This window comes from Gigantopelta aegis, chromosome 7 (assembly GCF_016097555.1).
Source record: "Gigantopelta aegis isolate Gae_Host chromosome 7, Gae_host_genome, whole genome shotgun sequence".
Classification (NCBI taxonomy): Eukaryota; Metazoa; Mollusca; class Gastropoda; order Neomphalida; family Peltospiridae; genus Gigantopelta; species Gigantopelta aegis.
The window spans coordinates 645,690-717,778 of record NC_054705.1 but is presented as its reverse complement, the minus strand read 5'-3'; the positions used below and the strand labels follow the sequence as shown (position 1 = coordinate 717,778).

The 72,089-nt window shown below is 42.1% G+C and overlaps 2 protein-coding genes across 2 annotated transcripts in view; one reads left to right on the top strand and one right to left on the bottom strand.

Moving 5' to 3' along the window:
- LOC121377167 (failed axon connections homolog) overlaps window positions 1-10,630 on the bottom strand; it is a 15,942-nt gene extending 5,312 nt beyond the window's left edge. Inside the window, exons 1-5 of the mRNA XM_041505075.1 lie at window positions 10,310-10,630; window positions 9,538-9,673; window positions 6,205-6,401; window positions 5,583-5,782; window positions 4,215-4,331 (exon numbers count right to left, since the gene is read on the bottom strand). Coding sequence (XP_041361009.1) covers window positions 4,215-4,331; window positions 5,583-5,782; window positions 6,205-6,401; window positions 9,538-9,673; window positions 10,310-10,419 — 760 coding nt within the window. The 5' untranslated portion in view covers window positions 10,420-10,630. The remainder of the gene's footprint in view (window positions 1-4,214; window positions 4,332-5,582; window positions 5,783-6,204; window positions 6,402-9,537; window positions 9,674-10,309) is intronic.
- A 15,889-nt stretch (window positions 10,631-26,519) lies between these two features.
- Window positions 26,520-68,967, top strand: LOC121377303 (bone morphogenetic protein 1-like). The gene is made up of 14 exons (XM_041505239.1): window positions 26,520-26,861; window positions 28,365-28,446; window positions 31,901-32,025; window positions 32,339-32,497; window positions 34,973-35,060; window positions 35,460-35,584; window positions 36,099-36,248; window positions 45,092-45,185; window positions 48,820-48,944; window positions 50,384-50,533; window positions 51,028-51,115; window positions 55,465-55,586; window positions 58,008-58,166; window positions 67,061-68,967. Exons 1-14 carry the CDS (start codon window positions 26,780-26,782, stop codon window positions 67,828-67,830), a joined length of 2,319 nt encoding a protein of 772 aa, XP_041361173.1. The 5' UTR covers window positions 26,520-26,779; the 3' UTR covers window positions 67,831-68,967.
- Window positions 68,968-72,089: the final 3,122 nt, after the last annotated feature.

Genomic DNA, 72,089 nt, shown 5'->3' with positions numbered 1-72,089 from the left:
AACTAACAACTAACCCACTGTCCTGGACAGACAGCCCAGATAGCTGGTGTGTGTGGGTAGGTGTAAGGCCGCTACACCCTCTTCTCTCTCACTAATCAATGACCAACTAACAACTAACTCACTGTCCTGGACATACAGCCCAGATAGCCGAGGTGTGTGTGGGTAGGTGTAAGGCCGCTACACCCTCTTCTCCCTCACTAATCACTAACCAACTAACAACTAACCCACTGTCCTGGACAGACAGTCCAGATAGCTGGTGTGTGTGGGTAGGTGTAAGGCCGCTACACCCTCTTCTCTCTCACTAATCAATGACCAACTAACAACTAACCCACTGTCCTGGACAGACAGCCCAGATAGCCGAGGTGTGTGGGTAGGTGTAAGGCCGCTACACCCTCTTCTCTCTCACTAATCACTAACCAACTAACAACTAACCCACTGTCCTGGACAGACAGCCCATATAGCTGAGGTGTGTGGGTAGGTGTAAGGCCGCTACACCCTCTTCTCTCTCACTAATCAATGACCAACTAACAACTAACCCACTGTCCTGGACAGGCAGCCCAGATAGCCGAGGTGTGTGTGGGTAGGTGTAAGGCCGCTACACCCTCTTCTCTCTCACTAATCACTAACCAACTAACAACTAACCCACTGTCCTGGACAGACAGCCCAGATAGCTGGTGTGTGTGGGTAGGTGTAAGGCCGCTACACCCTCTTCTCTCTCACTAATCAATGACCAACTAACAACTAACCCACTGTCCTGGACAGACAGCCCAGATAGCCGAGGTGTGTGGGTAGGTGTAAGGCCGCTACACCCTCTTCTCTCTCACTAATCACTAACCAACTAACAACTAACCCACTGTCCTGGACAGACAGCCCAGATAGCTGAGGTGTGTGGGTAGGTGTAAGGCCGCTACACCCTCTTCTCTCTCACTAATCAATCACCAATTAACAACTAACCCACTGTCCTGGACAGACAGCCCAGATAGCTGGTGTGTGTGGGTAGGTGTAAGGCCACTACACCCTCTTCTCTTTCACTAATCAATGACCAACTAACAACTAACTCACTGTCCTGGACAGACAGCCCAGATAGCTGAGGTGTGTGGGTAGGTGTAAAGCCGCTACACCCTCTTCTCTCTCACTAATCAATCACCAATTAACAACTAACCCACTGTCCTGGACAGACAGCCCAGATAGCTGGAGTGTGTGGGTAGGTGTAAGGCCACTACACCCTCTTCTCTCTCACTAATCAATGACCAACTAACAACTAACTCACTGTCCTGAACAGACAGTCCAGATAGCTGAGGTGTGTGTCCAGGACAGCGTGTCTGAAACTTAAATGGATATAAGCACGAAAATAAGTTGAAATGAAATGAAATGACAGAAAAAAATATCGAATATATTTGGCTCTTTTGGTACCGAATGACGGATATCTATCGTGGATAGCATGTGTTTTGGTACCGAATGACGGATATCTATCGTGGATAGCATGTGTTTTGGTACCGAATGACGGATATCTATCGTGGATAGCATGTGTTTTGGTACCGAATGACGGATATCTATCGTGGATAGCATGTGTTTTGATATCGAATGACGGATATCTATCGTGGATAGCATGTGTTTTGGAAATAACATCTGAAGGTATCCAAGTGTAAAGAAAATAGTTGTAACAGACGAAAGCAGTGGTATTTCTATGCATTCAATTATAGTGAGATGCGGGCCGAGATTACTTAAGTCCGAAGTTACCCCTCTCCCTCATTCCACAAACAGACATTGGGTTGCTCCACATTTCAACAACTGGACACACTAATACATATTGTGGTATGTGCTATCCTGTATGCGGGATGGTGCATATAAAATATCTCTTTCTGGAGAAATATGACAGTACACATGTAATTACCTTTACCCATGCTGTGAGGTTTTAAGTCAGGTTTGTGATAGATGGTTTGACATGGAATATCGTAGTATATCTGTAATTACATTTAATCATGTTGTGAGGTTTTAAGCCATGTTTGTGATAGATGGTTTGACATGGAATATCGTAGTATATCTGTAATTACATTTAATCATGTTGTGAGGTTTTAAGCCAGGTTTGTGATAGATGGTTTGACATGGAATATCGTAGTATATCTGTAATTACATTTAATCATGTTGTGAGGTTTTAAGCCATGTTTGTGATAGATGGGTTGACATGAAATCTCGTAGTACACCTGCAATTACCTTTGATCATGTTGTGAGGTTTTAAGCCAGGTTTGTGATAGATGGGTTGACATGAAATATCGTAGTATATCTGTAATTACCTTTGATCATGTAGTGAGGTTTTAAGCCAGGCATGTGGTAGATGGGTTGACATGAAATATCGTAGTATATCTGTAATTACCTTTGATCATGTAGTGAGGTTTTAAGTCAGGTTTGTGATAGATGGGTTGACATGGAATATCGTAGTATATCTGTAATTACCTTTGATCATGGTGTGAGGTTTTAAGCCAGGCATGTGGTAGATGGGTTGACATGGAATATCGTAGTATATCTGTAATTACCTTTGATCATGTTGTGAGGTTTCAAGCCAGGCATGTGGTAGATGGGTTGACATGAAATATCGTAGTATATCTGTAATTACCTTTGATCATGTAGTGAGGTTTTAAGTCAGGTTTGTGATAGATGGGTTGACATGGAATATCGTAGTATATCTGTAATTACCTTTGATCATGGTGTGAGGTTTTAAGCCAGGCATGTGGTAGATGGGTTGACATGGAATATCGTAGTATATCTGTAATTACCTTTGATCATGTTGTGAGGTTTCAAGCCAGGCATGTGGTAGATCGGTTGACATGGAATATCGTAGTATATCTGTAATTACCTTTGATCATGTTGTGAGGTTTCAAGCCAGGCATGTGGTAGATGGGTTGACATGAAATATCGTAGCATATCTGTAATTACCTTTGATCATGGTGTGAGGTTTTAAGCCAGGCATGTGGTAGATGGGTTGACATGGAATATCGTAGTATATCTGTAATTACCTTTGATCATGGTGTGAGGTTTTAAGCCAGGCATGTGATAGATGGGTTGACATGGAATATCGTAGTATATCTGTAATTACCTTTGATCATGGTGTGAGGTTTTAAGTCAGGTTTGTGATAGATGGGTTGACACGGAATATCGTAGTATATCTGTAATTACCTTTGATCATGGTGTGAGGTTTTAAGTCAGGTTTGTGATAGATGGGTTGACATGGAATATCGTAGTATATCTGTAATTACCTTTGATCATGTTGTGAGGTTTTAAGCCAGGCATGTGATAGATGGGTTGACATGGAATATCGTAGTATATCTGTAATTACCTTTGATCATGGTGTGAGGTTTTAAGTCAGGTTTGTGATAGATGGGTTGACATGGAATATCGTAGTATATCTGTAATTACCTTTGATCATGGTGTGAGGTTTTAAGTCAGGTTTGTGATAGATGGGTTGACATGAAATATCGTAGTATATCTGTAATTACCTTTGATCATGTTGTGAGGTTTTAAGCCAGGCATGTGGTAGATGGGTTGACATGGAATATCGTAGTATATCTGTAATTACCTTTGATCATGGTGTGAGGTTTTAAGTCAGGTTTGTGATAGATGGGTTGACATGAAATATCGTAGTATATCTGTAATTACCTTTGATCATGGTGTGAGGTTTTAAGCCAGGCATGTGGTAGATGGGTTGACATGAAATATCGTAGTATATCTGTAATTACCTTTGATCATGGTGTGAGGTTTTAAGCCAGGCATGTGATAGATGGGTTGACACGGAATATCGTAGTATATCTGTAATTACCTTTGATCATGGTGTGAGGTTTTAAGTCAGGTTTGTGATAGATGGGTTGACATGGAATATCGTAGTATATCTGTAATTACCTTTGATCATGTTGTGAGGTTTTAAGCCAGGCATGTGATAGATGGGTTGACATGGAATATCGTAGTATATCTGTAATTACCTTTGATCATGGTGTGAGGTTTTAAGTCAGGTTTGTGATAGATGGGTTGACATGGAATATCGTAGTATATCTGTAATTACCTTTGATCATGGTGTGAGGTTTTAAGTCAGGTTTGTGATAGATGGGTTGACATGAAATATCGTAGTATATCTGTAATTACCTTTGATCATGTTGTGAGGTTTTAAGCCAGGCATGTGATAGATGGGTTGACATGAAATATCGTAGTGTATCTGTAATTACCTTTGATCATGGTGTGAGGTTTTAAGCCAGGCATGTGGTAGATGGGTTGACACAGAATCCCAAACAGAGAACAGTCTACTTCTGTAGCTGTATCGCCGAAGAAGAATTTCTTTTTACCTAGAATGTAGAATAATATTATGTAAAACATTGTAAAAATATATATATTAATAAATAATAATAATAATAATATAATAATAATAATAATAATAATAATAAATAACTACAAGGTAACAAAATAAAAAGAAGACGATATTGTCAGACCTTTAAGACAGTGAATGCAGCTGTGGTATACACACTACACCATAAACGACAGAACACCTGCCAGTTAACACAACCTGTGACAGACGAAACACGGCAAAAACGGGATAAAAACAGAAACACATAAACATAAAATAATGTTATCATCTTTTATTTTATTTGATTTATTTTGGAGAGTATATGCTGTATGAAAGCGTTACTCTCTATTATTATTATTGTTGTTGTTGTTTTAATTGTGTTTTAATTCTGAAGAATATGTGACGTATAATTCGCCATGTGATATGCGGTGTGTATTTCCACCCTTGTACAATGTAAAACGACACGTTGAGAGGTAGTCAGATGGAGTACCTCACCTCGTCTGGTAATGAGTTAATAAATGAATTAATTAATGTTGAACGACATCCTAGCATAACAGCTAGTAAAACCAGAGCATCTCTCTACTATCTTGTGAGAAGAAATAGAAGAAGAGGAAGAAGGAGAAATAGAAGAAGAGGAAGAAGAAGAAATAGAAGAAGAAGAACAACAACAACAGACACAAGATAAGAAATAGAAGACGAAATAGGAGAAAAAGAAAGGGAAGGACAACAAGAACAAGAAGAGAAACTAAAAATGAAGAAACAGAAGAAGAATAGGACAAGAAGACGAAATAAAAGAAAAAATAAAGAAGAAGAAATAGAAGAAGAAGAAGCAGAAGAAAGAGAAGACGAAATAAAAGAAGAAGAAAGAGAAGAAGAAGAAGAAAGAGAAGACGAAATAAAGAAAGAGAACAAGAAGAAAGAGAAGACGAAATAAAGGAAGAAGAAACTGGTGATGAAGAAGAAAGAGAACAAGAAGAAAGAGAAGACGAAATAAAAGAAGAAGAAATAGAAGAAGAAGAAGAAGAAGAAGAAAGAGAAGAAAGAGAAGACGAAATAAAGGAAGAAGAAACTGGTGATGAAGAAGAAAGAGAACAAGAAGAAAGAGAAGACGAAATAAAAGAAGAACAAGAAGATGATGATGCAAGAAGCAGAATAATGGACAAAATAATTAGAAAAACAAATGAAGCAGCCCCCCCCCCCCCCCCCCCCCAATGCTAAGTACAAATAATAGCGATGTTCAAAGTGTGTGTACCCAGATATTCCGATATAGCCCTGAGATCCGTCTCGATCAAGTGGTCCACCTCGTGGGGCACGTGCCGGCCCGTGCCCTGTGCCCAGGTCGTCTTCTTCATGTTACGTTGTATCTTCCACTTGACAAACCAGGGCATGCCGAACACTGTGGTCACGATCGACCGATCCACTGGGTAGATCCACCGATACATCACCAGTGACCTGCAATGTGACCACGATAAACGTTGTCATGGCGATATTCCCCAATTACGTCATAGATTATAGTATCACCAGGGACCTGCAACATGACCACAATAAACGTTGTCATGACGGTATTCCCCACAATAAATGTTGTCATGGCGATATTCCCCAATTACGTCATAGACTATAGTGAGTATCACCAGGGACCTGCAATCTGACCACAATAAACGTTGTCATGACGATATTCCCCACAATATAGTTTGTCAAATGATAAAACACTAACCAATATAGTTTGTCAAATGATAAAAAACTAATCAATATAGTTTGTCAAATAATAAAACACTGACCAGTATAGTTTCTCAAATGATAAAGCATTAACCAATATAGTTTGTCAAATGATAAAATACTAACCAATATAGTTTTTCAAATGATAAAACACTGACCAGTAAAGTGCATCCTCGTTGAGTTTCTCAAACGCCCTGGCCACCGCCCTCTCTTCCTTGGAGAGATTTTTGTTGAGGTCAAGGCCGAATTTATCGTTGAGGTATTCGATACAGAAACCCGAATCTGCGACAGTGTCTTCGTTATACTCTATCCACGGAGTCTTCCGCTTCGTCGACATCCGGAACGAGTGAACACTCTGGCGAATAAACACAGACATCCTCAATACGGAAAGAGAGGACACTAGAGAATAAACACACACATCCACAATGAGGGTGTGGTAAGAAACTAAACACAGAAATACGAAAAGAGAGGACACTAAAGAATAAACACAGACATCCACAATAAGTGTGTGGTAAGAAACTAAACACACAGATACGGAAAGAGAGGACACTAGAGAATAAACACAGACATCCTCAATGAGGGTGTGGTAAGACACTAAACACACATATAAGGAAAGAGAGGACACTAGAGAATAAACACAGACATCCTCAATGAGGGTGTGGTAAGAAACTAAACACACAGAAATACGGAAAGATATGACACTAAAGAATAAACACAGACATCCTCAATGAGGGTGTGGTAAGAAACTAAACACAGAGATACAATAAATGTGTGGGAAAGAAAGGACACTAAAGAATAAACACAGACATCCTCAATGAGGGTGTGGTAAGAAACTAAACACACAGAAATACGGAAAGATATGACACTAAAGAATAAACACAGACATCCTCAATGAGGGTGTGGTAAGAAACTAAACACAGAGATACGGAAAGAGAGGACACTAGATAATAAACACAGACATCCTCAATGAGGGTGTGGTAAGAAACTAAACACACAGATACGGAAAGAGAGGACACTAAAGAATAAACACAGACATCCTCAATGAGGGTGTTGTAAGAAACTAAACACACAGATACGGAAAGAGAGGACACTAACGAATAAACACAGACATACTCAATGAGGGTGTTGTAAGAAACTAAACACAGAGATACGGAAAGAAAGGACACTGAAGAATAAACACAGACATCCACAATAAGTGTGTGGTAAGAAACTAAACACACAGATACGGAAAGAAAGGACACTAGAGAATAAACACACACACATCCACAATGAAGGTGTGGTAAGAAACTAAACACAGAAATACGAAAAGAGAGGACACTAGATAATAAACACAGACATCCGCAATAAGTGTGTGGTAAGAAACTAAACACACAGATACGGAAAGAGAGGACACTAAAGAATAAACACAGACATCCTCAATGAGGGTGTTGTAAGAAACTAAACACAGATATAAGGAACGAGAATACTAGAGAATAAACACAGACATCCACAATGAGGGTGTGGTAAGAAACTAAACACACAGAAATACGGAAAGAGATGACACTAAATAATAAACACAGACATCCTCAATGAGGGTGTGGTAAGAAACTGAACACACAGATACGGAAAGAGAGGACACTGAAGAATAAACACAGACATCATCAATGAGTGTGTGGTAAGAAACTAAACACACAGATACGGAAAGAGAGGACACTGAAGAATAAACACAGATATCCTCAATGAGGGTGTGATAAGAATCTAAACACACAGATACGGAAAGAGAGGACACTGAAGAATAAACACAGACATCCTCAATGAGGGTGTGATAAGAAACTAAACACACAGATACGGAAAGAGAGGACACTGAAGAATAAACACAGACATCCTCAATGAGGGTGTGATAAGAAACTAAACACACAGATACGGAAAGAGAGGACACTGAAGAATAAACACAGACATCATCAATGAGGGTGTGGTAAGAAACTAAACATACAGATAGGGAAAGAGAGGACACCGAAGAATAAACACAGACATCACCAATGAGGGTGTGGTAAGAAACTAAACATACAGATAGGGAAAGAAAGGACACTAAAGAATAAACACAGACATCCTCAATGAGGGTGTGGTAAGAATCTAAACACAGATATAAGGAAAGAGAGAATACTAGAGAATAAACACAGACATCCTCGATGAGGGTGTGGTAAGAAACTAAACACAGATATAAGGAAAGAGAGACTATTAGAGAATAAACACAGACATCCACAATGAGGGTGTGGTAAGAAACTAAACATACAGATAGGGAAAGAAAGGACACTAAAGAATAAACACAGACATCCTCAATGAGGGTGTGGTAAGAATCTAAACACAGATATAAGGAAAGAGAGAATACTAGAGAATAAACACAGACATCCTCGATGAGGGTGTGGTAAGAAACTAAACACAGATATAAGGAAAGAGAGACTATTAGAAAATAAACACAGACATCCACAATGAGGGTGTGGTAAGAAACTAAACACAGAGATACGAAACAAGAGGACACTAAAGAATAAACACAGACATCCTCAATGAGGGCGTGGTAAGAAACTAAACACAGAGATAAGGAAAGAGAGGACACTAGAGGATAAACACAGACATCCACAATGAGGGTGTGGTAAGAAACTAAACACAGAGATACAGAAAGAGATGACACTAGATAATAAACACAGACATCCTCAATGAGGGCGTGGTAAGAAACTAAACACAGAGATACGGAAAGAGATGACACTAGAGAATAAACACAGACATCCACAACGAGGGTGTGGTAAGAAACTAAACACAGATATACGGAAAAAGAGGACACTAGGGAATAAACACAGACATCCACAATGAGAGTGTGACAAGAAACCAAACACTTAAATACGGAAAGAGAGGACACTAGATAATAAACACAGACATCCTCAATGAGGGTGTGGTAGGAAACTAAACACAGGGATATCGAAAGACAGGACACTCTAGATAATGGAAACCGATAACGGAAAGACATGACATTATACAAAATCAGCCCATTATTAATCGTGGATGAACGGCATCTTGAAATATGGCATAATGAAGACGTGAACACGGACAAAGAATTAGCCAATTTGTCTTCATTATAGGTCACTCTATAGGAACAAGACACATATTAACAGTATGTGGTATATGATATGATTAGTGTGTAATATCTGCCATGGTTTGATATGTCTACATGATGTGATATATTTGTAATATCTCCATGTATATAAAGATGTGTAATACCTCAGTGATACGATATATTTGTAATATCTGCATAATGTGATATATTTGTAATATCTCCATAATGTGATATATTTGTATTATCTACATCATGTAATATGTTTGTAATATCTACATGATATGATACATGTATAATATCTACCATGGTTTGATACATCTGCGATGTACATGATCATGTAATATTAATTTGATGTGATATGTTTACCACTATGTACGTCATACGCTATGTTTGGACTACATACCTGATAGGGAATCTTTGCCATCCTCAGGTAGGTCTCCAGTTTAAGGGGGAAGGGAGACAAGCTGGGTGCGTACCCGCCGCGTCCTATCTGGTGTAGTATGACGACGTCACGTGGGTTCGGCACGGCCGTCCTCCTACTGTCAGTGAAATAATGATACACGAGGTAGATATCAGTCGGTATTTCACTACACCGTTACACCACTTAGATATAGCAAGAAATGAATGCATCTCAACGTCATTTAAACTGAGTCTTTTAGGGAATGCACAAATGTGCATCCATATATCATTAACTATTTGTGAGAATGTATATTATAATACTAAGGTTCAAGTACGTGTCCTATGGGTATGAAATTCACACATTTAATTTTTTTCTCTCAGTTTAGTGGTACATGCTGTTGAGAGCCTAAAACAGGGATTGATGTAAAAAAAAAAATAAAAAAAATTAGCCTACACCGATTTCGGTTGCCTAGTGACTGTTAGACTGGTCTCAGTTGCGTCACGAGTGTTACGCTTATCTCATTCGCGTAATAACTGCCACATCTGCGTAGTGTATGTTATATTGATCTCAAGGGACATTACTGTTTTTGTTTCAAGGTGGCTTTTATATTTAGCTAGAGAATACCCTCTATTACTGTGGTAATTAAACTGGGTGTTGATCAATACCCGTGCACATCGCTCGAACGCACGCACGAGTAATAGACTGTTACACTAGCTAGAAAAATGTTTACAAATCGACCAGTGCGAAGGAGGGAAACACGAAACAAAGAACCTACTGTTGGAAGAAGATTCGCTTCACGGTGATCACCGCGACCGCCGCTGTCACCACCCCGCCTGCCAGCCACGCAAGTCTCTGACAGGAATCCATCTTGTGCAGCCCCTCCATTGTGTTGCTCACCACACGGATCGAGTGCGCTCGACAAATGGCCGCCTTTGAAAGGCTGATACTCCGAATACGATCCACGCGATGATCTCAAGCCATGCCTGACAGAACCTGTTTAAAACGTGAAAGAAACCCGACCGCTGACACACACACACAGCTGTGGTTCAACCCGCTGAGGTCAGGGCGAGCGGGAGGGGAGGTGAAAGGTTAATCACCGCAACAGATACCACACGGCTGTAGGTTCCAACGGACGAAATCAATTCCTATTGCCGATAATGTTAACGTTTACTAATAACACTGATATTTAGCGTATCAGCACACCCAGGAAGTACAGCAATAAAAGTGTGGCACCTAACATTTAATCTACCTGCAAGAAAATGGGTTATATTCGGCTTTAATCCAACGTGACATTTGCAAATTCAATAGTATCAAAACCAACCCTCGCCCGCTACAGACCCTGGTCGGACTGCTTGTGCTCCCTTGCACATGCCAATGTGGGCGACCCCTTCTCTTACCCACACCAAATCCTTTGCTGTCCTGGACGGAGGGGAGCCGGCGAAAGTCGACACCTGCACCCACGACAGGCGTGTGCTCAGGGCAGGATTTAGACGGGGGCGGGGGGGGGGGAGCATTTCAGGATCGGGGGCCCTCAACATAAAATTAAATTACATGACAAATAAAACTAAAAAAAAACTAATTTTATAATTATAAATTTCTTTATTTATAAAGGGAGTCCTTAGTCTGGGGAGCCTCTCTGGCAGGTACCTTTCAAGGGGGAGCCCCTCTGGCAGGGGGACCCGGGGAAATTGCCCCCTTTGCCTCCTTATTAATCCGGCCATGCGTGTGCTACAACAGCTTGTTCGGAATGTGCGCGTTTAAAACCAATGACCTAACCTACCTAAGAAAATGGACTGGTTCACATACCATATAACCTATTTAACTACTGGTTTTTTTTTTTTTTTTTTTTTTTAATTAACAACCGTCTTTTTCGTTGAAAATCGCATTTCCAATTGTGGGTGTAACATGTACTATTATCCTGTTCAATTATTTAGACCCAAAGTCTTTTGCAAATGTTACGTTTATTTCCTATTCGATATTTGTTTTCTTTGCATTTACATGAAAACAAACCCAAACCCCGACAGGTTTTATATACAAATCATCATATAAAATGCACGAAGTTGACTTAATTCCACTTTTTAAAAATCTCTGTGTCGTTTGAATGCACGTTATTTCTCCTATAAATAACTAAGGTCATTTGCATATCAAAACATTGTGATCTGAGGCTACGTGAAGGCCATTATAGCTTGTTTCACTAAATCAAGGTTATTATTGTTTTGCAGTGTGTAACAGCATTGTCTAATCTTTCCGTTAAACATAGATGTAAACAAACAGAACATGTAACCCTTTCTTGTAGGTGCATTATATTTAATAAATTTAGCTAATGTCAACACAACTGAGGTGTAGCACAATAATAAACACAAAGCACCTCACACACCGCAGGAATGTGCTTTCCAAATTTATAAACATTTTTAATGCAGGGCCGGACCCAGAAGACCAGAGGGGGGGGGATAAAATGTCAAAGGCCACCAACATCAAATAATAATAAAAATGTTATTTAATTTGCCTCTAAATTGGGAACTCATACGTATATATATAAATATATTGTATTTAGGGTGGTGCTAGGGGCTGGGGTTTGGGGGTGGAGTGTTACATTTGTAATGCGAAAAACCAAAGGGCTATTGTTCGGACTCGTATGGGTTCAACCACTTTTTCATCCGGCAGACAGCCCTGAATGTTCAAAATACGATAGCATTGCTTGGTCAATAACATCATTATTTCGATCTATGACTGCACGTGCTATTGTAGCAATGTGTAAACCACGTAAAATACAAGTTAGGTAGGGTATATAAATTCATTGAAAATGTAGTAGTCGACATTCTTGTTATTGTTATTTGAGGAAAAATATGGGTAAATCGAAAAACACTTCAGTTGATGTAAAATTGTGTATTAAGAACGTTTTCGATTAATTTGAAGATGAATATCAGCGCGGTAGACCTAGGTATGCTTCTTATGGAATTGTCGATCGAGTTGCCGCTGCACTTAAAGTTTCGGTTTCAACAGTAAAAAGAACTGTGAAAAATCTAAGCTCTACGAATCCAAGCACAGAAATCATTGTTAAAAAACGCGACCGAAAACTCATCGATTTATTTGATAAAGATGTTATTAGACGACGAGTATACATATTTTATAGAGAGGGCGAATTACCTACATTACATAAGATTAACGTGGCTTTAAGGGAGGAATGTGGAATCAACATATCCATATCAACTTTACGAAGAACACTCCATGACCTCGATTTTAAATACCAACATATGTCTACAACCGGAAAAGTGATTTTTGAGGACGCCAATATATCACACAGGAGACTGTCCTATCTCCATGAAATATCCAGTTTACGAGAACAGGGGTATTTAATAGTGTATCAAGATGAGACCTGGGTGAATGTCAACCACACAACATCCAACCACTGGACAGATATCCACCCGGGCACAAGTACCGCCAATGACCTACCGAAATCAGACGCTGCTGATCGAGTTCCTAAACTCTGTTCAGTGACTGGGAAGGGAAAAAGACTTATTGTTTGTCATGCTGGCTGTGATAAATATGGATTGATAGATGGCTGTGAATTGATCTCTGAGGCTAAAAAAACAGACGGAGACTATCATGGTGAGATGAATCATAACAATTTCATCAAATGGTTTGAAGAACAACTTATGCTTCTCTACCAGAACCTTCTGTTATCGTCATGGATAACGCAAGTACCACAACAAATTAACTGAGATTACACAATGTCCAGCACTAAACGCTAAAAAGGAAGAAATTCAGTCGTGGCTACGAAACAAAAATATACCTTTTGAGAGTAACATGACAAAGCCAGTTCTTTATGAACTTGTGAAAAGTAACATGGGCACTTGTGTCTAAGACTGCCGCCAAGACATTCTGAACTCAATCCGATAGAACTGATCTGGAGTCAAGTCAAAGGGCACATAGCTCGTCATAATGATGGTAAAATGACCACGGTGCGGAGAGAACTTGCACATGCATTGAACTCTGTCACACCTATACACTTCTCTGACGCAGTTAATCATGTAATAAAGATCGAAGAAGATTTTAGAAAACAAAATAGTTTTATAAGAAATAAAATACCCCCTGTGATAGACCCCCTTAACGAAGATAGTGATGAAGAAATGAGTTCGTCGACTGATTAAGTTATTTCTCCATACCCATCAGGAGTATTACTTTAATGTATGCATGAACTCTTTAACACCAAAAACAATTTATTTCCATATCATTCACTATCACAAACCTAACAACCTATAAACTAATCGACTAGAAATGCATATAGACTACACATACAGGAATGTTTATTTAACGACACACTCAACGCATTTGATATACGTTTATGTGGCGTCAGACAAAACGGTTAAGGAGCATTATGACAGTGAAAAAGAAACTCGCTACCGCCACATGGGCCACTGTTTCCGATAAGCAATTTTGATAAGCAATAAGGGACGTTTTATATGCACATCCCATAGACAGGATAGCACATACCACAGCCTTTATACATCAGTTGTGGTGCACAGGCTGGAACTAGACACAACCCAATGGGTCCACCATATGGGATCGATCAGTCGACCTACCATGAGCGAACGCTTTACCTCTGAGCTACGTCCCGCTCCATATACAAAAGAAGCCTTAAGTGGGGTTGGGGTTGTGCAGAGGGTCACACCTCCACCAATCGCATGCATACCACATTCTTCTCTCTCTCTCTCCCTATAACCATATAACCATAGATTAAAATATGTTGAGTGCGTCGTTACATAAATGACGTCTCTCTCTCTCTCTCTCTCTCTCTCTCTCTCTCTCTCTCTCTCTCTCTCTCTCTCTCTCTCTCTCTCTCTCTCTCTCTCTCTCTCTCTCTGTTTCTCCCTTCAGCGCGCGCGCTTGTGTATTCCACAATATAATTATAATATTTGATACATATTTTTTTTTCAAACTGAGGTTTTGTCACTTGAACTCCCCACCTGAATCCGCGCCTGCTTCATATTTACAGATATTTTCTTAAATATAGGTCATACTATGATTTGCGCGGATAGGACGATAGAACCGAACATTAGTTTGAAACGCACTATAGAATGATGCTTTTGATATGCAAATGACCTTAGTTATTTATAGGAGAAATAACGTATATTCAAACGACACAGAGATTTTTAAAAAGTGGAATTAAGTCAACTTCGTGCATTTTATATGATGATTTGTATATAACACCTGTCGGGGTTTGGGTTTGTTTTCATGTAAATGCAAAGAAAACAAATATCGAATAGGAAATAAACGTAACATTTGCAAAAAACTTTGGGTCTAAATAATTGAACAGGATAATAGTTTGAACGTCTGGTGTGTACTGCACAACGACTGTATTGCAAATAAAAATGCATTCGTTTATTGTAATTGAATGATAGTGTTGACTAAATTATCAGTCTTTCTCGTATTGCGCAGCTGTTTGTGCTCCGTGAATATTTGTAAACTTCCTTCTTTGGTACCATGCAACCTCTAGGTTGCACTATACCAAATAAAATCCCATAGGCGACCATGTTAACGTTTGTACTTAAAACACAATATGCAATATATCAACCAAACTATGACCCATAAATATCAGTACTACAACCTCTACCTCAAAGTATTAACTGAAGAAAATGATACCTTTCATGGCTCATGGCGACAAATTCAAGGAAAGGAAATGTTTTATTTAACGACGCACTCAACACATTTTATTTTACTGTTATATGACGTCGGACATATGGCTAAGGACCACACAGATATTGAGAGAGTTAACCCGCTGTCGCCACTTCATGGGCTACTCTTTTTCCAATCTAATTAAAATTAGCTCCACTATTACATGTGGATCTAACACCAGCCAGTTGGAGCTCATGTCCACCAATTAAAACCTTACTTGCAGAATCCTGCCAGTGATTTAAAAATAATTTGAAAACATTCCGAATTATCCTGAGGGTATACGACGTTTCGTGTGAATTACGAATGTCTTAAAACATGTTTTATTTTATAAAATAAATAATTTGTAATGTAAAACTGAAGACTGATTTAGGTGTTTTTTTATTTTTTTTTATAAATAAATAAATAATGTTTAATGTAAAATTGAAGACTGATAACCCACCCCGTACGTATTGGTATGGTTCGCTGTACTGCGGCCACTAAAATAGACTCGCCCGATATTTTTAGAATTTGTATGCTCCCAAATAACGTTATAAAAGGCGAAGTGTGATTGGTCAATATTTAAATTATTATTTACAGACGAAATGTTACCTGGACATTGGGGACTACGCAGTGTTGTTAGTTTTAAATCACTGGCTGGATTCTGCAAGTAAGGTTTTGATTAGTGGACATGAGCTCCAACTGGCTGGTGTTAGATCCACATGTAATAGTGGAGCTAATTTTAATTAGATTGCTGTTTTTCAATTAGCAGCAAGGGATCTTTTATATGCACCATCCCACAGACAGGATAACGCATACCACGGCCTTTGATATACCAGTCGTGGTGCACTGGTTGGAGCGAGAAATAGCCCAATGGGCCCACCGACGAGGATCGATCCCAGACCGACCGCGCATCAAGCGAACGCTTTACCACTGGGCTACGTGCCGCCCTCCGAATAATTGAAATAAATATTATTTCGTTTGGAAAGGGTAAAGTTAGTTGTGTTTTTATTTGTTTAACGACATCAATGTTAGAGCATATTAATTTAATAATTATCTGCTATTGGATGTCACACATTTGGTAATTTTGACATATAATCTTAGAAAGGAATCGGGTGCATGTGCAGGGGACGGGTATTGGAGGTCGAAACCCTTACCTGCTCAAGCTTAAAACAATTTGAAATATATTTTCTGGGGTAGAATGGCCCCATATAAACTTCGCTCAACACCAACCCCGCTGAAATCCCTGCACACGCACCCTGGAAACCCGCTACATTTGTGGGGTTTGTTTTAGCAATGGATCGTTTATATGTACCATCCCACAGACAGGATATCACATACCATGGCCTTTTATATACCCATCGATGAGGGTCGATCCTAGACTGACCGCGCATTTAAAAAAAACAAAAACACTTTTATAGGTCTAAGTAATGAATAAAAATAACATATAGTCTTTAAAAATGTTACGTAAATCGAACACAACACCCTCTTCCTCTACCCCTAGAGCGTTACGTAATTATTAACAACCCTTACATGTAACGTGTATGCCAACCACTGGCCGCTGTCAAAATTTCACGGCAAATCCCCTACTGACCCCTGGAAATATGTTTTGGAAATATGAGACGACCCCCTCAATCAAGACCGTTAGTCCCAGTTCTACTGGCGTCCCGCTAAATTAAGAAAAACAAAGCTGGGCATTGCGTTTGTAGTTGACCTTGATAATGTAGATAAGCTAGCATTGCGAAACTATAGCGATGTGGTGGACCTTTTATGTACCAAACACAACTGGATCATCCATTCTAAATGCTTCAATAATAAAAAACATTCCAGGAACTGCAGCATTAACCTGGACAACAACCCGACAATTGAAAACCAAGCTATTTCCCCATCCTACACGTCTATTTATTCACCACGATCTTACAGATAAACGTGCCGTATAACAAATAAAAATGCATTTATTTATTGTAATTGTATAATAATACTGACACAAATAATCAATGGTACTCGTATTACTACAAATCACAGCCGCAGCTGTTTTTACTCCGTAAGTATTTGTACACCAGCTCATGCAGTTAGTGTACACTATGCCTGGCGCTGTATATCGATCCATGTGTCAAATAGTGCAATCTACAGAACATTACATTTCCTAGACTTTAGTCACGGTCAATGTATTCAAATATTAAAGATTAAAACTATATACACAAACGGGTGTATGACATTGCTACTCCGAGGCGATGAGCTGTTATTAATGTTAGATCGATCATTTGAGTATTGTAAATTATTTGTTTGTTTTTTCCTTCGAGACTTTAATTAGTATTTGTTCAATAAAATGTGGATTTGTTTATAATATACTACCGACAAAAAATAAGGGAACGGGTGAAATGATAGTGAATGTTTGATTTCCATGGGCGTACATAGGATTTTGAAAAGGGGGGTTCCAATAAATAGGATTTTGAAAAGGGGGGTTCCAAAATAGATTGCAGAGATATTGGGCATATATTTCTATGTTGACTAAATATAATAATGTCAGATATCAATGTCAGATATATTAAATTATAAAAAAGCGATTTCGGGGGGGGGGGGGGGGGGGGTTCGGTCGAACCCTTCGAACCCCCCCTATGTACGCCCATGATTTCGATTAACGTCTGGAAAACCAATTTAGGGCGTATATATCAATATCTGGTGTGTCCACCATTTTGGGCGATGCATGCTCGACACCTTGATGGTATACTGTGATTAATGTACGTATGGTTACCCGGGTTATTGCCCGCCATTCATTCTGAAGGGCTACTGCAAGCTGGGCCACGTTGGCTGGTGCTGGGTCCCTGGCGTACACTCTCCGCCCGAGAACGTCCCACAGGTGCTCTATAGGGGACATATTGGGGGACTTAGCGGGCCAGTCGATTGTAGGTATGCGTTGTTGTCGTAGGTAATCGGTGACTATCCGAGCGCGATGTGGTCTGGCATTGTCGTCTTGAAATTCAAAATTTCTGTCAATATTTCTCGCCACTGGAACAACGACAGGACGCAAAATTTGGTCCAGATATCTCTGGCCAGTCAAATTGCCATTAACAATAATCAAATCTGTTCGCCTGTCATGTCATTGCCGTGTGTAACACGATACTGACCCATTGTACTATTATAGACATTGCCATGTTTACACGATACTGGCCCATTGTACTGTTATAACTGGCCTCGGTGGCGTCGTGGCAGGCCATCGGTCTACAGGCTGGTAGGTACTGGGTTCGGATCCCAATCGAGGCATGGGATTTTTAATCCAGATACCGACTCCAAACCCTGAGTGAGTGCTCCGCAAGGCTCAATGGGTAGGTGTAAACCACTTGCACCGACCAGTGATCCATAACTGGTTCAACAAAGGCCATGGTTTGTGCTATCCTGCCTGTGGGAAGCGCAAATAAAAGATCCCTTGCTGCCTGTCGTAAAAGAGTAGCCTATGTGGCGACAGCGGGTTTCCTCTCAAAATCTGTGTGGTCCTTGACCATATGTCTGACGCCATATAACCGTAAATAAAAATGTGTTGAGTGCGTCGTTAAATAAAACATTTCTTTCTTTCTTTTTGTACTGTTATAGACATTGACGAGTTTACACGATACTGGCCCATTGTACTGTTACAGACATTGCTGAGTTTACACGATACTGGCCCATTGTACTGTTATAGACATTGCCGTGTGTAACACGATACTGACCCATTGTACTGTTATAGACATTGCCGTGTGTAAAACGATACTGACCCATTGTACTGTTACAGAGATTGCCGTGTGTAACACGATACTGACCCATTGTACTGTTACAGACATTGCCGTCTTTCTTTTTGTACTGTTATAGACATTGACGAGTTTACACGATACTGGCCCATTGTACTGTTACAGACATTGCCGAGTTTACACGATACTGGCCCATTGTACTGTTATAGACATTGCCGTGTGTTATACGATACTAACGTATTGTACTGTTGTAGACATTGCCGTGTTTAACCGTGGGGTTGGAAGGGATATTGTATTTAATGACACACGGCTATATGACAATATAGATGACGATCAAGGTATGTTTTAACCGTGGGGTTGAAGGAAGGGATATTGTATTTAATGACACACGGCTATATGACAATATAGATGATGATCAAGGTATGTTTTAACCGTGGGGTTGAAGGAAGGGATATTGTATTTAATGACACACGGCTATATGACAATATAGATGATGATCAAGGTATGTTTTAACCGTGGGGTTGAAGGAAGGAAGGGATATTGTATTTAATGACACACGGCTATATGACAATATAGATGATGATCAAGGTATGTTTTAACCGTGGGGTTGAAGGAAGGAAGGGATATTATATTTAATGACACACGGCTATATGATGATATAGATGATGATCAAGGTATGTTTTAACCGTGGGGTTGAAGGAAGGGATATTGTATTTAATGACACACGGCTATATGACAATATAGATGATGATCAAGGTATGTTTTAACCGTGGGGTTGAAGGAAGGGATGTTGTATTTAATGACACACGGCTATATGACAATATAGATGATGATCAAGGTATGTTTTAACGACACCACTAGAACACATTGATTTATTAATCATCGGCTATTGTATGTCAAATATTTTGTAATTCTGACTTCAGAGGAAACCCGCGACATTGTTTCCATCAGCAGCAAGGGTTATTTTATATGCACCATCCACCAGACAGGATACCATATACCACGGTGTTTGGCATACAAGTCGTGGTGTACTGGCTAGAACGAGAAATAGCCCAATGGGCCACCGACGGAAATGGAAGATGATAACCATAGCTACGGTAGAAGGGACAGGATACCTTTGTTTCAGCAATGCTATCTATACAATCTATACAACGCAATGACAACCCATCATTTCTTTGGACTTTGATAACATTCTTATGAACGAATCTGTAAACATTAATGAATTACGTACACTAATAGTCCCTCATACCACGCGGGGGTGACGACTACTACGATTGCAACATTTTGTATCACACATATGTTCAATAAAATATTTGTTTTTATTGCACGGCCATAATTGTCTTTATTACTATAGTAAAATTAAATGGGTATGTAATAAAAGATACAGCACATGCAATAAAAGAGGTTCGTATCCCAGTATATCGTGCGCTTACGATTAATATAGATACAGTGAAGCTGAAATTTGTTCATTGCGTTAACTCCACCAGAATGTTCGTTTAGTATGATCATATTCTGAGGATGCCATGTTAACTTGCTACAGGTGTGAGCGCTTTACGTCAAGATAGTCGCACATTCGGTGTTTTAATTCCCTCTCCATCTCTATGATCATATTCTGAGTATATCATGTTGTAGGAGTGAGCGTTTTACCTCAAGAGAGTGGCATATTCAATGTCTTCATTCCCTCTCCATCTCTATGATCATATTCTGAATATATCACGTTATAGAAGTGAGCGTTTTACCTCAAGAGAGTGGCATATTCAATGTCTTCATTCCCTCTCCATCTCTATGATCATATTCTGAGTATATCATGTTATAGGTGTGAGCGCTTTACGTCAAAATAGTCGCACATTCGGTGTTTTCATTCCCTCTCCATCTCTATGATCATATTCTGAGTATATCACGTTATAGGTGTGAGCGCTTTACGTCAAGATAGTCGCACATTCGGTGTGTTCATTCCCTCACCATCTCTATGATCATATTCTGAGTATATCATGTTATAGGTGTGAGCGCTTTACGACAAGATAGTCGCACAGTCGGTGTTTTCATTCCCTCACCATCTCTATGATCATATTCTGAGTATATCATGTTATAGGTGTGAGCGCTTTACGTCAAGATAGTCGCACATTCGGTGTTTTCATTCCCTCTCCATCTCTATGATCATATTCTGAGTATATCATGTTATAGGTGTGAGCGCTTTACGTCAAGATAGTCGCACATTCGGTGTTTTCATTCCCTCTCCATCTCTGTGATCATATTCTGAGTATATCATGTTATAGGTGTGAGCGTATATCATGTTATAGGTGTGCTTTACGTCAAGATAGTCGCACATTCGGTGTTTTCATTCCCTCTCCATCTCTATGATCATATTCTGAGTATATCACGTTATAGGTGTGAGCGCTTTACGTCAAGATAGTCGCACATTCGGTGTTTTCATTCCCTCTCCATCTCTATGATCATATTCTGAGTATATCACGTTATAGGTGTGAGCGCTTTACGTCAAGATAGTCGCACATTCGGTGTTTTCATTCCCTCTCCATCTCTATGATCATATTCTGAGTATATCACGTTATAGGAGTGAGCGTTTTACCTCAAGAGAGTGGCATATTCAGTGTCTTCATTCCCTCTCCATCTCTATGATCATATTCTGAGTATATCATGTTATAGGAGTGAGCGTTTTACTTCAAAAGAGAGTGGCATATTGAGTGTCTTCATTCAATCTCCATCTCTATGATCATATTCTGAGTATATCATGTTATAGGAGTGAGCGTTTTACTTAAAAAAAGAGTGGCATATTCAATGTCTTAATTCCCTCTCCATCTCTTTGATCATATTCTGAGTATATCATGTTATAGGAGTGAGCGTTTTACCTCAAGAGAGTGGTATATCCAGCGTCTTAATTCCCTCTCCATCTCTTTGATCATATTCTGAGTATGCCATGTTAACCTGCTATAGGAGTCAAAAACATTAAGTACCCTATTAGATTCCAAACAAGCAAATGTAGACAAAACAAAACTATACATGGCTTACTTTATATATTTTATAGGCAGACCAAGAGTATAAACGGCGTATGTTATATAGTCTGTAGACAGAACAACAGTATGGAAAAATGGCTTAAGTTATATGTTTTATAGACAGACCAAGAGTATAAACGGCGTATGTTATATAGTCTGTAGACAGAACAACAGTATGGACAATGGCTTAATTTATATGTTTTATAGACAGACCAAGAGTATAAACGGCGTATGTTATATAGTCTGTAGACAGAACAACAGTATGGACAATGGCTTAATTTATATATTTTGAAGACTGTAAACAGATGTTGATGCCATGGTTTTGTGGGATGCATGCTGTGCACTGATACCACTGTATGACAATAAATACATTGTAGCCTGTAAGTAAATGCTAGACATTGTGCTGTTGTAGACTACAATTTCGGAATGTTATACACTCATTTCATGACAATTTAAACTGACATTGTTTTTTTTTCACCCTGAGTGATTGATCCATAACTGGTTCAGCAAAGGCCATGGTTTGTACTATCCTACCTGTGGGAAGCGCAAATAAAAGATCCCTTGCTGCCTGTCGTAAAAGAGTAGCCTATGTGGCGACAGCGGGTTTTCTCTAAAAACAGTGTCAGAATGACCATATGTTTGACGTCCAATAGCCGATGATAAGATAAAAAAATCAATGTGTTCTAGAGGCGTCGTTAAATAAAACAAACTTTACTTTACATTAAAACAAACTTTACTTTACCTTCCTACGCCTTGACGTCCAATAGCCGATGATAAGATAAAGATCAATGTGCTCTAGAGGCGTCGTTAAATAAAACAAACTTTACTTTACCTTCCTACGCCATGACGTCCAATAGCCGATGATAAGATAAAGATCAATGTGCTCTAGAGGCGTCGTTAAATAAAACAAACTTTACTTTACCTTCCTACGCCTTGACGTCCAATAGCCGATGATAAGATAAAGATCAATGTGCTCTAGAGGCGTCGTTAAATAAAACAAACTTTACTTTACCTTCCTACGCCTTGACGTACAATAGCCGATGATAAGATAAAGATCAATGTGTTCTAGAGGCGTCGTTAAATAAAACAAACTTTACTTTTTCTTTTCTTTTTTCTTTAAAATTATTATTCAACAACATCTAATTTAATATTGTTCGTCCTAACGCAGACATGAAAAAGACTAATATCGTTTTAATTATTGAGTCGATAAATTTGCCCTGGGTGGGAGCCGGTACCGGGATGCGAACCCAACTCCCGCCAGCCTCACGTCTGATGGGTTAAGCATTACACCACCGAGGCCGGTGTGAGCAAAAGTCAAAGTACGTTTTGTTTAATTCACCACTAGAGCACATTGTTTTATTAATCAGCAGCTATTGGATGACAAACATTTGGTAATTCCGACATATAGTCTTAGAGAGGAAACCCGCTGTCGCCACTTTCCCATTAGTAGCAAGGATTATTTGTATATGCGCCATACCACAGACATGCTAGCACGGCTGACTGCCGTTGATTCGCCAGTCACGAGGTACTGGTTGGGACACCGTTGATTCGCCAGTCACGAGGTACTGGTTGAGACACCGTTGATTCGCCAGTCACGAGGTACTGGTTGGGACACCGTTGATTCGCCAGTCACGGGGTACTGGTTGGGACACCGTTGATTCGCCAGACACGAGGTACTGGTTGGGACACCGTTGATTCGCCAGTCACGAGGTATTGGTTGGGACACCGTTGATTCGCCAGTCACGAGGTACTGGTTGGGACACCGGTGATTCGCCAGTCACGAGGTACTGGTTAGAAAAAAAAAGGTTTTCTTTTGTTTAACGACACCACTGGAGCACATTGATTAATTAATCATCGGCTATTGGATGTCAAACATTTGGTAATTCTCACACGTAATCATCAGAGGAATCCCGCTACATTTTTCCTAATGCAGCAAGGGATATTTTATATGCACCATCCCGCATACAGGATAGCACATGCCACGGTCTTCGATATATTAGTCGTGGTGCACTGGCTGGGACGAGAATTAGCTCAATGGGGCCACCGACGGGGATCGATCCCAAACCGACCGTCCAGCAAGCGAACGCTTTACCACTGAGCTACGTCCTGTCCCAGGTGGAGGAAAACAATGCATCATAAATCTGCCTACTCTCCAGATCTCATCAAGTGGTATCATAAAGCCGTCAGAGGGTTGAGAGGCTACTCATGAATTACTCCCTTGTTGATAACTGAAAACAATAGCCCATGGCGTGGCGTAGTTGCTTTTGTATGCCACTATCTGTGATAGTGTGTTGACTGCGTCTGTAAATAAAAACCGGCCTCGGTGGCACAGTGGTTAAGTCATCGGACTACAGCCTGGTAGGTACAAGGTTCGCAGCCCGGTGCCAGCTCCAACCCAGAACGAGTTCTCAAGGGCTCAATGGGTAGGTGTAAGGCCACTAAACCCTCTTTTCTCTAACAACTAACCCACTGTCCTGGACAGACAGCCCAGATAGTTGAGCTGTGTGCCCAGAACAGCGTACTTGAACCTTAATTTGATATAAGCACGAAAATAAGTTGAAAATGAAATGTAAATAAAACATTCCTTCTTGTCCTCTTCCTGTCCTGTCATGGACAGAACTATCTGGCGAAGACAGAGGTTATTCCCACGACAGGCGTGCTTGAACAGTTCTCTGATGGAAGCATGTCAAACATTACCCACACCTACACACTCCTTCCTGTTACTGGCCAACCGATCAAAACTCTACTTACTCAATATACGTACCTATATCCACCGAGGGTTCAGACACGTCCATCCCGATCGCTACCTCCGACAAATGTCGGTTGTTCCAATGATGTTAATAAAAGATCAAAACTGTACATGAAACGTGCAAGGATTTTAAAAAACCCTCAAAACTTAATATTTATTATTTATTTATTTATTATGAGGTCATCACGAGTTCGCAAAACTATGCAACGACGCCATGTTGTTTGAAGAAGTTCCATTTGCACAATAAATATAACTTAGTTTTATAATAATAATAATAATAATAATAATAATAATAATAATAATTATTATTATTATTATTATTATTATTATTATTATTATAGTCTGTGGACGTGAATAAAATACAATTCGTTTCTATATACACATGCACAATGCTGGATATCGAAAACAAAAAACTTCCACAACACAAGAAAGTAAATAATAATAAAAAAATAATAATAATAAAAAAAATAAAAATAAAAAATAATAAAAAGACTGACGGAGACAGCCGTCTGCACATTAACTTTTGACCGGGGTCTGAAACAACTGGAGTAGCACTTTAATGATCGAAATCCAGTGCATGGAGTACTTAACCCAAGACGGCCCCCCTATTAGTTACATGGTATCTGTATTGTGGGTAGTGTTAGAGAATTAGTGGGGCCATTATTTCGCCACTCGTCCATAAAGGGCAGCTGCCAAAAATCCAAATAGGGGATATAAGCTGAGAGTTCGTTCTGTATAGGAACTAGGGTGGCAAGCACGTATAGATAGGCAGTGGAAACGCTGTTCGCTGGGCGAACTTTATTAGTCCAGTGGACATAGGTAACTATATTTTACTGCTCTGTAGTAACTGAAAGGTATTTTGTTGTGACATTCAAGTATTATAATTATGTGTATTCTTGTTTTGCTTAGTGTGGGAAGGACATTTGGTAATCTAAGTCAGACCGACTAAAGTAAATGTAGGCGTCGCTTACCCAAAATATATATAATGAGAGGTTATAATATCTATAACTGGTAATCCTAGTATCATGACCTGGTAAATTATAGGTCCTCTGAATATTGGATGTAGAGAAAACTGAAGATAATAATTAATTATCTCTATAAGTGGTAATCTAAATATTGGATGTAGGAAAGACGGAGGATAATAATTAATTATTCTAAGGTTGGGTGAGGTTTTAACTGTGAATGATAGTGTTATCCCTAATTGTCAAGTGATTAACTTTACTTTGGTGCTCAGCCTAGAGGTGGTGTGACACCGGTTTTAACAGGCCATGCAAGTGCGGTAACACTTGCCTGGTATTATATAATACATATTTCAAACTAAACTTGTGTTGTTGGCTTTCTAGTGAATTTAACGTTGGTTAATAGTAAATATAAATATATATACGATCCTGTTCCCTGAATACCCCTAGAGCGATGCAAGCCACTCGGGTAGAAAACTACCCGATACAAGGAGATCTATATGTATAGGTTGGGATATTTGAAGAAATACTGTTACACCCATTACGGGTTTCTGATTCTGTTGCCGGGGGAACTGAGTGTTGGGGGCAGTTGCCGGTAACGGCGCGAGAACCCCCGTGACACTGATGTAATAAATAGAATAACAAACTCAGTAGGCCTACCAGTTATTATCAAATTTATGTCCTTCGTGGGATAATATAATATATTAATATGCTCTAGTGGTATCCTTAAAACAAAACAAACTTTAACATACGATATTAGCATCATCCAATCATATACGACGATTATTCTTGTGTTATTACACGTTATTAGTAAAAATGAGTGTTAATGCACCTTTAATTAGACAATACCATTGTTATGACACATGTGTAAATATAGCCGCACACGTCACGTACAGGTACTCGTGGGGTAGTCACGCCGCGCCGATGATTACGTTTTACAGCACCTGGGCGTTTATTACTATGTCATCGAGATGTGTACACAGCGATAAGAAACCAGGTCAAGAAAGACGGGAAAGCGAGACCAATCGGAAACCCAGTATTCGCCATTTGTGGCGACACACCTGCCTGTAGCCGTGGTGTTGTGGAGCCGTGTGGGAGTTTACCTGTAAAATGGCGGTACTGACGGCCGTGTGACGACTTCACAGCGAGATGTGTCGTGTGTTGTGTGTTGTGATGCGGCGAGTAGCCCACGTGTGCTGTGTGTGCGTGTTGATGCTGTGCTCAACGCAAGGTAGGTGAGGCTATCAGACAGGTAACCTTGTCTTAAAGGTACAATCTCTTGTTTTTGTTATTTGACAATTGGGATCATCCGCGTTAAAGGAACATGCCCTAGTTTTTAAACACTAAGGCATATTTTTGACTATTAGAGCCGTTTTTGATAACTAAAATCATATTTTACTTAGATTTTATGATTTAGATTATCAATTTCCATACATTCGAAGTGGTTTTGGTCATCCTGGTGTTTTTATCATCACAAAATACCTTCTCCTATTTTTTAAAAACTCACGTGCGTCTGAGAAGTAACAGTTATGGAGTCGAGTTGTTGTCAATTGTTAGAGAGTATTTCACCATTTCAAAGTCACAGACACGTCTCACTGAATTGTAAATTTATCCATGTGTGTTACAGGTTTGTAGATTAACGAAACTTAGTTTTAATGTTCACGGGTTGAAACTAGGGTCTGTCCCTTTAATTAGTTTACCACCGGCCTCGATAATGTAGTAGTTAATCCATCAGACATAATACTGATAGGTACTCGGTTCGCATCCCGATACCGACTAGAGCGAGTTTTAACGACTGAATGGGTAGGTGTAAGGTGTTTACACCGAACACTGTCATTATCCACTATCCCAATGTACTGAACAGACACAGCGTACTTTAGTCTGAAATGGACATAATCACAACACTGGCTACAAATGGAACTATATTATCCGACACACACCAGACCCTCGGTATTAGCTCAGCCATTTACCTTTCGACCGACCGTTCAAAATTGCGCCAAATTTCCCCAATCAAAATTGCGCACCCTTTTCTCTTTGGCAATAACTGCTCCATTTAAAATTCCATAGCACCACCCCCACCCTCACCCGCCTGCTACCGATTCGATCGGGCTGCTGGTGTTCCCTTGTACCTGCCAGTGCAGACGGTCCCTCCTCTCCCCTCCCCCACCTTTCCTGTCAAGGACGGAGGTGTGGTGCCCACGACAGGCGTGCGCTACAACAGCTTGTTCTGAATGTGCACGTAAAACCCTATGACCTGACCTGACCTGACCCTCGGTGTGAAACCCGAGAGGCGGGCTGTTGTTTGACAGGTGTGTGTTATAAATGTATTTATCACCCGATAACTGACGGGTTTGTTATAGGAATGTCAGCTACTAATGGCAGTGGCTTTGTACCGGTGAATTGTGTTATATTATGCCATGGTTGTGAGGTCAGATTGTGAGTTTATTAAAACGAGTGTTTCAATTTTTGTACCGGTAAATTATGTTATATCATGTCATGGTTGTGAGGTCAGATTGTGAGTTTATTAAAACTTGACAAAGTGTTTTCATTTTACACTAAGAGAGAAAGAAGAAAACTGACAAACAACCCCATAAAGAAACAAACAAAAAACCCCAACAAAACAAAACAACAGAAACAAAAACCCGACTTTCGTTGTCACATCTTTAGGTCCTATATACTTGGTTAGTGCTCACACCAACCTCGTTGTGTCTTAAAAGCGTTATTTATTTTCCAGCATTTTCCTGCAACAAGGACCTGAAAGTGAAGTCATTCAAAACCAACCTGACATCCCCGGGATATCCCAAAGGTTACGAGCGGTGGGTACCTCACGTTTCTAACACAGTTGGCAGGGGCAGATCCAGGAAATCATTAGGGGTGCGTGTGGGAGGGGGTGGGTGTGGGAGGGGGGCTGGTCTAAGGGGAAAACGGTATATGCACAGACTCATGAAAAGGGAACCCAATGATTTTTTGTATAAAACCAGAAAAAGGCTCTTGAATATATTTAGGGGGGATGTCATATATCTCCTCCCTCTCGAATCGGCCTCTCGTTGGTGTTGCATGCAGTTTATTAATGTTATAATACTTGTTAAGTTGTTACAGAGTAAGGGGAGGGGGGGGGGGGAGTAGCAGATCTAAGATTGATCCCCGTAAGTGGGCCCATTGGGTGGTATGTGCTATCCTGTCTGTGGGCTGGTGCATATACAAGATAGCTTGCTACTAATGAAAAGCAATGTACAGCGTTTCCTCTCTAAATTACCAAATGTTTGACATCCAATAGCTGATGATTAGCATATCAATGTGATCTAGTAGTGTCGTTAAACAAAACACACTTTAACACTTATCACGGTGTAACTGTCACCATCAAGAACGTACATTGTATTTCCCTGGTTCCATTGTATTTTTGACACAATTATCAAACGTTTGACACACAAGAGTCAAAGATGAGTGAATCAAAGCGTTCTAGTGGTTTCGAAGTTGGGCATGTCGCAAGGTTCGTGAATTGTATCTGCTGTTTTTTCTGACCCAGCCAGTACCCAACAACTTGTGATTGCAGAACGCACTGTCCTTTCTAGGGTAAACCAGCCAGTATCCAACAACTAGTGGTCCCAGAACGTACTGTCCTTTCTAGGGTAAACCAGCCAGTAACCAACAACTGGTGGTCCCAAAACGTACTGTCCTTTCTAGGGTAAACCAGCCAGTAACCAACAACTGGTGGTCCCAGAACGTACTGTCCTTTCTAGGGTAAACCAGCCAGTAACCAACAACTAGTGGTCCCAGAACGTACTGTCCTTTCTAGGGTAAACCAGCCAGTACCCAACAACAAGTGGTCCCAGAACGTACTGTCCTTTCTAGGGTAAATCAGCCAGTAACCAACAACTAGTGGTCCCAGAACGTACTGTCCTTTCTAGGGTAAACCAGCCAATAACCAACAACTAGTGGTCCCAGAACGTACTGTCCTTTCTAGGGTAAACCAGCCAGTAACCAACAACTAGTGGTCCCAGAACGTACTGTCCTTTCTAGGGTAAACCAGCCAGTACCCAACAACTAGTGGTTCGTACTGTCCTTTCTAGGGTAAACCAGCCAGTACCCAACAACTAGTGGTTCGTACTGTCCTCTTTAGGGTAAACCATCATAGCTCATGCAACATATTTTGATATACTAGTCGTGGTGCACTGACTACAACGAGAAATAGCCCAATGGGCTTTCTAGGGGGCGGTGCATTTAAGACGTTCCTGGCTCATTTCCGGTAGAAACAGTCTTATGTAGCAGCAGCGGGTTTCCACTCTTCCATCTTTTGGAAGAGGTGTAGATGTGTTGTAATATATAATTAGTTCCACTTGTCGCGGGCTTTAGTGAAAAACAAATGCACATTATTTCATGAGGAACTTAACTTTAGTAATACCTCGTAACGAGTTTGCTGTTACCTCATGTTTTTAATGTTTTAATTTTAGTTAATTTTATTTGGCTTATAAATTACGTATTCTATTTTCGATACTAAATATGTTCTTGTATAATCCAGCGATTTGAATCATTCTGCACAGTGTTCTGGGTGTAGCTATGCATTTGCATTTTATTCTTGTCCTCAGATAATTTTCAAAAACCAAAGTCTATTTATTCTGCTATTTAAAGTTAGAATGAATTATGATACATAGTATTTAATAACAAAATTCAGCACTGAAATCAGAAAGGCGTTAATACAGACTTTGGTTTGTAGGCTTCTTTCAAAATCCTGTTGTCCACAATACTCTTTTCCTCAATTTGATTGTTGTTAAACTACATTTGTATACAACGTTTATATGTATACATTACTATTGTATTATATTTAAGTAATTGGCGCCATTATATTGTATGTATATAGGAGAGGGTCTAGTAAGTTGGTAAACTTGTGCCCAATCCTTTTGTTGTTTATGCAATAAAATTTGTTTTCAATCAATCAATCAATCAATCGTCTAGTAATATTGCAAACTACATCAGTACATCTATGGATACAATTCTCACTGATAGGGAATAAAGCTTAATTCTGTGGAATTCTTCTTTTAACTGAAAACCTATAACATCTCAGTTGATGTTTTGTATTAAATGTAGACCTATGGCACGTCAGTTGATGTTTTGTATTAACTGTAGACCTATAACATCTCAGTTGATGTTTTGTATTAACTGTAGAGCTATAACATCTCAGTTGATGTTTTGTATTAACTGTAGACCTATAACATCTCAGTTGATGTTTTGTATTAACTGTAGACCTATGACATCTCAGTTGATGTTTTGTATTAACTGTAGACCTATGACATCTCAGTTGATGTTTTGTATTAACTGTAGACCTATGGCACGTCAGTTGATGTTTTGTATTAACTGTAGACCTATAACATCTCAGTTGATGTTTTGTATTAACTGTAGACCTATAACATCTCAGTTGATGTTTTGTATTAACTGTAGACCTATGGCACGTCAGTTGATGTTTTGTATTAACTGTAGACCTATAACATCTCAGTTGCTGTTTTGTATTAACTGTAGAGCTATAACATCTCAGTTGATGTTTTGTATTAACTGTAGACCTATAACATCTCAGTTGATGTTTTGTATTAACTGTAGACCTATGACATCTCAGTTGATGTTTTGTATTAACTGTAGACCTATGACATCTCAGTTGATGTTTTGTATTAACTGTAGACCTATGGCACGTCAGTTGATGTTTTGTATTAACTGTAGACCTATAACATCTCAGTTGATGTTTTGTATTAACTGTAGACCTATAACATCTCAGTTGATGTTTTGTATTAACTGTAGACCTATGGCACGTCAGTTGATGTTTTGTATTAACTGTAGACCTATAACATCTCAGTTGATGTTTTGTATTAACTGTAGACCTATAACATCTCAGTTGATGTTTTGTATTAACTGTAGAGCTATGATGTTTTGTATTAACTGTAGACTTATTATGTTTTATATTAACTGCGGGCATATGCTGTTTTCAATCGGCATTGGTGGTGTCGTGGTTAATTCATCGGACATAAGGCTGGTAGATGCTAGGTTTGCAGCCCGCTACCGGCTCCCACACAAACCCATTTTTAACAACTCAGTGGGTAGGTATATGACCACTACATCTTGTTTTCTCTCACTAACCACTAACAAATAACCCACTGTCCTGGACAGACATCCTACATAGCTGAGATATGCCCGGGACAGCGTGCGTGAACCTTATTTGGATATAAGCCCAGAAACAAGTCCAAATGAATGAAATGAATGAATGGTGTTTTGTATTAACTGCAGACCAACGGAATGCTGGTGGCGACTGGCGGCGGGGGCGGACGACGTCGTGCACGTGCATGTCGATGATGTAGATCTGGATCCGTATCCACCAGGGCTATACAGACACAGAGTCGTGTTATACGATGGTGAGGCGTGATCTAAATACACGAACACAGATGAGAGAGAGAGAGAGAGAGAGAGAGAGAGAGAGAGAGAGAGAGAGAGAGAGAGAGAGAGAGAGAGAGAGAGAGAGAGGTAGAGAGATAGAGAGAGAGAGAGAGAGAGAGAGAGAGAGAGAGAGAGAGAGAGAGGTATAGGAGAGAGAGAGAGAGAGAGAGAGAGAGAGAGAGAGAGAGAGAGAGAGAGAGAGAGAGAGAGAGAGAGAGAGAGAGAGTCAAAACTAGTGACCCATCGTGCTAGTCTGTGAGGTGATATATTATAATACAGTTATATTTCCAGGATATAACGACAGATTGACGGCCATACTGGGCGAAGTTGACGTCAACAGTACGTCACTGACGAGCAGCGGAAGGTACTTGTACGTGGTGTTCATAGCGTCCAGACTGGGATCAGAGGGCGAACACAGAGGATTCCTCGTCCAATACTGGGCAGAACCAGGTATCACGGGTTCACGTTTAGGGGTGGTAGATACGATGACGTAGTCGTGACATCATTGCGAAGACGTAATTAGAGACTAGGTCGACCGGGCTCAGAGGGGAAACACAGAGGGGTAACACAGAGGAGTCCTCGTCCAGTACTGGGCAGAACCAACTATCAGGGTTCACGTCGTAACTATAGTCCGTCCCGCAGGGAACACATGTTTTCTGCTATGGAATTTACTACATATTATTTATTTCTCAGACGATTGTTTTCTAAGTTGGACACAAAACTATGCTGTCTCTTGTCGCCATCCGCGCCGTGCCACATAACTGTCAATCATTTTTCGATTCAATTCTTTATTCACTCAGACCATATGCATGGTACATGAGGTAATATAATAATATAATATTTACAAAGTGAGCAAGTTACAAACATATACAGATAACATTTGGAGAACAAAGTATAATAAATAAATAATATAGTAAATACATGTATTCATCTTCATTTCTAGATCACATTCTTGTTAAACCTTGTTTAATGTGATCACATAGTTTTATTAATACATGTTTACTCTGCTTATTAAAAAGTATATTAATTTTTTTAACATTTGGCTGTATATAATAATAATTAGATAAACATAGTACTCTAATATCATTTAGTGCTTTATATTCAAATAAGAAGTGAAATTCGTCACCAATACAACCACTATTACATATATTGCATAATCTTTCTTCCTTTGGTAAATGAGTCCATCTTCCTATTTCAACGGGTAGTCTGTGGCTAGCAAGTCTAAATCTGGTAAATACAATTCTTCGTTTCAAAGGGAGTATGTCTAGATATGGTTCATATGAGTTTTCTAGAGAACTGTTCCATTCCTGTATATACATATCGCGATAAATTCTTTCATTGTTTTGTGCTAAACATTTTCTATTGACATTAACATAAAATTGGTTTAACCAAATATAGCTTAGACCAGCTAGATCTAAAATATTGTTCACTTTACACAACCATCTAGATTTAAAAGTATAATTTTCATACAGACTGAACAGAAATTTGTATATAATGGCAGACATTTTCTGCTCTTTGCAGTCGATATTCCGTTTCCAATAGCTAATAATTCTACTATATATTGTATATTTTACGGGAAATCTCCCGAGCTCACCATATATCATAAAGTTTGGGGTACTGTTTTTAACACCAGCGATCAAAGTTATCCTCACTTCACAGTGTGGTCAGCGACACCTGCATCCTCCTGATATACATCCCGTATACCGGCGATCGTTAGTTAGTGCCATGGGTCAGACCAGCTTTACCAGTGACAGATGACTAACGTTCCGTAGTGTAAGATAATCATGGCTGAGAATTGACAGATATATCCTACACGGGGAGGGTAGGACGCTCGATGTATTTCGTGGAATTTAACACACACCCCTCCAAAAAAAACCCCCCAAAACAACAACAAAAAAACCTGTCTTAAAGAGCACAAGTCTTGGTTAGGTTGTTAGAATATTTCAAATGTCTATCCGCCTGTTGGCCTACAAAATGCGTAGCTTGTTTAAAATATTTACTGGACAGGCAGTGGAAATAATGGCACAACGATAAAGTGTTCTCTGTATAAAAATGGAACTTGTAATTTAATAAAATCATCTGCAGCCAAACCCGACTCACCTGACCCAATACAGGTTTATATCTGCATGTTGTTCCAGTTCTGTAGTTACACTGTTCGGTGCGAGTTCAACCTAACAATGTCATCTAGCTGGTTTTGTTTTTAAATCCAGCTGACCTGACTCGGTGTGAGTTCAACATAACAATGTCATCTAACTGGTTTTGTTTATAATTCCAGCTGACCTGACTCGGTGTGAGTTCAACATAACAATGTCATCTAGCTGGTTTTGTTTTTAAATCCAGCTGACCTGACTCGATGTGAGTTCAACATAACAATGTCATCTAGCTGGTTTTGTTTTTAAATCCAGCTGACCTGACTCGGTGTGAGTTCAACATAACAATGTCATCTAGCTGGTTTTGTTTATAATTCCAGCTGACCTGACTCGGTGTGAGTTCAACATAACAATGTCATCTAGCTGGTTTTGTTTATAATTCCAGCTGACCTGACTCGGTGTGAGTTCAACATAACAATGTCATCTAGTTGGTTTTGTTTTTAATTCCAGCTGACCTGACTCGGTGTGAGTTCAACATAACAATGTCATCTAGCTGGTTTTGTTTTTAAATCCAGCTGACCTGACTCGGTGTGAGTTCAACATAACAATGTCATCTTGCTGGTTTTGTTTATAATTCCAGCTGACCTGACTCGGTGTGAGTTCATCCTAATTGTGTCATCTAGCTGGTTTTATTTCTAATTCCAGCCAACCTGACTCGATGTGAGTTCATCCTAATTGTGTCATCTAGCTGATTTTATTTCTAATTCCAGCCAACCTGACTCGATGTGAGTTCATCCTAATTGTGTCATCTAGCTGGTTTTATTTCTAATTTCAGCTGACCTGACTCGGTGTGAGTTCAACCTAACGGCAAACACGGAACACAAATACCTTATATCTCCAGGATACCCTGGGGGATATGCAAAGTGAGTGACGCACGCACGCACACGCATACGCACACACACGCGTACACAAACACACACACGCGTACACAAACACACACACACACGTACACAAATACACACAGGCACATGTACACATATATACACAAAACTGAATGAGAGAGAGAGACAGAAAGAGAAAGAGAAAGAGAGAGAGAGAGAGAGAGAGAGAGAGAGAGAGAGAGAGAGAGAGAGAGAGAGAGAGAGAGAGAGAGAGAGAGAGAGAGAGAGAGAGAGAGTGTGAGAGTGAGAGTGAGAGTGGGGTGGAGAGTGGTGAGATGGATTTGAACACAATAAAATGAATATACAGAAATATAAAGTATTTCTGTTTTGTCACACGTGATGCTCATTCTCGTCGGTAACTTAGTACGCTTTGTTTTTCAGCAATGTGAACTGTACGTGGGTGATCTGGGCAGAAACAGGCTACATAGACTACGTCGTCAGGATCGAAGTGTTAGGCTCCGAGTTGGAAAACAACTGTGCCTATGACAACGTCTCTGTTTATGATGGTATGTCGTTTTGTTTTAAGTGGTGGAGAGGCTAGGTGTGGGTGTGATAGAGGGGTGGATGATGAGTGGGTGAGGGAGAGGAGAGGGTTGGGAGTGGTGAAGGGTGTGTGACGGAGAGTGGAGGGGTGGGTGAGGGAGAGTGGAGGGGTGGGTGAGGGAGAGGAGAGGGGTTGGTGAGGGAGGAGGGGTGGGTGAGGGAGAGTGGAGGGGTGGGTAAGGGAGAGGGGAGGTGTGGATGAGAGAGAGAGACAGAGAGAGAGAGAGGGAGGGGTGGATAAGGAGTGGTTGAGGGAGAGGAGAGGGGTTGGTGACGGAGAGGCGAGGTGTAGGTAAGAGAGTGACTCCAGCGAAGAATTATCAAATATCCCTATATGTATAGGTATAGACGATCCAATTATCAATTTCTGTTTAAGAAGAATCGTTTCTTGCCTCAAATAGTTTGGCGGCAACTGCCTCCCCTGGCTCCCCGGGTCCGACGACCTCAGATTCGTACATATTACAACTTGTGTTTTAGGTCCGACCCGAACACACCGACGCCTGGGAGTGTGGTGTGGTGTGAACAGTCCGGTGTTTGAGGGGTCACAAGACAGCATGCTCCTCTGGTTTAGAACCGATTCGTCATCAACAAAGCGAGGATTCCAGCTCAAGTACTACATTCTGATTGGTTAGTGACTTGTCTACGCAACCCCAAGATTGCTTGCTTTCTATGTCTGTCAGGGGCAGGACATAGCTCACTGGTACATCACTCGGCTGATGGGGAGGGACATAGCTCAATCATACATCACTCGGCTGATGGGGAGGGACATAACGCAGTGATACATCACTCGTCCGGGTCATGGGGAGGGATATAGCTCAGTGATACATCACTCGGCTGATGGGGATGGACATAGCTCAGTGGTACATCACTCGGCTGATGGGGAGGGACATAACTCAGTGCTACATCACTCGGCTGATGGGGAGGGACATAGCTCACTAGTACATTACTCGACTGATGGGGAGGGACATAGCTTACTGGTACATCACTCGGCTGATGGGGAGGGACATAGCTCAGTGATACATCACTCGACTGATGGGGAGGGACATAACTCAGTGGTACATCACTCGGCTGATGGGGAGAGACATAGCTCACTGGTACATCACTCGGCTGATGGGGAGGGACATAGCTCAGTGGTACATCACTCGACTGATGGGGAAAGACATAGCTCACTGGTACATCACTCGGCTGATGGGGAGGGACATAGCTCAGTGGTAAATCACTCGGCCGGGTGATGGGGAGAGACATAGCTCAGTGGTACATCACTCGACTGATGGGGAGGGACATAGCTCAGTGGTACATCACTCGGCTGATGGGGAGGCACATAGCTCAGTGGTACATCACTCGACTGATGGGGAGAGACATAGCTCACTGGTACATCACTCGGCTGATGGGGAGGGACATAGCTCAGTGGTAAATCACTCGGCCGGGTGATGGGGAGAGACATAGCTCAGTGGTACATCACCCGACTGATGGGGAGGCACATAGCTCAGTGATACATCACTCGGCTGATGGGGAGGGACATAGCTCAGTGATACCTCACTCGGCTGATGGGGAGGCACACAGCTCAGTGGTACATCACTCGGCTGATGGGGAGGCACATAGCTCAGTGGTACATCACTCGACTGATGGGGAGGGACATAGCTCAGTGGTACATCACTCGGCTGATGGGGAGGGACATAGCTCAGTGGTACATCACTCGGCTGATGGGGAGGCACATAGCTCAGTGGTACATCACTCGACTGAAGGGGGGGGGGGGGGGGGGGACATAGCTCAGTGGTAAATCACTCGGCCGGGTGATGGGGAGGCACATAGCTCAGTGGTACATCACTCGACTGATGGGGAGGCACATAGCTCAGTGGTAAATCACTCGGCCGGGTGATGGGGAGGCACATAGCTCAGTGGTACATCACTCGACTGATGGGGAGGCACATAGCTCAGTGGTACATCATTCGACTGATGGGGAGGCACATAGCTCAGTGATACATCACTCGGCCGGGTGATGGGGAGGGACATAGCTCAGTGATACATCACTCGGCCGGGTGATGGGGAGGGACATAGCTCAGTGGTACATCACTCGGCTGATGGGGAGGGACATAGCTCAGTGATACATCACTCGACTGATGGGGAGGGACATAACTCAGTGGTACATCACTCGGCTGATGGGGAGGGACATAGCTCAGTGGTACATCACTCGGCTGATGGGGAGGGACATAGCTCAGTGGTACATCACTCGACTGATGGGGAGGGACATAGCTCAGTGGTACATCACTCGACTGATGGGGAGGGACATAGCTCAGTGGTACATCACTCGGTTGATGGGGAGGGACATAGCTCACTGGTACATCATTCGACTGATTGGGAGGACATAGCTCAGTGGTACATCACTCGGTTGATGAGGAGGGACACAGCTCAGTGATGCATCACTCGGCTGATGGGGAGGGACATAGCTTACTGGTACATCACTCGGCTGATGGGGAGGGACATAACTCAGTGGTGCATCACTCGGCTGATGGGGAGGGACATAACTCAGTGATACATCACTCGGCCGGGTCATGGGGAGGGACATAGCTCAGTGATACATCACTCGGCTGATGGGGAGGGACATAGCTCAGTGGTATATCACTCGGCTGATGGGGAGGGACATAGCTCAGTGGTACATCACTCGGCTGATGGGGAGGGACATAGTTCAGTGGTATATCACTCGGCCGGGTGATGGGGAGGGACATAGCTCAGTGATACATCACTCGGCTGATGGGGAGGGACACAGCTCAGTGATGCATCACTCGGCTGATGGGGAGGGACATAGCTCAGTTATACATCCCTCGGCTGATAGGGAGGGACATAGTTCAGTGGTACATCACTCGGCTGATGGGGAGGGACATAGCTTACTGGTACATCACTTGGCTGATGGGGAGGGACATAGCTTACTGGTACATCACTCGGCTTATGGGGAGGGACATAGCTCAGTGGTACATCACTCGGCTGGTGGGGAGGGACATAACTCAGTGGTGCATCACTCGGCTGATGGGGAGGGACATAACTCAGTGGTGCATCACTCGGCTGATGGGGAGGGACATAGCTCAGTGGTACACCACTCGGCTGATGGAGAGGGACATAGCTCAGTGGTGCATCACTCGGCTGATGGGGAGGGACATAGCTCAGTGATACATCACTCGGCTGATGGGGAGGTCATAGCTCAGTGGTCTATCACTCGACTGATGGGGAGGGACATAGTTTACTGGTACATCACTCGAATGATGGGGAGGGACATAGCTCAGTGGTACATCACTCGGCTGACGGGGAGGGATATAGCTCAGTGGTACATCACGCGGCTGATGGGGAGGGACATAGCTCAGTGGTACATCACTCGACTGATGGGGAGGGGCATAGCTCAGTGATACATCAATCGACTGATGGGGAGGGACATAGTTCAGTGGTACATCACTCGGCTGATGGGGAGGGACATAGCTCAGTGTTACATCACTCGATTGATGGGGAGGGACATAGCTCAGTGGTACATCACTCGGCAGATGGGGAGGGACATAGCTCAGTGATACATCACTCGGCTGATGGGGAGGGACATAGCTCAGTGGTATATCACTCGGCTGATGGGGAGGGACATAGCTCAGTGGTACATCACTCGGCTGATGGGGAGGGACATAGTTCAGTGGTATATCACTCGGCCGGGTGATGGGGAGGGACATAGCTCAGTGATACATCACTCGGCTGATGGGGAGGGACACAGCTCAGTGATGCATCACTCGGCTGATGGGGAGGGACATAGCTCAGTTATACATCCCTCGGCTGATAGGGAGGGACATAGTTCAGTGGTACATCACTCGGCTGATGGGGAGGGACATAGCTTACTGGTACATCACTTGGCTGATGGGGAGGGACATAGCTTACTGGTACATCACTCGGCTTATGGGGAGGGACATAGCTCAGTGGTACATCACTCGGCTGGTGGGGAGGGACATAACTCAGTGGTGCATCACTCGGCTGATGGGGAGGGACATAACTCAGTGGTGCATCACTCGGCTGATGGGGAGGGACATAGCTCAGTGGTACACCACTCGGCTGATGGAGAGGGACATAGCTCAGTGGTGCATCACTCGGCTGATGGGGAGGGACATAGCTCAGTGATACATCACTCGGCTGATGGGGAGGTCATAGCTCAGTGGTCTATCACTCGACTGATGGGGAGGGACATAGTTTACTGGTACATCACTCGAATGATGGGGAGGGACATAGCTCAGTGGTACATCACTCGGCTGACGGGGAGGGATATAGCTCAGTGGTACATCACGCGGCTGATGGGGAGGGACATAGCTCAGTGGTACATCACTCGACTGATGGGGAGGGGCATAGCTCAGTGATACATCAATCGACTGATGGGGAGGGACATAGTTCAGTGGTACATCACTCGGCTGATGGGGAGGGACATAGCTCAGTGTTACATCACTCGATTGATGGGGAGGGACATAGCTCAGTGGTACATCACTCGGCAGATGGGGAGGGACATAGCTGAGTGTTACATCACTCGACTGATGGGGAGTGACATAGCTCAGTGGTACATCACTCGACTGATGGGGAGGGACATAGCTCAGTGTTACATCACCCGGCAGATGGGGAGGGACATAGCTCAGTGTAATATCACTCGGCTGATAAGGAGGGACATAGCTCAGTGGTACATCACTCGACTGATGGGGCGGGACATAGCTCAGTGGTACATCACTCGGCTGATGGGGAGGGACATAGCTTACTGGTGCATCACTCTGCTGATGGGGAGGGACATAGCTCAGTGGTGCATAACTCGGCTGATGGGGAGGAACATAGCTCAGTGGTACATCACTCGGCTGATGGGGAGGGACATAGCTCAGTGGTACATCACTCGGCTGATGGGGAGGGACATAGCTTACTGGTACATCACTCGACTGATGGGGAGGGACATATATTACTGGTACATCACTCGGCTGATGGGGAGGGACATAGCTTACTGGTACATCACTCGGCTGATGGGGAGGGACATAACTCAGTGGTGCATCACTCGGCTGACGGGGAGGGACATAACGCAGTGATACATCACTCGTCCGGGTCATGGGGAGGGATATAGCTCAGTGATACATCACTCGGCTGATGGGGAGGGACATAGCTCAGTGGTACATGACTCGGCTGATGGGGAGGGACATAGTTGAGTGGTACATCACGCGGCCGGGTGATGGGGAGGGACATATATTACTGGTACATCACTCGGCTGATGGGGAGGGACATAGCTTACTGGTACATCACTCGGCTGATGGGGAGGGACATAACTCAGTGGTGCATCACTCGGCTGACGGGGAGGGACATAACGCAGTGATACATCACTCGTCCGGGTCATGGGGAGGGATATAGCTCAGTGATACATCACTCGGCTGATGGGGAGGGACATAGCTCAGTGGTACATCACTCGGCTGATGGGGAGGGACATAGGTCAGTGGTACATCACTCGACTGATTGGGAGGGACATAGCTCAGTGATACATCACTCGACTGATGGGGAGGGACATAGCTCAGTGGTGCATCACTCGGCTGATGGGGAGGGACATAGCTCAGTGATACATCACTCGACTGATGGGGAGGGACATAGCTCAGTGGTGCATCACTCGGCTGATGGCGAGGGACATAGCTTACAGGTACATCACTCGGCTGATGGGGAGGGACATAGCTCAGTGATACATCACTCGGCTCATGGGGAGGGACATAGCTCAGTGGTTCATCACTCGGCTCATAGGGAGGGACATAGCTCAGTGGTACATCACTCGGCTGATGGGGAGGGACATAGCTTACTGGTACATCACTCGGCTGATGGGGAGGGACATAGCTCAGTGATACATCACTCGACTGATGGGGAGGGACATAGCTCAGTGGTACATCACTCGACTGATGGGGAGGGACATACCTCAGTGATACATCACTCGACTGATGGGGAGGGACATAGCTCAGTGGTGCATCACTCGGCTGATGGCGAGGGACATAGCTTACAGGTACCTCACTCGGCTGATGGGGAGGGACATAGCTCAGTGATACATCACTCGGCTCATGGGGAGGGACATAGCTCAGTGGTTCATCACTCGGCTCATAGGGAGGGACATAGGTCAGTGGTGCATCACTCGGCTGTTGGGGAGGGACATAGCTTACTGGTGCATCACTCTGCTGATGGGGAGGGACATAGCTCAGTGGTGCATCACTCGGCTGATGGAGAGGGACATAGCTCAGTGGTACATCACTCGGCTGATGGGGAGGGACATAGCTCAGTGGTACATCACTCGGCTGATGGGGATGGACATAGCTTACTGGTACATCACTCGACTGATGGGGAGGGACATAGCTTACTGGTGCATCACTCTGCTGATGGGGAGGGACATAGCTCAGTGGTACATCACTCGGCTGATGGGGATGGACATAGCTCAGTGGTACATCACTCGACTGATGGGGAGGGACATAGCTTACTGGTACATCACTCGACTGATGGGGAGAGACATAGATCAGTGGTACATCACTCGACTGATGGGGAGGGACATAGCTTACTGGTACATCACCCGGCTGATGGGGAGGGACATAGCTTATTGGTACATCACTCGGCTGATGGGGAGGGACATAGCTTACTGGTGCATCACTCTGCTGATGGGGAGGGACATAGCTCAGTGGTACATCACTCGGCTGATGGGGAGGGACATAGCTCAGTGGTACATCACTCGACTGATGGGGAGGGACATAGCTCAGTGGTACATCACTCGACTGATGGGGAGGGACATAGCTTACTGGTACATGACTCGGCTGATGGGGATGGACATAGCTCAGTGGTACATCACTCGACTGATGGGGAGGGACATAGCTTACTGGTACATCACTCGACTGATGGGGAGAGACATAGATCAGTGGTACATCACTCGACTGATGGGGAGGGACATAGCTTACTGGTACATCACTCGGCTGATGGGGAGGGACATAGCTTACTGGTACATCACTCGGCTGATGGGGAGGGACATAGCTTACTGGTGCATCACTCTGCTGATGGGGAGGGACATAGCTCAGTGGTACATCACTCGGCTGATGGGGAGGGACATAGCTCAGTGGTACATCACTCGACTGATGGGGAGGGACATAGATCAGTAGTACATCACTCGACTGATGGGGAGGGACATAGCTTACTGGTACATCACTCGGCTGATGGGGAGGGATATAGCTTACTGGTACATCACTCGACTGATGGAGAGGGTCATAGCTCAATGGTACATCACTCGACTGATGGGGATGGACATAGCTCAGTGGTACATCACTCGGCTGATGGGGAGGGACATAGCTCAGTGTTTCATCACTCGACTGATGGGGAGGGACATAGCTCAGTGATACATCACTCGGCTGTTGGGGAGGGACATAGCTCAGTGGTACATCACTCGGCAGATGGGGAGGGACATAGCTCAGTAGTACCTCAGTAGGCTGATATGCCGTCGGTCTGTCATTGACCCCCCCCATTTGGCTATTTCTTGTTCCAGCCAGTGCACCATGACTGGCATATTGATGGCAGTGGCAAATACTATTCTGTCTGGGATGGTGCATAAAAAAAGAACCATTGCTATTAATGGAAAAATGAAGCAAGTTTTATCTCATAAGAATATATGTCAAAATTACATGCCATAAATCGGTACCTCTCTCTTTGTATGTCTGCCTGTCTGTCTGTCTGTCTATCTTTATATATATATATATATATATATATATATATATATATATATATATATATATATATATATATATATATATATATATATACTGAACAAAAAAATAAACTTCCCATTTGTACATATAGTATTTGTTGTGTTAAAGAATTCATTGTGTAATGAAATTATATAGGTAGTATTAGTCTTGAGCTGTATTATCAGGATTCATGAATTTTATCGATTAGTTTTGCACTGTTAATCGTCGACAATGTGAAATTCAATTTGCACGTGCATGCATGGTTCGACATGTCCCGTGTAGTATTCGGTCAATTTGTTTTACTTGTCTTACTGACATTGTTGTCAAGTGATCGAAAACGCTTCAAAATTTGTTAAACAATTAACGTTTTTTACATTGTAGCATTTTTAGTATGTCAAGAATACCCAATAATTTACGCGAACGGGCGATTGGCATGCTTGATGCTGGCATGTCGACAGAAGACGTTGCAAGGCATGTTGGGAGTTCTAGTCGAGCGATACGAAATCTTCGCTTAAGATTCTTCGCTTAAGATTTCGAACGACAGGACGTCCGCGTGTTATAACGCGTGGTCAAGACCGCTATATCATGAACACGCATTTGCGCAATCGATTCCAAACTGCCACTGCTACTGCTGCTAACACACCTGGGCTTCATAATAACCGAATCAGTGGGCAAACTGTTCGTAATCGTCTGCGGGAGAACGGTTTACAAGCACGACGTCCTTACGTCGGGTGCGTTTTAACGCAACGTCATCGTCTAAATCGTCTTAATTGGGCACGTGTACACACTCGTTGGATACAGCGACGCTGGAATACCGTTCTTTTTTCGGATGAATCCAGATTTTCTTTACAACGTGGTGATGGAAGGGTGCGCGTCTACCGTAGGACAAATGAACACTATGCTGACTGTTGTGTTCTTGAACGAGATCGTTTCGGGGGTTGGGGTTCTGTCATGGTCTGGGCAGCCATTGCCCATGGTTATCGTTCACCACTAGTCGTCATTGATGGCAATTTAAATGCTCAACGTTACCGCGATGACATTCTCGCTCCTCTGTTCCATAACAACGCCAACATCTCGATTTTTCAGCATGATAATGCCACCTCTCATACAGCTAGAGACACTGTAAATTTTCTTAGGACAAATAACATTGATTTCATTGATGACTGGCCCGCAAAAATCCTGATCTCAACCCCATCGAGCATGTTTGGGATAGTCTGGACAGACGATTGAGGCGTCGTCCCAACCCACCCGCTAACGTCAACGAACTTCGTCAAGCGCTCATTCAGGAATGGAACAATATTCCACAGGCAGAAATCAACACTTTAGTCAATTCTATGCGCCTGCGATGCACTGCAGTGGTCAATTCAAGAGGTGGTCATACCCGTTATTAAGTGGGTGTTTTTATTTGTAACCCCTACCACACTTGGAGAAAATTTCTCCCAGTTTCTGTTAACCTATGGCCATGATTTGTGCACCAAACGATGCACCATGGAACACTCTTTAAACTCATATATAACAATTATTCCCCCGGTTTGTTTTCATCAAGTTATGTTCAAGCAAAGTTAGCGGAAGTTTCTTATTTTGTTCAGTATATATATATATATATATATATATATATATATATATATATATATATAAATATATATAAATATATATATCGTATACCTATTGTCTCTTCTTCTGCTGTTGCTGTTCTTTTCCTTGTCTCATGTGTTATTGTTTTGCTATTTCTAGAGGGTACAATAAATGAAACATGTGGACGGAATCTGATCGCCTCATCTTCTGGTGGATTAATAATTTCGCCCGGACACCCAAACCGATATCCCAGGTAAGTGGTGAATATTACCACATTCTCGCCGGAACACCCAAACCGATACCCCAGGTAAGTGGTAAATATTACCACATTCCCGCTGTTCTAATTAATGGAATAATGCCAGCACCATAGAGACACTCCACCCCACCCCCACCCCCGAAAAAACTAAACAAAAAAGAACCAACCAAACAAACAAACAAAAAACACCCTCCCACAAAAAAACAAGAAATCGAAACAATGGAAGAAGAAGAAAACACTTTTGAAGAGTACTTATTCATGCCTGGTTCACATTTGCTCCGGGCACCGTGCGATAAATGGGTCTACGATTTTCCGTACGATTTTTGAGGCATCGTAGGTGGCTACGGGCTACGGCGTATGTGTTTACGTTGTGTACAAGCATCGTGCGATTTCTCGTACAGGCCCTCGGGGGCAGGCCGGGGCAAAGCCGTACAGAGGCTGCGCGGAGAGTGTACCGAAATCGTGCAATTTCAGTGCAGTTGCCGTGCAGTCTCCGCAGCCTCCGCACGGAAATCGTACGGAGCCCGTGCGGCTTCCATGCAGAGGCTTGCGATAGCTGTGCGAGGGCCGTGCGATTGTCTCAAGAGCCTACAATCTCCGTACGATTAATTTTTTTTCCCCAATGTCCACCTAAAATCCTGCCTCTCGCTAAACAAAATTGTAGAGTCCGCGGCGCCCGTGAATCCGTAGGAAAATCTCACAGCCGCCTCCTGCCTCCGCACGGAGGCCGCACGGAAAGGGGGATACGGGAAGGATCCGTAGACCCATCGCAGGCCAAATGTGAATTAGGCATTAGTCATAAATGCACCGATCGCCGTGCGGTGTGTGTGTGTGGGGGGGGGGGGGGGGGGGGGGGGGCAGGGGGGGGGGGGGTGTAACCGAACGGCGTCCTGGCGTCCGCGACATCGGGAATGAATCGTAGGGTTTTCCCAAAGTTTTTGCCATGGTCACATTAGATATGGTGTGCTTACGGGGACCCTTCGGGCTGACACATTTTTTCGGGCCAACAAATTTTATCTACATCGCAAGGGTATCGTAAGATGGCCTTACGGCCACCGTGATATCACCGTACGATGCCCGTACGTTGTCGCGACATCGTAGGGGCATCGTGTGGCCTACCTGCAATGTCTCCCAGATACCGTGATTTAATTAACAGTAACATCTACTGTTGTTAACATTACACGTATGTAAGTTTAATAAACTAAAACACGACTGGTGATTGACATTACAGTAACATGTACTGTTGATAGCATTACACGTATGTAAGTTTAATAAACTAAAACACGACTGGTGATTGACACAACAGTAACATGTACTGTTGGTAACATTACACGTATGTAAGTATAATAAACTAAAACACGACTGGTGATTTACATTACAGTAACATGTAATGTTGGTAACATTACACGTATGTAAGTTTACTAAACTAAAACACGACTGGTGACTGACATTACAGTTACATGTACTGTTGATAGCATTACACGTATGTAAGTTTACTAAACTAAAACACGACTGGTGATTTACATTACAGTAGCATGTACTGTTGATAGCATTACACGTATTTAAGTACAATAAACTAAAACACGACTGGTGATTGACATTACAGTAACATGTACTGTTGGTAACATTACACGTATGTAAGTTCACTAAACTAAAACACGACTGGTGATTGACATTACAGTGACATGTACTGTTGATAGCATTACACGTGTGCAAGTTCACTAAACTAAAACACGACTGGTGATTGACATTACAGTAACATGTACTGCTGATAGCATTACACGTGTGCAAGTTCACTAAACTAAAACACGACTGGTGATTGACATTACAGTAACATGTACTGTTGATAGCATTACACGTATGTATGTTTAAGAAACTAAAACACGACTGGTGATTTACATTACAGTAACATGTACTGCTTATAACATTACACGTATGTAAGTTTAATAAACTAAAACACGACTGGTGATATAATTAACAGTAACATCTACTGTTGTTAACATTACACGTATGTAAGTTTAATAAACTAAAACACGACTGGTGATTTACATTACAGTAACATGTACTGTTAATAGCATTATACGTATGTAAGTATAATAAACTAAAACACGACTGGTGATTTACATTACAGTAACATGTACTGTTGGTAACATTACACGTATGTAAGTTTATTAAACTAAAACACGACTGGTGATTTGCATTACAGTGACATGCACTGTTGTTAACATTACACGTATTTAAGTTTAATAAACTAAAACACGACTGGTGATTTAATTAACAGTAACATCTACTGTTGTTAACATTATACGTATACAAGTATAATAAACTAAAACACGACTGGTGATTTAATTAACAGTAACATGCACTGTTGATAACATTATACGTATGTAAGTATAATACACTAAAACACGACTGGTGATTGACATTACAGTAACATGTACTGTTGATAACATTACACGTATGCAAGTATAATAAACTAAAACACGACTGGTGATTTAATTAACAGTAACATCTACTGTTGTTAACATTACACGTATGTAAGTTCACTAAACTAAAACACGACTGGTGATTTACATTACAGTAACATGTACTGTTGGTAATATTACACGTATGTAAGTATAATAAACTAAAACACGGCTGGTGATTTACATTACAGTAACATGTACTGTTGGTAACATTACACGTATGTAAGTTTACTAAACTAAAACACGACTGGTGATTGACATTACAGTAACATGTACTGTTGATAGCATTACACGTATGCAAGTTTACTAAACTAAAACACGACTGGTGATTTACATTACAGTAGCATGTACTGTTGATAGCATTACACGTATGTAAGTATAATAAACTAAAACACGACTGGTGATTGACATTACAGTAACATGTACTGTTGATAACATTACACGTATGTAAGTTTAATAAACTAAAACACGACTGGTGATTGACATTACAGTAACATGTACTGTTGATAGCATTACACGTATGTAAGTTTAATAAATTAAAACACGACTGGTGATTGACATTACAGTAACATGTACTGTTGGTAACATTACACGTATGTAAGTATAATAAATTAAAACACGACTGGTGATTTAAATTACAGTAACATGTACTGTTGGTAACATTACACGTATGTAAGTATAATAAACTAAAACACGACTGGTGATTGACATTACAGTAACATGTACTGTTGGTAACATTACACGTATGTAACTTCACTAAACTAAAACACGACTGGTGATTGACATTACAGTAACATGTACTGTTGATAGCATTACACGTGTGCAAGTTCACTAAACTAAAACACGACTGGTGATTGACATTACAGTAACATGTACTGCTGATAGCATTACACGTGTGCAAGTTCACTAAACTAAAACACGACTGGTGATTGACATTACAGTAACATGTACTGTTGATAGCATTACACGTATGTAAGTTTAATAAACTAAAACACGACTGGTGATTGACATTACAGTAACATGTACTGTTGATAGCATTACACGTATGTATGTTTAATAAACTAAAACACGACTGGTGATTGACATTACAGTAACATGTACTGCTTATAACATTACACGTATGTAAGTTTAATAAACTAAAACACGACTGGTGATTTACATTACAGTAACATGTACTGTTGGTGGCGGATCACGACGGAAGATAGCAAAGCCAAGGTCAGGTTGGAGGTTCTCAACTCGAACATCGAGTCCAGTTACCACTGTATGGCCGACTCCGTAGAGGTGTATGACGGTACGTTCACTTATTTATTTATTTAATTTATTTATTTGTTGATTATTTATTTATTTATTTGTTGATTATTTATTTGTTGATTTATTTATTTGTTGATTATTTATTTATTTGTTGATTATTTTTTTATTTTTTTGTTGATTATTTAGTTATGTATTTATTATTTAATGCTTGACTGACTGACTGATTTTATTATACACATTTTTAGAGTACACATAATGTTTAAATAATACATGTAGAAATTTATTTATTTATTTATTTATTATTATTATTATTATTTTTTTTTTTTCGCATCTAGAACAGAGACATTATCATTATCAGGTTTATGGGACCTACACCTATCGCATCTAGAACACAGACATTATCATTATCAGGTTTATGGGACCTACACCTATCGCATCTAGAACACAGACATTATCATTATCAGGTTTATGGGACCTGCACCTATCGCATCTAGAACACAGACATTATCATTATCAGGTTTATGGGACCTGCACCTATCGCATCTAGAACACAGACATTATCATTATCAGGTTTATGGGACCTGCACCTATCGCATCTAGAACACAGACATTATCATTATCAGGTTTATGGGACCTGCACCTATCGCATCTAGAACACAGACATTATCATTATCAGGTTTATGGGACCTACACCTATCGCATCTAGAACAGAGACATCGAACGCGCCTGTAGTGACACGCTCTCCCCCCTCCCTCGCATTAAAGATGGACCCTCACATGATGTCGTTTTCGAATGGTGATTTATACATTGAGTGCAGGACAGAACTTACTGAAACATTTTATTTAGTACTTCTCTTATTTTAATTTTCATTTCGGATAACACCTCAGAACGAATTTGACTTTTCCCATCCTCACCCATGTCCTGATATATTTTGAATTCTACGTAGGAATGTCACCAAGGATACAACACTAGCCTGTTATCAAGGATACAGGATTAGCTGAAGATATAAGATTAACCTACTGCCGAGGATACAGATTAGCCTATTGCCGAGGATACAACGTTAGCTTGTTGCCGAGGATACAACTTAGCCTGTTGCCGAGGATATAAGATTAGCATATTGCCGATGACACTTAATATCATATGGCCGATGATACAACGTTAGCCTGTTGCCGAGTATAAAACATTAGCCTCTTTAGCAACACAATTTGAATAAAACAATGTTTACCTTTCTGTCATTCACAAAATTACACAACCTAGAGTCCAATCAGGTCTGATTCCAATACAATAAAACATAAAACACAGGAATAATGGGACACTCGTTTTGTTGGAACCATGTCCGCCCATTGCTCAGTTTAGCGGCAATTGGTGCTAAAAAGCCTGTGACATGGTTGGCATGTCTGTCTTTTGTTTTTCTTTTTTTGTAAAAATTATTTTTCAATTTTAATCCGTACACCTGACATTGTAATTTCCGTTTCCTAGGTCCGGACAACTCAACAAAGAGACTGGGAAGTTTCTGCGGGGGTCAGACTCCAACATACGAAAGTAAAGGGCAGACGATGTTTGTCGAGTTTATCACCAACCTCAACATCAACGACAACGGCTTTAGACTCAAATACTCAGAGTCGCGGTGTAAGTAAACTTGTAAAACTGGTAACAGGGGCGTCACGGTGAGATGGGGGGGGGGGGGCGGTCAGTCTCACGATGTATTAGTAACCTTGTAAAATTGGTAACAGGCGCGTCACGTGGTGGAGGGTGGTCAGTATCACTATGAAAGCAAACTTGTAAAACGTAACAGGGGCATGAGGGGTGGGGGTCAGTATCACGATGAAAGTAAACTTGTAAAATATTGGTAACAGGGGCGTCACGGTGGGCAGTATCACGATGAAGGTAAACTTGTAAAACTGGTAACAGGGGCGTCACGGGGGGGGGGGGGGTCAGTCTTTTGATGTAAGTAAACTTGTAAAACTGGTAACAGGCGCGTCACGGGTGAGAGGGAGGGGGGGGGGGGAGAGTCACTCTTTCTATGTAAGCCGCTTTGCTTTCTTTCGACAATGTCATAAACCTGCATGCCACAGTTAGGTTTAAGCAGTAAGTTTAACATGCAATGTTTTTGTTTTTTCCAGCCTGTACTCCTGGCTACACGGAAGATCTATATGCTGACTCGCAGTTTCGCTACCTCGAGTCTCCCAACTACCCACAATACTACCCAAAGTAAGACGTTCTGATAATCATGTGTCAGACATACAGACGTTTTAGTATGCATGTAAACACGAGAATACATCACACAATATAATAATCAACGTGAGCCATTTTAATATGCATGTAAACACGTGCATACATCACACAATATATTGCCCAACGTCAGCCATTTTAATATTCATGTAACACACGTACAAATATTACAAAATATTTCATGGTTTTTTTTCGAATACGATTTTTATATCAACGAGTGATGTTTGAAAATTTGATTTTCACACATCACTCGTTAACATAAAAATCGTATTCGGAAAACCCCCACCACGAAATGCTATATTTATTACATACATATTTCCAAATTTTTAACAATATCATTCGCTTTTTGGTAATATATTTCGCTTATCCTATCCAAAACACATAACGACATGATATATTTCTTCCTATGGAACTTTTCCAGAAAATTTACTTGACCATAGACTTTTAAAAAGAAACGAATAAAATTTATCTTTATTAACATTTATGTAATAATACTGCGGTGCAAACATACCTGACAAAGCGATCCTCCAAAAACTCACACAAAAACAAAACGAATTGAACGCCGTTACTCTCGATGACACTACATTGTGTCATCATTATTTAGCTTCGTATTCAATTCGTTTTAGATATTTTATCGTAATTGCACTTCATATTACTTTTTTTTATAGTTACAGTTGTTTAAATTACATTTTGTTTTTCAAATACGATCAGATTCATTGGTAATCATCAAATTTAAATACGAAGAAACGAGACAAAGGGAGATCATTTAATCACGTAGTTTTACAAAAAAAGTAAATACTATTTCTATATTTTCACTTTAAATAGCTAAAATACAGTGAAAATATGACTTTTCACCGGATATGACTTTTATGGTTTCTATGGTAGATCTATACATTTCATTGCTATGTATATAATACATTTTAATATTCATGTAACACACGTGCACACATCACACAGTATATTACCCAACATAAGACATTTTAATATTCATGTAACACACGTGCACACATCACACAGTATATTACCCAACATAAGACATTTTAATATTCATGTAACACACGTGCACACATCACACACTATATTACCCAACATAAGACATTTTAATATTCATGGAACACACGTGCACACATCACACACTATATTACCCAACGAAGGACGTTTTAATATTCATGTAACACACGTGCACACATCACACACTATATTACCCAACGTAGGGCATTTTAATATTCATGGAACACACGTGCACACATCACACACTATATTACCCAACGTAGGACATTTTAATATTCATGTAACACACGTGCACACATCACACACTATATTACCCAACGTAGGACATTTTAATATTCATGGAACACACGTGCACACATCACACACTATATTACCCAACGTAGGACATTTTAATATTCATGGAACACACGTATAATATAACAATATATTACCAAACGTAGGACATTTTAATATTCATTTAAAACACGTACAGACATAGCACAATTTGTCCTATAAATTACCCATGATATCTGTAATATTCTGGTTCAACAAACTCATATCAAAACATTATAGGTGCTTTTATTCACTGAGAACATAGACTTGTCGTCTGCTTGACTATGACATAACCCTAGGATACACTTCTCGGTATTGTTATATTAACACTTCCGGTAATAGTAACTACACGATAATAGTTTCTATATTACAATTGGCATTAATGCCATATACATTACAATATTCATGTCATAAACCCATGTGATAATTTAGCGAGAACACAATCCGTTATTTTTGATAACACAGTTGTTTACACACGTACGTGTGCTAACAATTTCAAGACTGGCTGAATCTAGGTGATGAACAGGTTCAATAAAAAATAAAAACAAAACACAAAGAAACCAAAAAACCCAGCACGGTGGAAATCGATTACTCTGAGGTGTATAGTTAACATGTGTCTGTGACGCGTAAGTCAGCTACAAGTGCAATGGCTGTAAATAACTTTTAGTCGAAACAGATCTTAAAATTTGCTTAAAACCTTTTTTGTTTTTTTGAAGATATGTAAGAAATAGAATAATACATTCGTGTCCGTTAGATATCATTTATCTCACAACTCGTTGTTTAAAAACGTATTAAACTCGCTTTCGCACGTTGAATACATTTTAAAACAACTCGTTGTGAGATAAATGGTATCTAACGGCCACTCATGTATTATACTCTATGTATTTACCCGTGTAATAATGGTATGTAAATTTTAAGGTATATGCAAAATTGCAGGGTTTCTAGGTAATAATGTGTTGCTTTCAATGGGTCACTTGTTTCAAGCCAACAAGAGCCGTATACCTGAGCATTACGTTTTTTTAAGATTTAGATAAAATGCGTGACGTCAAAATAATTTGTGCTAATCGTGATGATGTCATATTACCTATCGAGCCGCCTTTAGTACTGTGATTTACTAAATATCGAAGGAACATTTGTGCTAGAAGTGTTATATGATACATACAATACGCTACTCGTGTTTTTCTTTTTTTTAATATGTAAAAATGGAGTGTCTTGACAAATACCAATTAACATAGACTCGGTTGACACTTTACATATTAAAATAAACTCGTGACGAATATTCTATATACTACTCAAAAGAATTTAAGGGTCAGACGATATTTTCGACATTATTTTTCGAAAGTCAATTATATTAGCTAGACCATAATGTCACGCATGGTATTGTTCCATTTTGACGAAAGTGGGTCTAAGCAACCCATAAATGAATTAAAATCCACTGTCATTGACACTGTCGACTAGTTCTAATGGCGAAAACATGCTTACATTTGCACGTAAATTAGGGCGAAAGCGAAAGGTCTGCTAAGTGCCCATAACTTGCTTTTTCACAAAGGGCTTCATTTGCACGCATTGCATGTGTATTCCATGTTCCCAATGCTGAATTTCCGTATAATTGGAGCTTGCGTTCGTGTACGGTGCACACTCCAAATTCGACAATTGTACGACGTCAACTGACTATCGAAGATCGAGGAAGGGCTATTGCTTGGATTCAGGATGGCGATACGCAAAGAAATGTTGCTCTGAGACTTGGTGTCAGTCAGATTGTCGTTGGCCGACTGTGGCAACGGTACCAAGCAACGAATTCTGTTCGAAATCGTCCACGTTCGGGAAGACCCCGAAGCACTACAAATAGAGAGGACCGCTACATCACCAATGTGGCTCTACGTCAACGCACAACCACTGCACGCCGATTACGTGACAATCTGCGGACTGCGACTGGAACTCGAGTGTCTGATCAAACCATACGCAATCGTCTGAGAGCCAATAATCTACGCTGCCGTCGCCAGGCTGTTCGACCACCACTCCTACCACGTCACAGAACGGCCAGACGTCACTGGTGCACACTTCATCTGCGGTGGCAACGTGTTCAGTGGGGTCGAGTGATGTTCACTGATGAGTCCAGGTTTAGTCTCCAGTTCAACGACGGTCGGGTTCGTGTCTACAGACGTCCTGGGGAGCGCTTCGCTGACGTTAACGTTAGACAACGTCACCGGTTCGGTGGTGGCAGCGTCATGGTGTGGGGCGGCATCTCTATCCACCACAGGACCCCTCCTCTATGTGGTGGATGGCAATATGAATGGAATCCGCTATCTGAATGAGATTATCCGGCCGTTGGTTCTCCCAGGCCTTCAGCAGATTGGCGGCGGGGCAGTTCTGCAGGATGACAATGCCAGACCCAGGGTGGTAACGGACTTTCTCAGACACCAAGGTATCGCCAGGATGGATTGGCCAGCATATTCGCCTGACTTGGCCCCAATAGAGAACGCCTGGGACGAATTAGGCAGGAGAGTTCGGGATAACCATGCCCCTCCGGCCAACCTTCATGATCTGGGTCAACTTCTTATGGCAGAGTGGCAGGCCATTCCCCAAGAGTTCTTCAGACGTCTGATGAACAGCATGAGGCAACGATGTGTCGAGTGTATTCGCGCCAGGGGTGGATTCACACACTATTAAACGAATGTTCTAATGTGTAAAATCCATGTTTGACAACCTTCAACTTTGACAGCATGTCATGTGACTTTCTTGTATACAGTGACGTTTATTTGTGGGTTTTTTGTAAATATGGAACAATAAATTAAATTTTTGGTGTAGTTTACATCATCAATCTAATACACTCTGAAACTTATTTGGTTATAAATTTTTGACCCTTAAATTCTTTTGAGTAGTATATATATTATCCAACTTTTAATATTCATATAAAACTCATACAAAGACAGGTTATCTATGCTTAAATAGATCAATCATTAAATTTTGGTAATAGATATTTGGCCGCTTTTATCTTTGTTCAGTAATTTCGAGTGTGGCTGGCGAATCAACGTGAACGTGAGCTACTTCGTCGAGCTGGTGGCGCTGACGTTTAAGTTGGAGCGGACGGATGGCTGCAGCTACGACTACCTCGAAGTGCGCGACGGTGAGTGGCAGTCATGTCTCGTGCGTCTTAGAGAGAAAACCCGCTACATTTTCCCATCAGTAATATACCAGCCATGGTGCACTGGGTATAACGATACTTTGGGTGTGGTCGTGTCACTTCTACATAGACAGGGTCAGAAAACTAGGGGTGTGGTCGTGTTGAACTAGGGGTGTGGTCGTGTCACTTCTATATCGACAGGGCCAGTGGTCTAGGGGTGTGGTCGTGTCAGTTCCATATTGACAGGGTCAGAAAACTAGGGGTGTGGTTGTGTTGACCTAGGGGTGTGGTCGTGTCATTTCTATATCGACAGGGCCAGAGATCTAGGGGTGTGGTCGTGTCAGTTCTATATTGACAGGGCCAGTGAACTAGGGGTGTGGTCGTGTCAGTTCTATGTTGACATGGCCAGTGAACTAGGGGTGTGGTCGTGTCAGTTCTATGTTCACAGGTCCAGTGAACTAGGGGTGTGGTCGTGTCAGTTCTATATTGACAGGGCCAGAGAACTAGGGGTGTGGTCGTGTCAGTTCTATGTTGACAGGGCCAGTGAACTAGGGGTGTAGTGGTGTCAGTTCTATGTTGACAGGGCCAGTGAACTAGGGGTGTGGTCGTGTCAGTTCTATATTGACAGGGCCAGTGAACTAGGGGTGTGGTCGTGTCAGTTCTGTATTGACGGGGCCAGTGAACTAGGTATTTTCAGGGCATTATAGTTGCACATGACTGAAAGTATATGTCTTAGTAGCAAAATGCGCTGTTTACTCTGTTTACGCTGTTTACTCTGTATATTTAACATTGGTGATACAAAATATATCCTGAGTGACATAACGTTTGTGTTAGCCAGAGATTCAAAACAAGTTAATGTTTGTTTGATTGATCAACACAACTAGAGCATATTGATTTTTTAATCGTCAATAATTGGATGTAGAGAACTTTTATATGCACTTTCCTACAGACAGGACTACATATGTCATGGTGTTTGATATAATGGGGCACTGGGTATTGGGAACACACTATGGGATTGAGTCCACCGAGAGAATTCGACCCTCCGATCTAAACACCACAGGCGGGCACTCTACTGACTGAGCTAGACTCCGCCAGTCGTGTTAACAAGAGTGTAATAGGTTCTAGATAGAGTAGAGGTACACACACACACACACACACACACACACAGACACACACATACAGACACAGACACGCACACACACACACACACACACACACGCACGCACAAACACACACACACACACACACACAGACACACACACATACACACACACACGCACACACGCACACACACACGCACGCACAAACACACACACAGAGACACACACACAGAGACACACACAGACACACACACACACACACACACAGACACACACACATACACACACACACAGACACACACACATACACACACACGCACACACACACACACACACACACAGAGACACACACACATACACACAGACACACACACACATAGAGACACACACACATACACACACATACATACACGCACACACACACACACACACACACACATACACACACACACATACACATACACACACACGCACACACACACACACACGCACACACACACACACACAGAGACACACACACATACACACAGACACACACACACACACATAGAGACACACACACACATACACACAGACATACACGCACACACACAGACACACACAGACACACACACACATACACACACACACGCACACACACACACAGAGACACACACACATACACACAGACACACACACACACACATACACACACAGGCACACACACACACACACAGACACATATATATATATACACATGGATATACACAAACAGCGATACTCACACACGCATACACACGCACAAAAGCACAAACACACACACACATAGGGAGAGAGAGAAAGAGAGAGAGAGAGAGAGAGAGAGAGAGAGAGAGAGAGAGAGAGAGAGACACACACACACACATGTAAATACACACAGACAGACACATACACAAATACAATTACAGAGACACACACACACACGCACGCACAAAGACACACATACACATACAGACAGACACACACACACACATACATACACAGACACGCACGCATGCATACACACACACGTTTGCGCACACGCACACACACACACACATATATATATATATATATATACACACGTGCGCACGCACGCACACACACTCACGGACACGCACACACATGCATGCAAGCACACACACAAATACACGTCCTCTACGAATTATTGTGTAACTAGACATAAGCTATGAGACACTGCCCCCTCCCCTTGACAAAACTGGGATACCTTGCTCCCTATGCGCCTAGATCAGTCTCAACAGTATTGTGCTCGTACTATGTCGCTTTATGTAGGTTTTTCTATGTTTTTATTTGCACTTCGTTTCAGGAGATTCAAAGAAAGCTCGACTGCTAGGGCGGTTCTGTGGCCTGTCGAAACCTATCCTGTTCAGCAGCGGACTCCACCTGTACCTCCACTTCAAGAGCGACGGTTCCCATAGTGACGCTGGCTTCAGATTCCAGTACCGGGCCACAGACACAAAACAAGGTACTAATGCATGCGCGCATCGAGGGAGAGGGTACTAGAGATGCGCACCATAATAAAAAACATCTTTTAAAAGTTGCACCCCCTTTCTAATAAAATAATGTATTCGCCCTTGTAGTTTCTCAAACAATGAAACCTGTACATCTTTACTTCCGTCATTTATGGGAAATGTCAAAACAGGGTCATTCCAGTGTTCCAGATAAGTATATGGAAATCAGTAAACGCAAGGAAACTAATGCTTGACCACTGACACCTCGTCGCGTTTTAAACCGTGGCTGTTCAGTGTCAGACGTGGCTGTTCAGTGTCAGACGTAGCGCTATTTTTAAACCGCGGCCGTTTAGTGTCAGTCGTAGCTCTATTTTCAAACCGTGGCTGTTCAGTGTCAGACGTAGCGCTATTTTTAAACCGTGCCTGTTCAGTGTCAGACGTAGCGCTATTTTTAAAGCGTGGCTGTTCAGTGTCAGACGTAGCGCTATTTTCAAACCGTGGCTGTTCATTGTCAGATGTAGCGCTATTTTCAAACCGTGGCTGTTCAGTGTCAGACGTAGCGCTATTTTTAAACCGTGCCTGTTCAGTGTCAGACGTAGCGCTATTTTTAAAGCGTGGCTGTTCAGTGTCAGACGTAGCGCTATTTTCAAACCGTGGCTGTTCAGTGTCAGACGTAGAGCTATTTTCAAACCGTGGCTGTTCAGTGTCAGACCTGGCTGTTCAGAGTCAGACGTAGCGCTATTTTTAAACCGCGGCCGTTTAGTGTCAGACGTAGGGCTGTTCAGTGTCAGACGTAGCGCTATTTTTAAACCGTGGCCGTTAAGAGTCAGACATAGCACTATTTTTAAACCGTGGTCGTTTAGTGTCAGACGTAGCGCTATTTTTAAACCGTGGCCGTTAAGTGTCAGACGTAGCGCTATTTTTAAACCGTGGCTGTTCAGTGTCAGACGTAGTGCTATTTTTAAACCGTGTCTGTTCAGTGTCAGACGTAGCGGTTCAGTGTCAGACGTAGCGCTATTTTCAAACCGTGGCTGTTCAGTGTCAGACGTAGCGGTTCAGTGTCAGATGTAGCGCTATTTATAAACCGTGGCTGTTCAGTGTCAGATGTAGCGCTATTTTCAAACCGTGGCAGTTTAGTGTCAGACGTGGCTGTTCAGTGTCAGACCTGGCTGTTCAGTGTCAGACGTAGCGCTATTTTTAAACCGCGGCCGTTTAGTGTCAGACGTAGGGCTGTTCAGTGTCAGACGTAGCGCTATTTTTAAACCGTGGCCGTTAAGAGTCAGACATAGCGCTATTTTTAAACCGTGGCCGTTTAGTGTCAGACGTAGCGCTATTTTTAAACCGTGGCCGTTAAGTGTCAGACGTAGCGCTATTTTTAAACCGTGGCTGTTTAGTGTCAGACGTAGTGCTATTTTTAAACCGTGTCTGTTCAGTGTCAGACGTAGCGGTTCAGTGTCAGACGTAGCGCTATTTTCAAACCGTGGCTGTTCAGTGTCAGACGTAGTGGTTCAGTGTCAGATGTAGCGCTATTTATAAACCGTGGCTGTTCAGTGTCAGACGTAGCGCGATTTTTAAACCGTGACCATTTAGTGTCAGACATAGCGCTATTTTCAAACCGTGGCTGTTGAGTGTCAGACGTAGCTCTATTTTTAAACCGTGGCTGTTCAGTGTCAGACGTAGCACTATTTTTAAACCGTGGCTGTTGAGTGTCAGACGTAGCGCTATTTTTAAACCGTGGCTGTTCAGTGTCAGACGTAGCAGTATTTTCAAACCGTGGCTGTTCAGTGTCAGACGTAGCGCTATTTTCAAACCGTGGCTGTTCAGTGTCAGACGTAGCGGTTCAGTGTCAGATGTAGCGCTATTTATAAACCGTAACTGTTCAGTGTCAAACGTAGCGGTTCAGTGTCAGACGTAGCGCTATTTTTAAACTGTGCCTGTTCAGTGTCAGACGTAGCAGTATTTTCAAACCGTGGCTGTTCAGTGTCAGACGTAGCACTTCAGTGTCAGATGTAGCGCTATTTATAAACCGTGGCTGTTCAGTGTCAGACGTAGTGGATCAGTGTCAGACGTAGCCCTATTTTCAAACCGTGCCTGTTCAGTGTCAGACGTAGCGCTATTTGTAAATCGTGGCCGTTTAGTGTCAGACATAGCGCTACTTTTAAACCATGCCTGTTCAGTGTCAGACGTAGCTCTATTTTTAAATCGTGGTCGTTTAGTGTCAGACGTAGCGCTATTTTTAAACCGTGGCTGTTCAGTGTCAGACGTAGCGCTATTTTTAAACTGTGCCTGTTCAGTGTCAGACATAGCGCTATTTTTAAACCGTGGCTGTTCAGTGTCAGACGTAGCGCTATTTTTAAACTGTGCCTGTTCAGTGTCAGACGTAGTGCTATTTTTAAACCGTGGCTGTTCAGTGTCAGACGTAGCACTATTTTCAAACCGTGGCTGTTTAGTTTCAGACTTAGCGCTGTTTAGTGTCAGACGTAGCACTATTTTTAAACCGAGGCTGTTTAGTGTCCGACGTAGCGCTATTTTTAAATCGTGGCCGTTTAGTGTCAGACGTAGCGCTATTTTCAAACCGTGGTCGTTTAGTGTCAGACGTGGCTGTTCAGTGTCAGACCTGGCTGTTCAGTGTCAGACGTAGCGCTATTTTTAAACCGCGGCAGTTTAGTGTCAGACGTAGCGCTATTTTCAAACCATGGCTGTTCAGTGTCAGACGTAGTGCTATTTTTAAACCGTGGCCGTTTAGAGTCAGACCTAACGCTATTTTTAAACCGTGGCCGTTTAGTGTCAGACGTAGCGCTATTTTTAAACCGTGGCTGTTTAGTGTCAGACGTAGCGCTATTTTTAAACCGTGGCTGTTAAGTGTGAGACGTAGCGCTATTTTTAAACTGTGGCTGTTCAGTGTCAGACGTAGCGCTATTTTCAAACCGTGGCTGTTCAGTGTCAGACGTAGCGGTTCAGTGTCAGATGTAGCGCTATTTACAAACCGTAGCTGTTCAGTGTCAGATGTAGCGGTTCAGTGTCAGACGTAGCGATATTTTTAAACCGTGGCTATTCAGTGTCAGACGTAGCGCTATTTTCAAACCGTGGCTGTTCAGTGTCAGACGTATCTCTATTTTTAAACCGTGGCTGTTCAGTGTCAGACGTAGTGCTATTTTTGAACCGTGGCTGTTCAGTGTCAGACGTAGCACAATTTTTAAACCGTGGCTGTTCAGTGTCAGACGTAGCAGTATTTTCAAACCGTGGCTGTTCAGTGTCAGACGTAGCGCTATTTTCAAACCGTGGCTGTTCAGTGTCAGACGTAGCGGTTCAGTGTCAGATGTAGCGCTATTTATAAACCGTAACTGTTCAGTGTCAAACGTAGCGGTTCAGTGTCAGACGTAGCGCTATTTTTAAACTGTGCCTGTTCAGTGTCAGACGTAGCAGTATTTTCAAACCGTGGCTGTTCAGTGTCAGACGTAGCACTTCAGTGTCAGATGTAGCGCTATTTATAAACCGTGGCTGTTCAGTGTCAGACGTAGTGGATCAGTGTCAGACGTAGCCCTATTTTCAAACCGTGCCTGTTCAGTGTCAGACGTAGCGCTATTTGTAAATCGTGGCCGTTTAGTGTCAGACATAGCGCTACTTTTAAACCATGCCTGTTCAGTGTCAGACGTAGCTCTATTTTTAAATCGTGGTCGTTTAGTGTCAGACGTAGCGCTATTTTTAAACCGTGGCTGTTCAGTGTCAGACGTAGCGCTATTTTTAAACTGTGCCTGTTCAGTGTCAGACATAGCGCTATTTTTAAACCGTGGCTGTTCAGTGTCAGACGTAGCGCTATTTTTAAACTGTGCCTGTTCAGTGTCAGACGTAGTGCTATTTTTAAACCGTGGCTGTTCAGTGTCAGACGTAGCACTATTTTCAAACCGTGGCTGTTTAGTTTCAGACTTAGCGCTGTTTAGTGTCAGACGTAGCACTATTTTTAAACCGTGGCTGTTTAGTGTCCGACGTAGCGCTATTTTTAAATCGTGGCCGTTTAGTGTCAGACGTAGCGCTATTTTCAAACCGTGGTCGTTTAGTGTCAGACGTGGCTGTTCAGTGTCAGACCTGGCTGTTCAGTGTCAGACGTAGCGCTATTTTTAAACCGCGGCAGTTTAGTGTCAGACGTAGCGCTATTTTCAAACCATGGCTGTTCAGTGTCAGACGTAGTGCTATTTTTAAACCGTGGCCGTTTAGAGTCAGACCTAACGCTATTTTTAAACCGTGGCCGTTTAGTGTCAGACGTAGCGCTATTTTTAAACCGTGGCTGTTTAGTGTCAGACGTAGCGCTATTTTTAAACCGTGGCTGTTAAGTGTGAGACGTAGCGCTATTTTTAAACCGTGGCTGTTCAGTGTCAGACGTAGCGCTATTTTCAAACCGTGGCTGTTCAGTGTCAGACGTAGCGGTTCAGTGTCAGATGTAGCGCTATTTACAAACCGTAGCTGTTCAGTGTCAGATGTAGCGGTTCAGTGTCAGACGTAGCGATATTTTTAAACCGTGGCTATTCAGTGTCAGACGTAGCGCTATTTTCAAACCGTGGCTGTTCAGTGTCAGACGTAGCTCTATTTTTAAACCGTGGCTGTTCAGTGTCAGACGTAGTGCTATTTTTGAACCGTGGCTGTTCAGTGTCAGACGTAGCACAATTTTTAAACCGTGGCTGTTCAGTGTCAGACGTAGCGCTATTTTCAAACTGTGGCTGTTCAGTGTCAGACGTAGCGCTATTTTCAAACCGTGGCTGTTCAGTGTCAGACGTAGCCGTTCAGTGTCAGATGTAGCGCTATTTTTAAACCATGCCTGTTCAGTGTCAGACGTAGCGCTATTTTTAAACCGTGGCCGTTTAGTGTCAGACATAGCGCTATTTTCAAACCGTGGCTGTTCAGTGTCAGACGTAGCTTTTTAAACCGTGGCTGTTCAGTGTCAGACGTAGCGCTATTTTTAAACCGTGGCTGTTCAGTGTCAGACGCAGCGCTATTTTCAAACTGTGGCTGTTCAGTGTCAGACGTAGCGCTATTTTCAAACTGTGGCTGTTCAGTGTCAGATGTAGCGCTATTTTCAAACCGTGGCTGTTCAGTGTCAGACGTAGCGGTTCAGTGTCAGATGTAGCGCTATTTATAAACCTTAGCTGTTCATTGTCAGATGTAGCGGTTCAGTGTCAGACGTAGCGCTATTTTTAAACCGTGGCTGTTCAGTGTCAGACGTAGCGGTTAAGTGTCAGATGTAGCGCTATTTTTAAACCGTGGCCGTTTAGTGTCAGACGTAGCGGTTCAGTGTCAGATGTAGCACTATTTATAAACCGTAGCTGTTCAGTGTCAGACGTAGCGGTTCAGTGTCAGATGTAGCGCTATTTATAAACCGTGGCTGTTCAATGTCAGACGTAGCTCTATTTTTAAACCGTGGCTGTTCAGTGTCAGACGTAGCGCTATTTTCAAACCGTGGCTGTTTAGTGTCAGACTTAGCGCTGTTTAGTGTCAGACGTAGCGCTATTTTTAAACCGTGGCTGTTTAGTGTCCGACGTAGCGCTATTTTTAAATCGTGGCCGTTTAGTGTCAGAGGTAGCGCTATTTTTAAAACGTGGCTGTTCAGTGTCAGACGTAGCGCTATTTTTAAACCGTGGCTGTTTAGTGTCAGACGTAGCGCTGTTTAGTGTCAGATGTAGCGCTATTTTTAAACCGTAGCTGTTTAGTGTCAGATGTAGCGCTATTTTCAAACCGTGGCTGTTCAGTGTCAGACGTAGCGCTATTTTCAAACCGTGGCTGTTCAGTGTCAGACGTAGCGCTATTTTTAAACCGTGGCTGTTCAGTGTCAGATGTAGCGCTATTTTTAAACCATGGCTGTCCAGTGTCAGACGTAGCGCTATTTTTAAATCGTGGCTGTTTAGTGTTAGACGTAGCGCTATTTTCAAACCGTTGCTGTTCAGTGTCAGACGTAGCCCTATTTTTAAACCGTGCCTGTTCAGTGTTAGTCGTAGCGCTATTTTTAAACCGTGCCTGTTCAGTGTCAGACGTAGCGCTATTTTCAAACCGTGGCTGTTCAGTGTCAGACGTAGCGCTATTTTCAAACCGTGGCTATTTAGTGTCAGACGTAGCGCTATTTTTAAACCGTTCCTGTTCAGTGTCAGACGTAGCGCTATTTTCAAATCGTGCCTTTTTAGTGTCAGACGTAGCGCTATTTTTAAATCGTGGCCGTTTAGTGTCAGACGTAGCGCTATTTTCAAATCGTGCCTTTTTAGTGTCAGACGTAGCGCTATTTTTAAATCCAGGCCGTTTAGTGTCAGACGTAGCGCTATTTTTAAATCGTGGCTGTTTAGTGTCAGACGTAGCTCTGTTTAGTGTCAGACGTAGTGCTATTTTTAAATCGTGGCTGTTTAATGTCAGACGCTATTTTTACACTTGGAGGAGAAAACAGACACGTAGACCAGTTGCCACCACACAGACTACTCCTCACGACAGAGCAGCAAGGGTCCTTTTATTTACACGTTCACATAGACAGGACAGTGCATACCACCAATTTTTATATCCCAGTTATGGAGCACAAGGTGAGACGGCGGTTGAGCGCTCGTTTGAGGTGCTTGCGTCGCAGGATCGAACCACATCGGTAGGTCCATTCAGCTGATTGTTGTTTTTCTCTCGCTCCAACCAGTGCACCAAAACTGGTATGTGCATTCCTGTTTGTGGGAAAGTGCATATAAAAGATCCCTTGCTGCATTAGAAAAAAAAAGGTAACAGGTTTCCTCTGATGACTACGATTGAGAATTACCAAGTGTTTGACATCCAATAGCCGATGATTAATAAATCAACGTGCTCCAGGCGGGTGGTGTTTAGTCTTTACTACATACAGCACTTGTACTTTGTGTTCTACTCTATGCCGACGATACGGCACTGCTTGCAGATAATTACGAAGATATGCAAAAATTATTTAATGCTTTTGATTCATATTGTACCAAATGGAGACTTACAGTGAACTGTAATAAGACTAAAGTTTTAATTTGTAGTGGAAATAAGAAAGACTATAAAAAGTAATTTTTTCTAGGGAAATCCAAACTTGATAAAGTTACAAATATTAGGTGTTATATTCCAAAACTGAAATAAATTTTACTGAGGCAAGAAATATGCAATATGAACAAGCAAAGAAGGCCATACATTTTATTCTGAGACAAGGTAGATACCAAATAATTTCTACAATGCCAGCTCAAACTATTTGACTGTATGGTGTTACGCATTCTTCTATATGGAAGTGAGGTATGGGCTTTTGAGAGGTTATGCTATATGGAAAGGTTATGTAACCAATTTTTGAAACTGTTATTACCTGTAAGAAAGTCTACTCCACTGTACATGTTATATGGAGAAAATGGATGTTATCCAGTATATATAAATGTAAAAATGAGAATGATTACGTTTTGGTACCGATTAATTACTGGGGAAACAATCAAAATTGTCATTATTAATCTACATTAATCTCGTTCATACTATTTTATTTTTCTTTCATTTTTAATTTTTTTTTTTTTAATGTTTGTTTAGTTTAGTTTAGTTTTGTTTAGTTTAGTTTTTTGTTTGTTTGTTTTTTATTATTTGTTTTCTTTACTCGATTTTGACCTCTAAAGCAGACGACCAATGTGGATTTCTATCTGCTAGAATAACGCCATGTTATGACCATTTGAGTTTGAATATTGCACGCTAGTCAGTGCTTGTCGTGTTTTCATCAGATGACGATTGTGTTGACATACAACTCTTGGGTACTAAAACAAATGTCATATTTATGACGTCCTACTCACAATACCGACTTCATGCTGTACAGTCCTTCACTGCTTGTTTATACTGTGCAACTTTTGACAGGTTTATGACGTATTGTGTACCGACTTCATGTTGTACAGTCTTTCACTGCTTATTTATACTGCACAACTTTTGACAGGTTTATGACGTATTGTGTACCGACTTCATGCTGTACAGTCCTTCACTGCTTGTTTATACTGTACAACTTTTGACAGGTTTATGATGTATTGTGACACGAGACCGGCCTCGGTGGCGTCGTGGCAGGCCATCGGTCTACAGGCTGGTAGGTACTGGGTTCGGATCCCAGTCGAGGCATGGGATTTTTAATCCAGATACCGACTCCAAACCCTGAGTGAGTGCTCCGCAAGGCTCAATGGGTAGGTGTAAACCACTTGCACCGACCAGTGATCCATAACTGGTTCAACAAAGGTCATGGTTTGTGCTATCCTGCCTGTGGGAAGCGCAAATAAAAGATCCCTTGCTGCCTGTCGTAAAAAAAGAGTAGCCTATGTGGCGACAGCGGGTTTCCTCTAAAAACAGTGTCAGAATGACCATATGTTTGACGTCCAATAGCCGATGATAAGATTAAAAATCAATGTGCTCTAGTGGCGTCGTTAAATAAAACAAACTTTACTTTTACTTTTATTGTGACACGAGGACTGCGTATTTATTTATTTCTCTGTTACAGCGGGCGACACGAGGACTGCGTATTTATTTCTCTGTTACAGCGGACGACACGAGGACTGTGCATTTATTTATTTCTCTGTTACAGCGGACGACACGAGGACTGCGTATTTATTTCTCTGTTACAGCGGACGACACGAGGACTGTGCATTTATTTATTTCTCTGTTACAGCGGACGACACGAGGACTGTGCATTTATTTATTTCTCTGTTACAGCGGACGACACGAGGACTGTGCATTTATTTATTTCTCTGTTACAGCGGACGACACGAGGACTGTGCATTTATTTATTTCTCTGTTACAGCGGACGACACGAGGACTGTGCATTTATTTATTTCTCTGTTACAGCGGACGACACGAGGCCGGTGCATTTATTTATTTCTCTGTTACAGCGGACGACACGAGGACTGTGCATTTATTTATTTCTCTGTTACAGCGGACGACACGAGGACTGTGTATCTGACGACTGTGATGGTCAGCACGACGTCACTGTTGGTGTTTATCGCTGTCGCCCTCATTCTCGTCTTCTGTATCATCAAACTCAAACAGAAACACAGGCGGGCCCGCAGACACCAGGCGCCATCCAGGACCGGCAACACTGGAGAAGAAACCCGCACGGGGAGCCCGTACTCGCGGCAGGAGAGTGAGTTGTTCCACATTCAGCCGAACTCGTTCGTCGTGTCGCCACCGCCCTACCACCTCGTCGTCAGTGACACGAGGTACGCCCTGCCCCTCGACGACCCCCCTCCCTACCCCGCCGCTGAGTTTGAACTGGTGGACAAATATCAGTGGACAGCTACTGCTGGACTCATTAAGATGGCAGGGTCTGACACGACACAATCCAGCGTCCGTGATTCCAGGGAGATACGCCATGAGCACATAGCTCTGAGTCTGGGAGATGGCAATCTGTTGAACACAACATCGGAAAACAGTGCGCCTGTGGCGCCATTTGTTGAGCGGAACCGAACATCAATGTTGAGTGATGAGTGTGACGTCACGCAATCGGTCACGCCACGAGAAGGAGCAGTCAGTGATTCGAGGCAAATACAAGTCTTAGATCAACCCGGATCTGCTACTGTTAACGCACGTGGTCGTGAGGACATTCCTGTCGACCAGGACAGATATCAGTCACGTGATGATACGTCACACATTGCAATTGGAGATACGACATCCGTCCCAGCTGGTTGTATTGAAACATCAGTTTAAATAATTCATCCTTGAATTTATGTACTTAATATTAGCTACATTTGAAAACAGTGATGCTTAGTGAATATTCAGTGTAGGCCTATATATGTTTGAGTCAGGGTGGAATCGTCGAGAGAGAGAGAGAGAGAGAGAGAGAGAGAGAGAGAGAGAGAGAGAGAGAGAGAGAGAGAGAGAGAGAGAGAGAGAGAGAGAGAGAGAGATACTGACAAGAGAGGGGTGCACGATAGGGGGAGGAGGGAGGAAAGAGAGGTGTTGGGAAAGAGAGATCGACGAAGATAAAATAAGAGAGAGAGAGAGTCTGAAGGACGACTGTTGAAAGACAGTGCCAGACATATAATAATATGTATACATATCAAACTGTTATCACATCATTAAACTGTTTTATTTGAATAAAGTCTATATATATTGGTTAATTTGCTGATGCTAGCAAAACGAAGTCAGTTATTGCTGGTTACCTACAGTTGCGAGTTCGTCAAGTTAAATCTCATTTGAACTGACGCAGAACTGGGATACTGAAAACGTTAATTGGTTTATAGTCCAGATTTAAACAAACACTATGAGAGTTCTTTCTTGGAAGTCCCTGTATGTGCACGGCTATCTTATGATTGAACAGATAAACAAGTATAAGTACGGAGTGAGATCGGGGTCTTATGATTGAACAGATAAACAAGTCATAAGTACGGAGTGAGATCGAGGTCTTATGATTGAACAGATAAACAAGTCATAAATACGGAGTGAGATCGAGTTCTTATGATTGAACAGATAAACAAGTCATAAGTACGGAGTGAGATCGAAGTCTTATGATTGAACAGATAAACAAGTCATAAGTACGTTGTGAGATCGAGGTCTTATGATTGAACAGATAAACAAGTCATAAGTACGGAGTGAGATTGAGGTCTTATGATTGAACAGATAAACAAGTCGTAAGTACGGAGTGAGATCAGGGTCTTATGATTGAACAGATAAACAAGTCATAAGTACGTAGTGAGATTGAGGTCTCTAGGTTGCACTGTACCAATAGCACAACGTTCTGTGTCAAAATGTTAGGTGCACGGTGAACTGTTTATGGTGTCGTGGGTAGAAATATGATTATTTGTGTAAATACCATTATTCATTGCCAATAAACGAATACACTTTTGTCTGTTATACAGTTGTTATCCAAATATGGAAGTGCGATTTTAGAAAAAAATCGGTTTGCTAACTAAACGATTAATACAATCTGTTAAATGGTATGTAACCCTCCATTTCCTTACAAGTAGATTAAAGATGAGGTTTTGTACGTTTTATTGGTGTACTGCCTGTATGTGTTGACGCTCACCTTCGTAAGCTAAGGTTCCATTTCGTGTAGTATACTGCATTCCGTACCTTGCCAGAGTAATACCCACTTAAACCGATACCCAGGGTACCATTCTGTGTAGTATACTGCATTCCGTACCTTGCCAGAGTTACCCACTTATACCTATAGCCAGGGTACCATTCTATGTAGTATACTGCATTCCGTACCTTGCCAGAGTTGCCCACTTAAACCTATAGCCAGGGTACCATTCTGTGTAGTATACTACATTCCGTACCTTGCCAGAGTTACCCACGTATACCTATAGCCAGGGTACCATTCTGTGTAGTATACTGCATTCCGTACCTTGCAGGAGTTACCCACTTAAACCGATAACCAGGGTACCATTCTGTGTAGTATACTGCATGACGTACCTTGCCAGAGTTACCCACTTAAAACCGATAACCAGGGTACCATTCTGTGTAGTATACTGCATGCCGTACCTTGCCAGAGTTACCCACTTAAACCGATAGCCAGGGTACCATTCTGTGTAGTATACTGCATTCCGTACTTTTCCAGAGTTACCCACTTAAATATATAGCCAGGGAACCATTCTGTGTAGTATACTGCATTCCGTACCTTTCCAGAGTGACCCACTTAAACTGATAGCCAGGGTACCATTCTGTGTAGTATACTGCATTCCGTACCTTGCCAGAGTTACCCGCTTAAACCGATAGCCAGGGTACCATTTCGTGTAGTATACTGCATTCCGTACCTTGCCAGAGTTACCCACTTAAACCTATAGCCAGGGTACCATTTCGTGTAGTATACTGCATTCCGTACCTTGCCAGAGTTACCCGCTTAAACCTATAGCCAGGGTACCATTCTGTGTAGTATACTGCATTCTGTACCTTGCCAGAGTTACCCACTTAAACCTATAGCCAGGGTACCATTCTGTGTAGTATACTGCATTCCGTACCTTGCCAGAGTTACCCGCTTAAACCTATAGCCAGGGTACCATTTCGTGTAGTATACTGCATTCCGTACCTTGCCAGAGTTACCCGCTTAAACCTATAGCCAGGGTACCATTTCGTGTAGTATACTGCATTCCGTACCTTGCCAGAGTTGCCCGCTTAAACCTATAGCCAGGGTACCATTCTCTGTAGTATACTGCATTCCGTACCTTGCCAGAGTTACCCACTTATACCTATAGCCAGGGTACCATTCTGTGTAGTATAATGCATTCCGTACCTTGCCAGAGTTACACGCTTAAACCTATAGCCGAGGTACCATTCTGTGTAGTATACTGCATTTCGTACCTTGACAGAGTTACCCTCTTACACCGATAACCAGGGTACCATTTCGTGTAGTATACTGCATACCGTACCTTGCCAGAATTACCCGCTTAAACCTATAGATAGGGTACCATTTCGTGTATTATACTGCATTCCATACCTTGCCAGAGTTACCCACTTATACCTATAGCCAGGGTACCATTCTGTGCAGTATACTGCATTCCGTACCTTGCCAGAGTTACACGCTTAAACCTACAGCCGAGGTACCATTCTGTGTAGTATACTGCATTTCGTACCTTGACAGAATTACCCGCTTAAACCTATAGCCAGGGTACCATTCTGTGTAGTATACTGCATTCCGTACCTTGCCAGAGTTACCCACTTATACCTATAGCCAGGGTACCATTCTGTGTAGTATACTGCATTCCGTACCTTGCCAGAGTTATACGCTTAAACCTATAGCCGAGGTACCATTCTGTGTAGTATACTGCATTTCGTACCTTGACAGAATTACCCGCTTAAACCTATAGCCAGGGTACCATTTCGTGTAGTATACTGCATTCCATACCTTGCCAGAGTTACCCACTTATACCTATAGCCAGGGTACCATTTCGTGTAGTATACTGCATTCCGTACCTTGCCAGAGTTACCCTCTTAAACCTATAACCGACGTACCATTTCGTGTAGTATACTGCATTCCGTACCTTGCCAGAATTACCCGCTTAAACCTATAGCCAGGGTACCATTCTGTGTAGTATACTGCATTCCGTACCTTGCCAGAATTACCTGCTTAAACCTATAGCCAGGGTACCATTTCGTGTAGTATACTGAATTTCGTACCTTGACAGAGTTACCCTCTTAAACCGATAGCCAGGGTTCCATTTCGTGTAGTATACTGCATTCCGTACCTTGCTAGAGTTACCCACTTAAACCGATAACCAGGGTACCATTCTGTGTAGTATACTGCATTTCGTACCTTGCCAGAGTTACCCTCTTAAAGCTATAACCGACGTACCATTTCGTGTAGTATACTGCATTCTGTACCTTGCCAGAATTACCCGCTTAAACCTATAGCCAGGGTACCATTCTGTGTAGTATACTGCATTCCGTACCTTGCCAGAATTACCCGCTTAAACCTATAGCCAGGGTACCATTTCCTGTAGTATACTGCATTTCGTACCTTGCCAGAGTTACCAACTTAAACCTATAGCCAGGGTACCATTTCGTGTAGTATACTGCATTCCGTACCTTGCCAGAGTTGCCCGCTTAAACCTATAGCCAGGGTACCATTCTCTGTAGTATACTGCATTCCGTACCTTGCCAGAGTTACCCACTTATACCTATAGCCAGGGTACCATTCTGTGTAGTATACTGACATTCCAGGGTACCTTGCCAGAGTTACCTATAGATAGGGTACCATTTCTTAAACCTATACCTTGCCAGAGGTACCATTCTGTGTAGTATAGTGCATTCCGTACCTTGCCGTACCTATAGCCAGGGTACCATTCTGTGTAGTATACTGCATTCCGTACCTTGCCAGAGTTACACGCTTAAACCTATAGCCAGGGTACCAGGGTTTCTGTGTAGTATACTGCATTCCGTACCTTGCCAGAGTTACCTTGCCAGAGTTATACGCTTAAACCTATAAGGTACCATTCTATACTGCCGTACCTTGACAGAATTACCCGTAC

What these genes read in the sequence shown, in the direction of transcription:
- LOC121377303 (XM_041505239.1), top strand. Translation starts at nt 26,780, where the DNA reads ATGTGTCGTGTGTTGTGTGTTGTGATGCGGCGAGTAGCCCACGTGTGC. An exon ending in CCAATACTGGGCAGAACCAG is followed by an intron (nt 32,498 to 34,972) that starts GTATCACGGGTT and finishes TTCTAATTTCAG; the next exon opens with CTGACCTGACTCGGTGTGAG. An exon ending in GGCCACAGACACAAAACAAG is followed by an intron (nt 58,167 to 67,060) that starts GTACTAATGCAT and finishes TCTCTGTTACAG; the next exon opens with CGGACGACACGAGGACTGTG.